A 72,089-nucleotide genomic window follows, 5' to 3' on the forward strand; every position below is an offset into this window, starting at 1 on the left:
CTTATGAAAGTGCACTCAATCCCTCTGGCCATGTCACCAACAAAGAACACCACTTATACTAATTTCCATATGCCTTGAAATAGTTTCCAGGATTATTTGCTTCATCACCTTTTCAGTGACTGAGGTGAAGCTGACCTGCCTTTAGTTCCCTGGATGGTCCTTGAAGTCTGGCATGATATTTCTTTTTTCCAGTCATCAGGAACCTCTCTAGTCACCATGACCTTTCAAAGATAATTTAGAGTGACCTCACAAGGAACCCTGATCAGGTAGCCTCTAGCAGACACCCACAGTATAACCTATGTTGGACCGCCCTCTAATCCTGACCCATAAACTCTCAACTGGATCATTGTCTGCTCCTAAGCAGTGCTCTGTGCATTTCCACTGCTCTTTCCCATCAAGGGTAACTGCCTCTCCTTGCTGTCCTGGCCTGTCCTTCCTAGGCAGCCTGTATCCATTTATGGCAGCACTCAAGGCACATGAGCAATCCAAACATGATTGTCCTGGTGCACTTCCTTATCTGCATATGCTTGAGATGAATGGATTTCAGCCATGTTTTGCTCATTTGAAGGTCTTTTGCCCACATCACCCTGCACCATTTTATTGCCAAGTTGGTCCACCACTTCCTCACTTGACCATGGGTCATAATCTCAATCCCCTGTTGTGTCTAGTTTAAAGTTCTGAGCCACCCTGTTGGCAAAGATGTTTTTGCCCTGCTTGTCTCTTCATAATGGGCCTCAATCCTCAAAGAAGTTCCCATGGTCAGAAAAAAAACCCAAAACTATGCCTGTTGCCCACACCAGCTACACAACCAGTTGTTGACACTCAGGATCAGTCTGCTCCTATTCAGGTTCTTCCCCCTCATCAACAGAATCAAGGAGAAAACCACCTGGACCGCCAAGCCCTGGTCATTACCTCCAGAGTCCTCAGCCATGTCAGACACCTCAAATTGCAGAAATGTAACCTGCAGAGGCAGTGCTTAATCCTAAACTTTCACTCTGTTATTCAATTACAGTACAATTTTCACAAAGGCTGAGGAAATTTCCAGTGGGAACTGAACTCTTTTAGAATTGTTCTAAAAAAATCCAACCGTATTTATTCTGTTGCAGGTTAAATGTCAGAAATGGTATGTGCCTTGCTTGTAAAAGTCAAGACATTATAAGCTCAGACAAAGCTCTCTATACTCACCTATAAATCACACATCTGCAAGACTTCACATAAAACAGCTATTCTGCAGGAAACACAATGAAAAAACAATATTTATTCATTCTCTGGTTTCCTCTGGAAAACTTGGACGTGAAATCTATCAAAAATGGTATGAATTGAGATAAATTTGGAGACAACTTGGAAATGTCCCCCTTAACCTGAGCTATTTCGAACAATAAATGAATTTTCTCTCAGATGGAGAATATTCATTTGTAAATTAGCTTTTTTTTTTTTTTTTTATTAAGAGGAACCAGATACGAAGCACTAATTATTAGATAATCATTAGGTCTAAATTAAGACTCAACAGAAGGAAAAAGAATGTCACAGAACATGTGAGTAGTTCACACATGGGAACGGCAGTGACATATGTTTCTTGTGAAAAGCTCTGAGGTGGCCTTGTCATTCATGAATGAATTAGAATGTAGATGATATGGTCGTTTCTACAGATACTAAAGACTAATCCCACCAATAAGTTGTATGGTTGGAGAGGAAAACACTGTGCCCAGGCAATTTAAATACACACATACACACATCTGCATACATGTATGCACATATGTACGTATGTATATGTATATAGATAGATGTATGTATAAATACATATTATACATATGTTTGGGTATATATATCCTGCTTGGTTGCACTTGCTGTTTTATCATTTTGTCATTTAAAGGCAGAGAAAAATCTCAACCTCTAAGCTATAAACAACTGCAGGAACATAATTTGAGTTTTATGTATATGTGTCTACAAACATACACACGCAAATGTATCTGTTTATACAACCAATTTTACAAGGGGGCTCCATCAAAGAGTCTCTGTGCCTCTACAGACTCACCAGCACCAGCACAGCCTTCTCCATGGTTTCAGCCATGTGTTGGTCATTCATGTTCAGACTTGCTCAAATGCTGGTTGTTCTCTGCAGGCCTGGTGAGAAAAATGTGCAGCTTAGGGCTGCCAGTACAATGAGAAAAAAAAAAGTCTCCTTAATAACGACCTGTTTGTGCTCCCATGGTGCTGCAATTGATTATAGAGGTAGCTGGACTTGGTTCTCAATCCCCTCCTGGCCTTACATACACATTGATTAACGCAGAATATACCAGTTTCCCAGCCCTACTTATTAAAATAATACAAGAGGAATGAAATCTAATCTGCCTAACGGAAAAAAGCTAACCAAGAAAGGATTTTGATGACTGCAATGTAAATAACAATAATAAAAAAAATAAATCGAAGAAAATAATGGAGCATGTTGGTTTTTTCTTACTGTCTGTTTCCATCTTAAATAGCACATCAGCTGTCATCTCCCCTCACTTGGAAACCCTAAACCCCAAGAGATCCTGCTTACTTGAGTAAATTAATTATTTAGTGAGTGATGGATTACATGACACAGAAGTAGCTAAAATGCCCCAAGGAGATGATGAAAGAGTAAAAACTGTGAAACCATTTTTGGATGAAGAGAGCAGAAAATAGGCCAGTTGTTTCTAAGCCTAATCCCAGGTGAAGGCCGGAAAATAAATGCTCCTTCTTAGGGCAGCCCATTGTGTACAGTCGTTACTGTATTTGGCATTTTGTATTCAGACAGGATTTCTCCTGCACACTCTGTTCCCAGAGGGATATTATTTTGATACTGAGTAGAGTTTATCTTCTTGGGAGATAATGTCAAGAGTCTGTTGGTGTCTCTGAGATTTCTCACACAGCCTTCCAATTTCTGCTCAGTTTGAAGTATGCATTCTTCAGTTTGCTTGATGAAAAAGATCAGTTATGGGCATTTACACTTCATGTGAGTTACTATGTACACCCAAGAAAGATCTTGCGAGTCAAGCTGATATTAGATTTTCTACTTGCTTTTGCTGTTGAGTTTCGGGTAAGAAAAGGTATGATTTCCCTAAAGTAGCTACGTTTTTCTGCAGAAATAAAACCAGTGAATAACACTGAACAGGTGTTTATCTGACCATAATATGTTATTCCATATCACTTGGATGTCCCAAAGCAATAAGAAAATTTAGACCCATAACACAAAAAATACCCCAGTATTTCTGGTTCAATTGATACCTTTTTTTTTTTCTTTTTCTTTTTCTTTTTTTTTCCTTTTTTCTTTTCTGCCCCTCAGTGTCCTGCAGATTTAGCTCTGATCAGCACAGGCTGTCTGTGTCAAGAACACTTAGTGGGACAGAAGAGCACAGTGAAACAGGTGGCTCTCCTCTAGCTAGAGCAGAGCTCAGCACTCCCGCGTGTGACCGCACACAGTCATACGGTGGGCTGGTAACTACCGCTTGGAAGGAGACAGTAAGCACTAAGAAACGCTGATTAATAACTACAGGTAATTACTCCGAAATGCCCACAGGGGATGACACAGAGTGGGTAAAGCACTTAAGAAAAGTAACCACAGTGTTCTTGTAAGTGAAAAGTTCTGTGTGAGTTAGACCTGATGCGTGGGGAGATGGAGGAGCACCTCTGGATAGAATACAAAAAGTGGTGGGGATCATACCAGGGACCTTGTTAAGAGTCTGGAAGCTACGGGCTTGTGAAAGCAAAATCAGGAAGCCAGTAGCCTGTGTGACTAAATTAAAACGGGCTTTTAAAGGTGGGCTGTTGTGGTTTAACCCCGGCCAGCAACTAAGACCATGCAGCAGCTCACTCGCTACCCCTCCCCCTCCTCCCCAATGGTAGGGAGGAGAGGGAAAAAAAGAGGGTAGGGAAAAAAAGGGAAAAAGAACTCAAACCTCATGGGTTGAGATAAAGACAGTTTAATAGAACAATAATGGAAAAGGAAAATAACAATGATAATAATAATGATAATAATCATAATGATAATAATAATAATAATGATAATAATAATAATAATGGTAAAAGAATATACAAGACACAACCTGGTGAATTGGTTGCTGAGCCTGACCCGAGCAGTGGACGCAGATAACAATCCCTTCCAGCCTACCCCCATTATATACTGAGCGTGATGTCTACGGTATGGAATATTCCATTGGCCATTCCATTGTTCTGTCTGTGCTCCTTCTCAGTTTCTATGGGAAGCTGAAAAAATTTCCTGAATACTATAAGCATCACCTAGTGACAACTAAAGCACTATGCATTACTGACATTCCTTTCATACCAAATCCAAAATACGGCCACCACAAGAAAGAAAATAAACTTTATCCCAGCTGAAACCAGGACATGGGCATATGAAAGATTTATCTTAATAAAATTGATGAAAGGAAACGGGGGTCGATGACTGCTGTAAATTGCCACCGACTCAGGATCACAAACCCTGTCCTTGGCTCCGTTCCTCGAGGCACTACAAATACCCCTGGAGTCCCACTGAGATCAGCAGTTCAAAATAAAGGATCCAAAATATGGAAACTGATACATCCTACTATTGATCCCTGCTTCACACGTATCGACACATCCTGTGACATTAATAATGCACTATACTGTGAACTATAGGACGGATAAAATTGGTAATGGGTTTTCTAGCAGAAAATACAGCTTAAATGCACTTCAGGTTAGGAGGAGGGAGATTTAGCAAAAAATCTTCAGGTTTTGCTTAGAACTCCCATTTCATGCCAGCATCTACAATTAAATACGGTCTCTCAGGTCTGTTTAACTGGAATTAGGAGTGAATTAATACTGTCCCAAGCTAAATTCATTCATCAATAAATTGTTTGATGCTAACAGAAAAAAGTGAATCTCGTGCAGAGTGTACTCGACAAAGTATCTGTATGTGCCTTTATGTGCAGGACATTTTGTTAATCCTTTCTATAGTCATTACCTATGTGGTGATTTTGGAGAGTCCGTAAACTCTCCATCACTATCAATGAGACCCATAGAATGTCAAGTCAGGATGTTGCAGCAGATGGTAGGACACATGATGGTAGAGTGATAGTGCTTGCATTTCTTGCCAGCAAAAATAAACCCCTTTTTTAAAAAATATTTATTTCCAAATAAAGGCTGTACCCTAGTGGTATATTCACCTCTACCCTCTTGGTTTAAGAGTTATGCAGAAGGAGGACAGCTCTGGTGAGTAGGGTATGGTGGAAGAGAATCCTGAGACTCACCTGTCAGGCTTCATTGGTGACTTTGTGCAAACTGTTTTCTTTTCCATTTTTAATGGCAACTTGCTCTGGGACTTGGTACATACACATATTTTTCTTTAAAAATTAACAGTTATTCCCATTCTCTCCCTTATTTTCATGTGTATGACATGAACCTAGTAAAATAAAAAGTCAGGAATAAGAATACCTTTTTTTTGCCTTAGTGAAATACCGTAACAAGATGATATCACCAGGTTAAACCCTTTTACCTTCAATTGGACATGAATAATTCAAGCCTTCAAATTATTGTTCAGCCACATAACCTTGTCTGTCAGTCAGCAAAGGCCATTCTTTCTGTCCCTGTCCAAATTTAATAGGTGTTGATTCCCCTCCTCCCCACTCTGCCTTCTCTGTCTGAGACTTAAATTTACATGGACATGCTGCTTAGCTGTGGTGACTTGCGTCTGTGAGGGCCTCCACCTGACAAACTTTGTCTCTTCCTATTTCATCGGTAGCTATCAACAATCAAGATACATGAAAGCTTTGCTGACTGTGCATTATTGGAATAATAATGAAGGGCCTTGTTCGAGCTTGTTTCTTTCATGAAGGAAAAAAAACAAAAAACAAAAAACAAACCAACTTATATTTGCAAACTGTAACATCTCCAAATGATACTGAGTGTAGTTGCAAAATTTACAAGGAAAATATGCCCTAGGTCATAAACACTTGCAAAGGATTATTTGATTGGCTTTTTTTATAAACATTGCTGCAGTCTAAAGAACATGGTGATAATCTTTCAATTTATAATTATGTAGATTCTGTACAAACTGTAAACAAGGAAAATATTTGAAATAAATACACAAAAAGGAATTCACATCTTCAGTATTTGCATTTGTTTAGACCGAAGTCTAAAATCTGATGCCATTTGTGAGCTTATGAACATGAACTGAAAAAAAAAAAAAATCCCAACAAAAAAGATCCCCAAATTTTGGCTCAGCTACAATTCACCAGTCAATTATCTTGCTTGATTTGAATATAAGACGGCACAAATCTGTTTTTCGTTATGTTTGTACAGCAGTTCTCATAATGGGGTCCTGGCCCACAGCTGGAATTCCTGGGTGCTATTGACACAAACACAGTAAAGACCTTATCCCGAGTGATCTCTTGCATGTCAAAGCAAATTCACAAGAAATCAAAGGCAACAAATCAAATCTGAACGAGGACCTGCATCCAGACAAAACAGCTTACCTGCTCTATCTCTGCGTGTTACAAAGTGTGCAAACTATGTTCGGGTTTCTGCATTCCAGCTTTAAAATTTCTTAACAAATTTATCCTTTCGTGCTTTCCTCCTCTTGCATTTATAGTGGCACAAAGAGAAGAGTGAATAAGGACAGATACGATTTCTATGGTTTACTACTTTTTCTGGATTACCAACCAGGAAGTTTCAAAGATTGTCCAGTTCATCTCATTTAGTGTGACAACTTGACTGACGTATTAAAGGTATTTTAATTCTGGTTGTCCTCAAGATCAGGAGAGAAGAGAGATACTTTACAGGTACTTTTCCCCTGTTTTAGGCAATGACAATGACCAAATTGGCTAAGTCTTGAAATACAACTGAGTTGCCTTTCCCTCACCTATTTAGGCAGGCTGTATGCTTCCTCTGCCACTTCTGGCACCTGCCATTCCTTTGAGGTTGCGACCGCAGAGTGGTTCTGGCTCTTCAGACTTAATGCAGTACAGCAGCAAGGCTGTCCTCAGCAACAAGAAAACACGGAATTTTTGTAGCTTCTCTTCACTGCATTTACTGGCAAATAAAAAAAAGGAGACAATCTGCATTACAAAATACTTCATAGCTCATTTAAAGATACAGGAAAATTATTAGGCTGTAAACACAGGTTTAACCTATATTACATGACCTGTAATAGCAGCTGTAAATTTACCAGCCTATTTGGAAGCAATTCAAGTCAGAGATGTGGAGATGTGGAGGCGAGCAACGTGGGAGAGAGAATACAAAGGTTCAATGCTTGGCTTGAAATCTGAACTCCTCCAAGTATTGCAAAAGACCAGAAAAAACAATAATAAAAGATTATTGGTTTTGTTTCACAACTTCACAGCCTAGTTAATAAAGATAAGGCAGACAATCTTGATGTCTTCTATTTCAGCCTTGATAACTTTTTTTTTTTTTTTTTTTTTTTTTTTGGTAAGCTATACTTCAAGCAAATACAAGACTTTAGGTTCACAGCAAAAGAGAAATGGGACAAGATTATTTTATATATGATCCTACTCAGGATTCAAAATTTTGGAGTCCTGACTTTACACATGCCTTACAGGTCTTATGCAAGTCTGCTAAGCCAGGGTAAAACGGGGACCTCAAAATGTCTTCAAAGAATATTTAGCCTGTTAAATATTCTGGCTGAGGAATGAAAGCTAAAAAGCTGTGTCTGATCTCAGTAAACCCGCCTTAATCTTGAAGTGGCTTCTCACGCAGGTGCTAGAGGGCAACATTTGGGGCCAATGGACTGGTTCATCTTTACATTATTGACAGCAAATTTGGAACTATAGTACAGACCTTTAAATTTATATGAATTTCTCAAAGGGATAAAAAACACTCTATGATATTGGGAATGATGTCATGTTTCTAAAAGAAAAGAAAATGCTCAGTGTGTGACTTCATAGATAAAACAGTGAAGAGGATTGCCATGTTTAAATAATAATGAGAAAGCTTCATTTTTGGTTTCTGCATGCCACGTTAGACCTGTATATTTAATATGAGATGCAAGAGTGAATTTCCTCTAGAGAAACCATGCTTTCTTTGTGGTTTATCGTAATGCTTAAGGAGTAACTAAAAGCAGACACTGTTGTCAAACAGCTGTCAAGGTGCTGGGAGCAACAGCAATTAGAAATCTGGAAGGTGAGTTAAGAAAACAGGAACAAAAAGTCACCTGTTTGCTAAAAAATTAAGAATTTTTAGTTTAGGAATAGACAGCGATTCAACGGAAAGAATTTTGATTGGCATGTAAAACAGAAAAAGTAGGTAAAGGGAAAGAGTGGGGAAAAAAAGAAAGAGAAAAACATAAAAGCAAACCCAACAAAATATGAATATAAATACAGGAAGGAGAAATATAAAGAAAGCAGAAGTAGAGAGTGGAAAGAAAAAAGGGACAGAACAAATATATTTTGTTATCTCTATGACCCAAGCAATGACCCAATTAAATCCCAGATTTAACTCAGAACCATCAAAACACTAATAGTGCAGTTAATGGATGTATGGAAAGATTTAGGTACACACACAAGCACACAAAAAGTCTAGGGCAAAAGTACACCATGAAGCCAGTGAAACCCCCCACACTAGCACAACTTCCAAAGCTTATTTGCTTCAAGATAAAATAGAGAAGAGGCAATGCACTCAAACAAGAAAAAAAAAAATAGACCAAATCTCATCTCCTGAGGAGCCATCACCTTTCAATTAAAAATAAAATCCGAGACTTAAGAGTCATCCCTTGAACTGGAAAAATAAACACTGGGAAGTGATGAAATCCTGCAGAGTCTCCCATCCAGTTCTAATTTTTCTTTTTCTGTGATTGCATTATAGGATAGTCCTTAATAGTCTAGTCTTGAGTTATTTTTTTCCCCACAAACATTAATTCATTTTGCACATTGGCAGGGTAGGACACGCATCATACTTTCAATACCACATTTCGTTCTCCCTCATGCAACGTGCTGGTCTGGGGCTTATTTACCTCACACCATCCAAACCTTCTATAACTTGTCGACTCTTTATGGACTTTTCCATGTTGCTTATCTCTGTAGTATCCAAATGTCTAGCAGACGTACACGAATTCACCTCTGCAATCCCCCTGTGAGGAAGGGCAGCATTTCTCATTCTCTTTGAATCCAATATTGAGATGAGCCACTGGGTGTTATTGATGCGCAACATGATTCAAGGGCCTGTTTCAGACCGAAAGAAATCAAAGGAGTTCCTCTGTTAACTTAATTGGGCTTTGAATCACCCCGTGTATCAAGAAATTGTCATAGTTTCGTTTACATCAGCTCAGAATATATCTGGGTTGGCCACAGGAATACTAATTCCATCATTTTACCCTGTACAATACTTAAGGGAATACTGCAAGTTATTTCTATAATAATAAAGCCTAACTAGTACTCCAACAAAAAACCTTGAGCTGAGACATGCTTTGGCAGCAAGACCAATGAGGCTCTATTCCCCAGAGGTAGTTTGCATGCACTCGCCCTGTTTTGAAGCCTAAGATAAATCACTGACCTTTCCGTTTCTTGTTTCCACAAGCGAACTGTTGAGTCCACCTTTACAGACACAGCCTAAAGAGACCAAACTCAGGACAGCTGCATCTAACCCCGTCAATCCTGAATCGCCTGAAAGAAATGACTGCTCACAAAGTGATGCGCCATGGCTAGACTGACTCTTTAGATATTGTAGGACAGCTGGAAATCATCTTACCTAACATCCTTGTCTAAAAACTGGTTGTTTAAGCTAAGGCGGGTGTCTGGGGTCTCCCTGTCATCACAGGAAAGACTGGCATCATGAGAGAGCGACTCATCTGAGGTGTCTCCTTTTCCCCATCACACCTTTTCTTAGTATGCATTATGGGATACTTGGTCCATTATAAATAATATTAATACATTACTCCAGAGCACGGTTTTGACTGTTTCCACTAAAACTTGTTCCTCTTTTAAACGACGTTTTCTGTGCTGCTCATACAAATAGCAGAACAAATGAACAAGCAAACCTACATGTAGTTACATAAAATCTTTTTTTTTTTTATTTTTTTTTTTATTAGAGACTGATTTAAGATACAGATTAGCTCACTGCTGGTGATAAACATTCAGTGGAGTCTGTTCTCTTCAAAGTACCTTGAAGCATAGGGGTGGCTTGCACTTCTAATTAGGGGATCTCTGGCATCTGGTCAGAGTTTAATTCGCATGTCTTAAAGCAGTTAATATATAGTGGCATTCAAGCTGAGGCTAATCATCCACAGTCTGCCCATACAAACTGTACAAGTTAAAAAATGTGTCACTTGATGAGGCTGAATCAAACCTCAGTTAAATCAATGGACAACATACGCAAACAACTGTGCTTGACATTAATAGGGTTACTTCAGATTTACCACTGGTCCAACAGATTGAGATCTGTCCTGTTACATTGCATTAAATACGTATTGCTGTTATAATCTAATTATCTCCCTGATTGTCTTCTGACCATTACAAAGGTATGTCTATGCCCAATCCCAATTGACCTTGCCATCCATATTCATTAATATTAGATAATGGCAGAACATGAGGATGAGCTTACATCATCAGAGCAGCCAATCATCTAGCCCTGTCTTCAACTTTAGCCATGAACTAGAAACATGAGTCTAGAAACAAAGAAAGCAATGGGAAGCATATTTGATACAGAAAGGTGTCAACAGACCAGGAAATTTAGATAGTTCCATCTAAAATAATAATATTCTGAAGTTTACAAGACTATAGGATTTGGTTTTCACAGAGGAGTGATTTAAGGTTGAAATAATAGAAATAGTCCTTTTAAAAATAATTATTATTTCGTTTCTGACAGTTTGAAAAAGATCAACATAATGGGTCTAATTTTTCAAATATTTTGAACAGGAACAGTAATAAAATACAAAAGTGAAATTTTCAGGATTTTTTTTAAACATTTCACTTCTTCAGTTCTAAATGCAGTTTCTTCAAAATATTGCCAAACAGTAAGCTTTTTTAGGCTATAAATTAGAAATAAATTACACAAATTAAACAGAAAAATAATTCTCCTTAGACCTGAAGTTTTTTTCACTTTTGCTAATTGAATACAGGATAATCATTTGACATCTATTACAAGCATTCTTTGTTATCTTTAAGCCTAGCATTTTGTAACTAGACGGTGAACTGAAGGCTCAGTTACTCCTGCAACTTTCCAAACAGCGGGAACATACAAAGCCTTAGTGTCTCAAACTGACAGGTATTTGCTTCTGCTAGATGACAGGTGAGGAAGTGCTTGAGGGGACGAGACAAATGATCTCATCTTGTAACACACCATAAGGATGTGCATGAAGGTGAAAAAATCAGGCAGAAACCCCTGTTTCAGTGTTGCTTGGGCACTTCTCTCGAAGCACCTGCAGCCAAAGCTGCCTGGCTCCTCGGCAGCTGCTCCATCCCTGGAGGATGAACTTCCAAAGGATACAGGAAGAAAATATTTTTGGGAAAGCAGAACTAAGAAATGAGGAAGACAAAACAAAGACAGGCTTGTAAAGGGTTACAAGAATGCAAAGAGCAGAAGTGGCAAGTGTTACTCCTCCTCTAGATCCACTAGTGAGGAGAGTATGTGAGCAAACCCAGCAATGCCATTCTTGGCAGTGGGCAGGCATCAGGTCTGAAACCAGCTTCAAGGTGACTTTCACATACCTCTCTCTACTCTCCTCCCAAAAATCAGGACCGCTATATACCTTTACCTGCAGTTTATAACCTAAGAAACTTAAGATAAAATAAACATATTATTAATAATACGAAGCTTCTGATACATGCAACAAAGTGTTGAAATCAGTGGAGCTGTTCTGGTATAAAGCAGCATTATCACAGTGGCGAACAGGGCTTAGGTTTGTGCAGTGATGGGGTTTTTAGCTCAGAGGCAGGCAAATCAGAGCTGTGCATGTTTAATGAAGTCTTTTTGTATATGTGTTTTGAAATTCAAGAGCTGGTCTTGTAACTAAAAGAGCTGCCTTAATGAAAATGGGGAAGGGAAGATCAGAGAAAGATTTATTTCCTATATACTTACTGTATTTTTCGGTTATATATATTTAATTTCATAACCTCAAGAGTAATAGCAGGAGCAAATATTTTGCTAGGCTAATGCATTATTAATCGTAGAATAAAGTCAGGGAACCAGACAACTTTGGCACCTTATTCCAAGACCACATGAAAAACGCTGCGCATAAATGACAGGCAAAATAAGCAACCTGGCATCTTATTGAACGCAGAACATGATGTGTTGCAAAACCAAGAAGCAGGCCTGATTTATCCAGTAGAACTTGACATTTCCTACAGACCAACATTGGCTTAACATTAATTAAAGCTTCGCATGAAAGTGTTATCTCTTTTTCCCCCTATTGTTCTCACGGCCCGTAACCCATTTTTCTGAAATGCTGCAGTTTGTGGATATGTATGAAACTGAATGACAGACCTGAATAGCTGCCTCCAAATGTCAGTATGCTCCTGCTAATCAAAACAGAGACTTTTCCTGTATTAAGAATGTTACACGGTTTCATGGAAGTGCATGTTAAACCTGTGGCCTTCAGAAAGTCCCTAAGAGTTTGAGAGAAAAGTGGTTTTTAAAGAACAAACTAAGTAAAGAGAAGAAAAAAAATCATGTTTTTCACCCTATGACAATTACTTCCTTTCCTGTCGATGAAGAGGCAGAAAAGAAAGAAGTCTCTTTCTTTTAAACATCAGTTGACGATATTATGACATTTTGCCTGGGTCTTTGAAATTCAAATACTGAATTGGCCTACCCTTGAATGACACACGTGTCCACAGCATTGCCACCTCTTCCTGCCCAAATAATTAGTGTTCTTTGTACTCTTGTCCCAAGGGTTAAATGATAGCTTGATTTTTCTATGCTTATACAGCAATTGGCACAATGAAGAAAAAAATCCTAAAAAAAAAATGCGACTAACATTTATCTTGTCTAAGTCTAGCCAGTTAAAACTACGTGTTTCCAGTCATAGCCCATTATTTAAACTGTCTCCACAGTCATGGGAGAGAGCAAGGTACCACCAGAGAGGAATTTATCCCATCCTAAAATAGATATTTAAGACATGCAATGAATCATTCTCTGAAGAGACTTTGTTCTCGCCTTTCATTAGAGAGGAAATTTAGGTGACTACCTTAATTAAATGACTAATTTTTATATGGCTAAAATTAGGTAAGGTGGATCCCAGATGAAAGGAAGAACATTACAAAGCTAACCACATCTATTCCTTGCCTGGGATCTGTGTGTGCTTCTGCTGTCTGTGAAAAAAGACACAAGACAGACACAATACCATGAGTGCTGTCGGAAAAGAAGTCTCGAGAAAAAGAAAGGGAGAAGTGTCAAAAAAGTGATTTCTATGGACCTAGTAATAACCTGGTACAAGTATGAAAGCAGGCTTATACTACAAAATCCATGCCATACCTGTATTGTTCAAAAACTGTTTTAGGATTCTAAATGGAAAATATTTTGGTGGAATTCCTATTGGTTAAAAGCAGAAATCTTGTTGAACTGTGTATCAGATTCCTCTTATGACTTTGAGGAAGTGGTCCGGGATATGCACAGACCGTCTAAACTCCAGTCAAGTCCCTGTGCGAGTCAATACAGAAATCTTAGGGTTTCAAATACCTCATTCAGAGAGCTTGTAGAGGTGTTATACACAGCATTTTATGTCACCAGAATACAGCCTTTGTATCCTTCATGACCTAGTTTCCTCATCTGTAAGATAAGTGCTGTGATACTTATTTCCCTTGCAAGGGCGTTAAGAAACCTTATATCCTGACTCCCGATATTTGCTTTCTATATACCTTGCACGGGAACTGCTACAAATATAAAATATATTATAAATTATTAATGCAATCATATTTCTGGAGCTTGTTTTTGTGGAACAGTGTGAACTAGTAAAGGACAAATAGCAATTTGTATATTGAAAAAGCACAGCGTATTAAAAATAATAATAATTTTCAGGTATCATTATAATTATATATATATTATCTTTCAAAATAATTCACCAGCTCTGAGAACAATGACAGAATTTTCTTTGTGATTGGACACAAATTGAAAAAATATAAGGATTTTAGTTGTCAGCATTTATTCATCCTGCAGTTTTGTTCATATAATATTTCTACAAGATTACAGAAAATTAGCAAACATTGCTTAATTACAATATAAAGATTTAATGATCAGTGAAGAGCTGGAAGGAAAAAGGAAAGAATTATTTTCTCCCATATTTATTCTGAGAAAATAAGATTGGTATGAACACTGCCAGGTAAGGCATTTTATTCCAAGACACAGAAAATTTGTTTTCTTGCAGTGACTGAGTGAATGCTGGAGTCAACCTCACCTCTAGTTACCACCCACGTATATTTGAAGAAATGAAATCTGGCCCCAAGAGTCACATTTTTCTGTGTATCGGTGGAGACTCATAGACGAACAAAGGACTGAGTTTTAGCATCCATATTCAGGTAAAAGTGGTATTTGTTAAAAGATGGTTTGGTTTCTTTATCGTCTTTAAAGTATGAGATATGCAAAGTGTTTACGTGCAGATTTTTTGAGAGAAAAATATCCACAAGGATGACAGGAGAACACATCAAAAAGACATAAGAATGTGTATACCAGGAATTGTTCACACCAAGAAATAGATCCCTATTGCTAACTTCTGTATGCACAAACAGGGAGATACAGTCCCATCCTCCAAACATTTATGACCTTCCAATCTATCTCACTGAGTTACAAGGACCCTTCAAGAGAAAAGCTGTATGTCTGTGAATGTTTTTGGAGACAATAATTTAAGCAAGTCTGGAAGTACAAGTGTGACATTTGACATTTGACTGATTTTTCTTTCGCGCTAGACTTTGTGTTCAGCTATAGGGGCTACAGGGTCTAATGTGCTCATATTTACATCTCTGTTCTCAAGCCTTACACACCTTCCCCAGGTTTGTCACATACCTTTAATCTTACTTGTTCCTATTGTTAATTGTCCCCATGGAAGTCTTCTTCCCTGAAACAATCTCTTGGGCATCTGCATTCTCTCTATATGCCTGCAGTCCACATTTAGGGGAAGCAAAGATACATTTTGAAGGAGCATATTTAATGATCTCTAAGAACAAAAAAATATAAGATCATCAATAATGAATCAAAAAAGTCCTTCTAATGTCTCCAACAGCAGTCAAAACTGGATGCCAATGAAACATAGAATCATTGAATGGTTTGGGTTGGAAGGGACCTTAAAGATCATCTAGTTCCACCCCCCTGCCATGGGCAGGGACACCTCCCACCAGCCCAGGTTGCTCAAAGCCCCATCCAACCTGGCCTTGAACACCTCCAGGGATGGGGTCTCCACAGCTTCTCTGGGCAACCTGGGCCAATGTCTTACCACCCTCAGAGCAAATAATTTCTTCCTGATATCTCACTTCTTTCAGTTTAAAACCGTTACTCCTCGTCCTAATCACTACACTCCCTGATAAATAGTCCCTCCTCATGAAAAGTACAATGTCAGAGTAAGCATGTATAATTCCACCTGTAATCTCTCTCCCAGCTGCTTGCTAACTGAGAATAAAAAATGTTTTGAGACAGGGGTGCTTTCCATGCATTTACTGCATGGAACTGATGGATTTTCTTCTTGCAAACTTTTCCAGTCTCCTCTTGACCCCTTGTCAGCTTTTAGTATCTGCAACAACCCAGGGAACAGAGTTCCACAGCTGAATTCCTCTGCTTTCATCTAGAAGATCCCAGGAAGAAATATGCACTAGGAGTTCACTGGAGTTGCAATAGATGACCAACAGTCATTCTTGTAAACGGGACAAATCAGGAACAAATGCATGGTATCGTGTAGTGCCAACAGAGAAGACCTTGCTGGTAAATCTGAGTTTGATCCCTGAGTATGATCTGAATGTTCATCATGTGTAGCTGAACACGTGTGAAGCTCCATGCTGCATCACAGGTTGGACCTGCCTTGGCCACGCACGTCGCTGTCTGACCAACAGGCTCTTTCTCAAAACCTCTATCCTTCAAGTTTGTTGGGGAGTGCTTTCCTCTCCTCTTCTCCTCATGTGGAATTATACATATAAAAGAAGGCAGAAAATTAGTATGCTTTTGTTTTATAATGCCTCACCTGTTTTGTAGCAATGTGAGGAAATGAGTCTACTCTGAAGTGCTCTCTTAAACTCACACCTTTCTACTAACAGTAAAACTCATCCTCCAAGTGCAGATTAAGTCTCCTGTGCATCTGCTCTTGCTTTTTGGATGTGTAAGGTCTCAAACTGACTTCTTTTCTCCAGAGAAAAGCCATGATTCCTAAATTACAGACATCAGCAGGATTATTCTCAAAATGGAAGAAATAACAAACCAACCAGGGTAACAAGGAGACTGTGTAAGAGCTAATAAAACGTCTGCAAAATAACCTTATCAGTTTTTAGTCAAAAGATCAGACTCACTTGGAATTATCCCATTAATGCACATTCACAGGGCAAGACACCTGCAAATATAGATGCCAAGGGAAAATTACAGCTATGAAAATATCTAACACACAGTGAAGACTGGGGGGGGGGGGGGAGGGGAAGGCTCTCTGATAAGGGATCTAGAGCATAAAAAAAGAAATGCAGTCTTGGTTTTAAGGTGATATTTCCTGTCACCCTTTTCCCTCCCTCCCTTGACTGAATGTAACCATTAATTGTGTGAATTGAACAGTTGCTATGGCTAAATTGGACAGGAACCTCAGGAGGTCAAAGCATTCCTGCTTGTTAAAGCTACTGACACATTTTACAGTTTTACAAAATGTCAGAGTCCATCATGCTGTAACTTTGCTGCTGAGGATCCTGCCTCTTGTAAAACACTCACAGCCGCTATGAAACTTTCAGCTAAACCCTCAAACCTACAACTGAGTCAAAACTTCTCTCTCCTCACTTCCCTTTACATTTTTGCTTACAAGCTTGTCATAAGCCTGTAGAAGTTTCTTTTCTTTTTTACTGCATCCATTCTTTATTATTTTTTTTCAGGCTGAACTGTAGGTTCAGAGAACTTGAGTGACAGCAACCTCTGTTGCTTTCCTACCATTGCAACATCTCAAACTGGTGGAAAGGGGCAATTAAAGTAACCACCAGGGTTTAACAATTGGCATTCAGCATCTGCTGTGCCTCTATGGCCAGGCACAGCTGTCTTCCTTCCAAGGGAAATGCAGAACTGTGTAGTATCTGGAATCTCAATGAACTGAGTTCTCTGTGAAGCACGCTGTGATGGCAACTTCATTTCATTCTGCTTTTCTCAGCTTGAAGATATCACTGGCCCAAGGGGGATTCATACAACAGAATGACTAGAGAGATATTTTAAGCACTGTCCTAAATAATGACCTCCCTAATCCACATCATAACACAACCACTTCTTGATGTAATTGTGATCTAGTAACAGTTGCAAGTTTTCATCGCAAAAAAACTCTGTTTTTGTCTGGAAAAATACTTAATATACCATTTTTATTACAGTACATTGTGCTGGGGTTTCATAGAATCATTAAATGGTTTGTATTGAGAGGGACCTTTAAAGGCCATCTAGTCCAATCTGACTGCCATGAGCAGGGACATCTTCAACTACACCAGGTTGCTCCAAGCCCCGTCCAGCCTGACCTTGAACACCTCCAGGGATATGGCATCCACAGCTTCTCTGGGCAGCCTGGGCCAGTGTCTCACCATTGTCATAGTAAAGAATTTCTTCCTTATATACAATCTAAATCTATCCTCTTTTAGTTTTAAACCGTTGTTCCTTGTCCTGTCACTAAAAGCCCTGATAAAATTCTCTCCATCCCCAGCTCTCTCAGCCTTTCTTCATGGGAGATGTGTTCCAGCCCTCTGATCATAACATGATTTTTTATTTTAAAGGTGCTTGTATTTTTTGCAGAAGACACTTTTTTATTATTTTTTTTTTTTGTCTTAGTAAGCCTGGAAGTTGATGTCCTTCACTTGTCTTTTCATTTCTTCTTCATGATCATTTTAGGGAGAAATTTTTTACTGGAGTGTGAACTAGAACATATTTAACAAATTTCATAATAATGTCATAAAAAGTGTCTTCACTACCACCTCACAACTTTAGCTAGCCACAGAGGTAATATCTTTATATTATGACTGTGAGGAAGGAATTATTATCTCCATTCTGACAATGGAAAAATAGCAATGGAGAAATGCACCAAACCTGGTGAAGAGGTTAGGCAATAGGAAACAAGCCTTCTTTTTCTCCTGTCCTACATGTGATTTCATCTCTTTCATGCTCACCTTTGGGGCAGATACTAGTTTTCATTTTCAGGAAAATCATAAAATGGCTTTCAACATATTTCAGCTTTTGAGTTGAGGCTGGGTGCACTGAAATATTATGAAATCGAGTGCTGAGTTCTCTGCTATGAAATACACTTCTTTCCAAAATTCGTGTAGTGGAAGAAGGTATGAGCACCACTCTGGGCAATGGTTTCATTACTCTGAGTATTAAGTAACAACTGCAAGAACTCTAATAGCCCTGTCATGAAGAACAAGACCCTAGAAACGAGCTGAGCATATTACTGTGTCCCAGGAGCCATGTCTACACTAGAAATCTAAAGAGGACCTGAATACTGTGTTATATTCAACTACGATTAAGTTACAGTCGTTAATTCCTAGCAGGCTTCCTGCATGGTTTTAATGTCTATGACAACTTATCCTGGTCTCCTGGATACTCAGAAATAGACGTAGCATGACAAAACAATGCTCCCAATAGGTGGCAAGAATCAGCCCACGTGTATCTGGGGGGAAAAAGCAGATATAGCCACAGGGGGGCAAGCTGCTGCAAGGTTGGGGAGCCTTGAGAATCAGATCCATTATTGGGTAGTTCAGATACCCAAGCAAGCTCCGAGGGTGCTCCAAGTTAATAACATTAAAGGATACCTTTTCATCAGTCACATCACATCTAGGGATAATTGGTAGTGAAAGGATCAATGTTTCCCCAGAAAAATCTCCTTAAAATGGTGACCTTTGAGAAGCTCCAGTGAACAATAACAAAAAGCTACGAAATTAATCTTCTGTCACATGATTCTCCAAGCAGAGGATGCATTTTTCAATATTTGTTGAGTCACACTGCCCTGGAGATTGAAAAGAATATAAATTTTCATGATTACTATTATTTTTAAACTAAGCATGCGCACATGTGCATAGTGGGCCTGTATTTAGGAATAACATCACAAGACATTGTAGAACACATGCAAAATATATCTGTAGAAGAGTGGGTCTTTGTGTGCGTGTGTGGTAATCATAATCATTCACACTGTATTTCTGCCTTGGGGTACACAAGCTGAAAGAAAGGTTGAGAACCACTGTTATAGATAATCCTCTGTAATGATTTTCCTTTCTTCAGGACAATCTTGACAACAGTGCCTTGCCCTAGGAAAGTTTTCTTTGATCCATTTTGTGACTGAAATACAAATTTCCTACTTTTCGTGTGCCTCTCTTCGAATTAATGATGCCTGCAATAAGGGTGCCCTGCCCAAGACTGTTTTCGCCAAGGAGATTAAAAGAAATAACAAAGCTAAAACTCAGGATTGGGAATTGGGTTTGAAAGGTGGGAGGGCGCTTGGTCTTTATTTGCTTTTCTTTCTGCTTTTGTGAGGATGCTGTCATGTCCTGTTACACAGATTGTCTATTTGATATTATTTCACTTATCAAGAATATAGGCAATCAGCACTGTTAGCAGTAGAAGAGATCTGAGGATTTTTAAGGCATAATGCTTCATTATGGAGACGATTTTCATGAAAAAATTATGCAAAGTAGTGTACAAACATGCATACAAAAAGCAAGCTGTTAGCAGATCTCTGTGGTGTGGTAAAGTTATCTGCAGTTTGGTAAAAAATATGTCTTTTTGTGGCTGTGTTAAAGAATCTGATAAACCTGTCCAACGCTGATACAGCTCCTCAAAAGTCAGAATGGCTGTCGGTGCTAAACAACTGAATCCTCATCAGGTGTCCTAAATGTGTGCCTTGAGATACCCAATAATATTCAAGAATTTTGCATGGGTCTGGCAGATTTAGCTCAGAATTGCAGGAGACCCAGGCTCCTCTGTAGCAGCTGGAGGAGACGAGTGAAATACTTCACGTGCTTAAAATGGAAACATACGCCTATATTTAGGCATAATTTCACTATTATGGCATAGGTGTACTTTTCCATGACTCTGCCTTTCTGCATTCCTTTGTCTTAAAAACTTGAATATAAAATTCTTTTAAAAAAACCCCAAACTACAAAAAAAACGCCCACCCACAGGACTTTCCTAATGTCAAACTGTGTTTTTCTGGATTTTTTTTTTCTCACTTTCCTCAAAAAGGGGCATCTGAACAAGACTGCAGGACTGCCATTGTGAGGACTCTAGGTCTTCTTGGCTGACTAGCTGCTGTCCCTCAAATCCCCTCAAAATCCATGCTGTAGCTAGAAATGGGGACAAATATTACTTAATCGTATCCTTTTCAAGTTCATATTTCTTCACTTATGATTTTCCTTTAGAAAAAACTACAGGACAGAGCATCTGGAAATGTAAGCCTGAATTCCCACAATAGCTGAGGCTAGAAAGATCTCTGGAGACCATCTAGTCCAAACCTCTGCTCAAGCAGGGTCACCTAAAGCAGATTGCTCAGGGCAGCGTCCAATCAGTTATTGAATAGCTCCAAAGATGGAGACTTCACAGTCTCCCAGGTCAACCTGTGCCAATGTTTGACCACCTTCACAATAAAAAAAAACAACAACAACAACAACAAAAAAACACTTTCTTACATTTAAATACAATTTCCTCTCTTTCAGTTTGTCCCCTTTGCCTCTTGTCCTGCCACTGGGGACCACCAAGAAGAATCTGCCTTCGTCTTCTTTAGTCTCCCCACATGTCCCAAGAGATATTTAGGCACATGAATAAGATCTCTCAGAGCTTTCTCTTCTCCAGGCTGAACAGTCCCAGCTCTCTCAGCCTCTCCTCTTACACCACATGCGCCAGTCCCTTCATCGTCTTTATGGCCTTTCACTGGGACTTGGTCCAATATGTCCATTTCTCCAGTACTGGGGAACCCAGCACTCAGCACATAGCCCGAGGTTTGCCTCACCAGTGCTGAATCATAGAATCATAGAATCATGGAATCATGGAATCATGGAATCATAGAATCATAGGGTTGGAAGGGACCTCTGGAGATCATCTAGTCCAACCCCCCTGCCAGAGCAAGGACACCTTAGAGCAGGTTGCACAGGAACGCGTCCAGGCGGCTTTTGAATGTCTCCAAAGATGGAGACTCCAACACCTCCCTGGGCAGCCTGTTCCAGTGCTCTACCACCCTCCAGGTAAAGAAGTTCCTCTTCATGTTTAGGTGGAACTTCCTATACTCAAGTTTGTGCCCGCTACGTCTTGTCCTGTCACTGGGCACCACCGAAAAGAGCCTGGCCCCATCCTCCTGGCACCCACCCTTTAAGTATCTGTAAGCATGGATCATGTCCCCCCTCAATCGTCTTTTTTCCAGACTAAAGAGACCCAATTCCCTCAGTCTTTCTTCATGAGAGGTGTTCCAGTCCCCTAATCATCTTGGTAGCCCTATGCTGCACCCTCTCCAGCAGTTCCCTGTCCTTCTTGAGCTGGGGAGCCCAGAACTGGACACAGTACTCCAGGTGCGGCCTCACCAAGGCAGAGTAGAGGGGGAGGATGACATCCCTTGACCTGGCCACACTCTTCTTGATGCACCCCAGGTTGCCATTGGCATGCTGAGCAGAGAGGAAGGATCATCTGCCTCCACCTGGAGGCAATGCTGGGTCTAATGCAGCCCAATGAGGCTGTGCACTTTCTTTTGCCTCGATGGCCTTGTTGCTGGCTCATTGTGACATTGTTGTTCACTAGGTCCCCCAGGGCCTTCTCTGTCAGGATATTTTCCAGCTGGTTGGCCCCCAGCCTGTGCTGGTGCCTTGACTGATTTCTTCCCAAATGCAGGACTTGGTACTTCCTTTTGCCAAACTTAATGAGGTTCCCATCAGTCCAATTCTCCAGCCTGTTGAGGTCCCTCTGATGGGGGGTGGGAGGAGCAGCAGAACAACCCTGATGAAGTGTAATACTGTATGGTCAATATAGTATTCACGTTAACGGGCTCAGGCAGGAAATCTGTGAATGAACTAAATTCAAACTGCCACTGTTGAGTTTATTTGTATTATTTTTTTCTTCTTGTAATAAGTCAGAAATAATGCAATGAAAATCACCAACTGACACTCAAAGCAACAAGAGTAAAGAAAGATGATTTATGAGTGTTTCAAACCAAATGAATCTCTAGCTTGTACAGTACAAAAAGAAAGAGAAGTTAAGATCTTCAAGCCCTTCCAAGAAATGTGTTTTGCTGTTACTACAACTTTTTTCACCAACCACTTTACCATTCTTTCTAAACACTAGACAATCTGCTTCTTAAATAATCACAGTGATTTCCTGATCCTAAAGTAAAAAAAAAAAACAAACAAAAAAAGATATAGACATGTATTATTATTCCTTTGGTGTTTTTTGAAATGGATGATACCATGGGATTTATCTCCTTGTCTTAACTTCATTGTTATAGGACCACTCAGCTCCTTCATTGACTCTGGAATGGCAAACACATAAAGAAATAAAATCACCACTTGCAGGTGAACAGCTGTCAGGATTTTTTCCCCAACTAGCAGAGATCAATACTGGGTTATATTATTAATAGTTATTATTAATAATTGTTATTAACATATTTCTAAATTTTAAATCGTGGTTTCCTTCTAGCTTCAATACAGTAGACACTGTCTTTGGCTTCACCAGAACATGTCAACCCTTAACTAGAGGACAGTGTGTTGAGAAGCTTATTCACTTTCCATGCTTAATTAATCTTAAGTCTCTCTTGGAAACACACGCTATCAAATATGCCAAACATGCAATGATTTTCTGATGTGGATTCCCGCTTATTCAACATTTAATTGGGTTCATCAAACTTATTTTATCAACATTTTTAATATTTATCACTTTCTAATCATTCTTATGTTGATGACTTCAGTCAGCCTAAACTCAAACCCTGTTCTCCATGAATAACTGATCTGGCAAATATACTATTTCTGTTTTACTACATAGCTAGAGTAAATGTAACTTTCATGAAGGTTTATAGTTTATTGCTACAGCAAGAAAGTCAGCAATGCAATTAACTGGCTTTTAATTTTTTTTTTTTTTAAGCCCCTTCTTCCAGGGCCTGGCTTTGCAAATTAAAATAAGCGTATTCCAATATTAAATTTTGGGATGTTTACTGCCTTAAATCAGGAAAAAAAGTAGAGAAAGCAAAGCAATTTCATGTGGTAAACAAGTTGAATGACTATTGCCCAGGGCTACCAAATAAGTGCGCGGAGCCATAGTGATGATTTGCTGTATTTGTAATATTTTGTTTAGAAAAAAGAACATTATGTTGACATGTAAGTAACAAAGAATTAAATCATCATGGAAGCTGTGACACCTATTTCTTATTTTCTTCTCCTTCCAAAATAACAGGCACAGACTAGTCTCAGGAAAGAATGAACTTTAAGGAGTAAAGCTGACAATATTAGAGTACTGAGCTAGCATCCCCAGATAAGGACGTGAACCGAGTTTATATCCAAGGGGCCATTTAAGCTCAAATTGTTGCTGACAGCATCATTATTGAATTACTTATGTATGTGATGGTAGCAATTTAGAAGCAGGGTTCATGTCACTGGTTACTGTCCATAGTTAAAATACAAGTCCACATGCAGATTTTTGCTTCAAATCTTTGAGGTTCTTCGCGGAATCAACCCCTGAGTCAGCTCATTCTTCCTCTGCTTTCAGCAAAACTGTGGGGACAAGTAAAAAATAAGGACTGTTAAATGAAAAAACAAGTATCTTAGCAAACCAAAGCTGGTTGTGAGCATCTGAAAAGATCAAGGCTTTATGACCCTTGTCAATATCTCCTAGTGTGGAAGGTGTCCTCTCCTTAAAAAAAAAAAAAAAACAGCTGATTGGCCTTTCCTTTTATTCTCCAAGGCGTTAGAAAACACATAAAAAAATATTTTAAAAAACCCAGTGCATCACTTGAAACTATTAATCATTCAGGTAAGTTGTAGATGGAATGGGTGAAGAACTGTGTTTATATTTTTTTCTGTCTTTTTATCATAACGATGAAAAGTAGCATATTTTTTAATCAGGCTAATAAACTTTCAAGAAGAATTTGAACAGCTGAAATAGTAAAATATATAGCGCAAATAGAAATCAGGCTGAAATCCAGAAGCTATTGAATAGAGCTGAAGGAACAATGTGCATGCACACATTAAAAGTGAAATTTCTCAGATGAAGTGAAATTTATATTTTCAGGGGAAATGAGAGTAGTATCTCTAGGACCATGATGTTGCTGAGCCTTTTGTTGTCACAGCAGTCTCAACAACAGACAGTCAAGGACTGAACTCTTTGTTTATGAGTCATGCAAACCCCTTCTTCAATAATCCTTTGACTACCACAGATAGTTTCTCTTGGAAGAGACTTGCAGCTTAAGAGAACACATGGAAGTGTCTGGGTGGAAAGATGAGAATTTTCCTATAGAAAGCAGAGAAACTATGCCTTTTATAAGTCCTTAGGAATAACCAGGGAAGTATGGTACCTGACCATGAGACTATCGAAACAGATTTTTATCTCTGAGCACAGAAGCAGGGTCTCTGCAACGGGTTGTACTCCTTTCCTTGGCCCCAGTTCCTCCTTCCCTACCACAGCTCTGGCTGCTCATCCATCTTCTCTTCCAGTGCTCCAAGCCATAGGAAAGTCTCCCCTCTATATGGCAACCCGGAGCATCCCTGCAGCACAACCTGCTGTGCCCAGTCCCTCCCCACAAGAATCTATAGAGGCATATAGGAGATGCCATCATAAGGTGTAGTGTGAGTACCGTGCATCTTTATAAGACCAAGTGTGAAGAAATTTATGGGAAAAGATGTTTTGGTGCCTGCCTGCCCCTCTTTGCTTGTAGTTGGGTCACACCTCTCCCAATTTCTAACAAGTTATTCTTCGTTATTTCACTACAAGTGTTTATTGAAAGCCTTTTACTTCCACACACTGCAATTGCAACATGTCAAGAGACAGTCCCTGCTTTGAGGAATTTACCATTGCCTCGACACAGGGCAAAAAGGGTCTCAGGGGCACACAGATGTAGCAAAGGACTTGAACCCGATTTTTGAAACTTCAATCCATTGGCTGAGTGGGCCAGTCACTCCTTGCAGGAAACGCCACTTTCCGTGTTACGGCCGTCTACGGAAGACTATTTGTTCACCTTCGAGAGTTTTGGTGATTCATTAGCCACTCAGATCCCAGAGAGCACAAAGAGGTCAAAACCTTAACTGTGCGACAGATTAGTTTACAAAAAAATAGTGCTTGAAAGTGCTTAGATGGGAACAGCTACAGCACCACAGAGTTTTATTGCTAGACGATGCCTCAGACATCTCATACCGTGCAGTGCAGTTATTCCATCTTCACCCCGTAGGCATTTTGCCTCCGGTTTCTCCTGCAGAGAACACAGAAGTGAATAGGGTGCCGGAGGAAGTATCCAGAGCACTAACAAATACACGCACCTCTTGGCCGTTCTGGACTAGGACCATTTTACTTAGTGTGGGAATCCCTAAATTCCTGTGAGTTACCACAAACCTCTGGGGTGGTGTCATGTGTGAAAGTGGCACTGCATACATATGGACTCCAAAGGTGTGTGATTCTGCCCAGCTGATCTCTGGACTTTAGGAGAAAGAAGGCATCCTTATACTTCCCAAACAAGAAACACCCACAAGTGTCTAATAAACTGCTGCTTATTAAATGCTTTTTCTTTAGAAGAGAGATTAAAAAAATGTTAAATTTTGAAAAGGTGGAGGGAATTGCAATCTCACTGAAGAAAAATCAGCACGCAGTTTTTAAATTGCAATTAAATACCACATATGTGCGTTCCTGTCTCGCCGTAGCTGCTGCAGGGTCTATCCCTCCAGAAGTTGTTCCAAAATTAAATTTATAAAAAGAGGAATAAATTGAGAGAGAGACAGACAGAGATGCTTTGATTTCTTTGTTCCCTTCCCATAAATATTAATGCATTTCCTAGGTGCTGCCATTGTGACACGCCGTGGACGGGGGCAATACGTGAGCTTGCCTGGCTCTCAGCCTCGCTGCATACAGATGAGCGCTTTCAGAAAGGCTGCAGGTGAAACGCACACACAAAGTAAAATTATAGCTGCCCCTTGTCAAATGCAGCAACGTGGGCCAATAATAGCTGCGTATTCCATCAGTGGATAATGCAGTCATTGTGTCAGAGACCTACTCAATGGTGTTGTAGTATTAGGGGGGGAAAGGTAACGTAGGTTCCCAGAGAAAGCGCGGAACTGGCAGTTTATCACTAATACTTCCTCCTCACCTAGACTGCAGAAATGTTTCCCTTCTGTTGCACTAGTTCCTTTACAATTTTCTATTCATAACTGTGTCATTCTCATCAGAAAAAAATAAAAAAAAAAAGGAGTATGGGCTATGTAACAGACTGAAAATGCATCGGATATGAATAAATTATGATGTATAAAAGCATTGATTAAGATTTAGTTGCAGGAAACAAAGGAAAGGGAAACCAATACCAGAAAAAAGATTCAGAGATTATGATTTCTAGAGGTATTATTATTTTGATGAGGACACCATGGGAAGTTTTAAATCATGAGTGAATTGTGATAGCTACTTTCTAAACAAAAGACAAATGGCAATCTTGCCCTTGAAAATCTGAAGTGTAACAAATAAGAGGAAATAACAGGAGACAGATAAATGGGTTTTTATAAGGATGTTCTGAGACAATGTTGCCTTATGTGAAAATGCAACAGACTTTTAAATTTGTTTCCTTAATATCACAAGTAGCTCCATACCACAACTGTTTTAACTGCATTCTTTAAAACATACCACCTTTAACATGTCTGGATAAGTGGTCATGTTAACTTAAGGGAAATTTATTCGGCTTTATAAATCTCAGAGAACCAGTCCAGCTTTGTCACGTAAATAAAACATGTAATAGTTTTTCTAGAGACAGGTAACGTAAGTGGACGAAGCTTGATGAATTGTATCCTAGAAATGCCTCTCTATCTTTCCACTAACTATGGAGGGAGACTGGATATTTAGCTAAAACTTCTGCATATGGCTAATATTAGGTTAAATGAATCCAGACTGGAATAAAACTGATGGCTCTGAAAAGACCTTCTGTGAAGACATGGAAGTTAATTCAGCTAATATGAAAGGTCTCATACCTGTTAGAGCTAACCAGGTATCTGGATTTCTATTGATGTATCAGGTCCATTTATCATAACAGAGTGACCTTTGTGGTTAAGATTGCTTTGGTACTTTGTATATAAGCATTTCCAAACTCCTGTCTCTTAACAAGAAAGGATTCTTAACAAATTGCTCTTCCTTGCAGCCACACATGTCTCTCAAAACATTTTTTTTTCAGTAATTCATCCATTAATTTAAAATATATGATCAAAATGATTAATCTGGGATTATGACGACTGCTTCTTTCCTCTCTCAGCCAATGGAGGGAGATGGACCAAAGGGTACTTCAGATCATACACATCTACTGAAAGATACTCATACAAAGCACACAAATACTCAATCCTCAGGTACACATTTCGATTGAGTTTCAATTATATTTAAGTATCAGCTGAATTTAAAACCTGGACAACCTCAGATAAAGTGAATTCAAAGTCAATGACTCACGATCAGCCTATTTAAATAAGAGATTGCATATTAAATTGTTTGCTAAAACTTTTTGACAAAATTATTAAAAAATACATGAAGTAAACCATCTGTATGAAAGCTGAGAACCTTAAATTTTAGAGGTATTTTCCTTCTGGTGCTGAATAGAGATGTTTTCTCCAAAGTTAATGGGATCTTTAAAGTTACAGCTTGAAAGGTTAACTGAATTTATATAACAATGTGTAGTAATCAACATCAGCATAATAGCAGCACCAAAACAATTTCTTAATTACTGAGTGCTAAATACAAACCTTTTGTAAATGCTTTGTTTGGATCCACATACAATCAGAATTTCAGTTGAATTAATACTTGGCTTTGAGATGAGATTTGGATATATATGCAACAAAATGACGAAATATGAGGAAGAATCTTGCATGTTTCAGAGTATAACTGCCCAGGGGGAAAAAAAAAATAAAAATCTTTGCTTCAGGTCTTGCACATCTCTCAGATGCGTTCCAGAATATTGTAATTAACAAATTATTATAATTGGTTGGTACAAAATGAAAGTAGCATTTCTCATAAAAGCTAAAGTGTGTCCAGCCTATGTGATTGAATAGCTGGTCATAAAAAAAAAAAAAAAAAAATGGTGGTGAAGGGGGCTTTCCTTCTCTAAGACCTGACAAATAGTCGGTTATTAAGAAAAAATGTCTTGCCAAGAGCTCGTAACCCATAGCATCTTGATTTGAAGTATCGCTGGATTTCATTTGATTTGATCTAACCTCAAAATATAAGCGTTTTGATTGATGCTTTCTGCCTCCTCCTCAGTCATCCCCCCTTAAGATCTAATAATATATTAAAGACATCCAGAGACCCCTTTCCCACACTATCTTCTTTCTCACACTGTTTTAGCACTTTTAACTTTAGAACACTTCAAATCTCAAAAAAGATTCAAAAGTTGTCCTATTTGTACTGATACTTCTTTATTGAGGTAGCAATTTTTAAAGCATTTTTTTTTTCTGTTACAAAGTCCACCTTTTACTAGGTTTAGCAAGGATTAGACATGACCAACTAAAAGCAAAATTGAAACTGCTCTGAATAGCTTATGATTAACAAACTCCTTTTAAATAAACAGTTCCCTCAGCTGCATATCAGAAAATGTCATACGAGAGCAGTCACTGTGGTGCTACTTGAAGTAGGTAATAGCATAATTAGTAGTGGTCACCAGAAGGATTTAATACAGCTGGATCTTACAGTTCTGAGACAAGCACCTAATGTTTTAGATACGTTCTTCCTCATTATTAATGTCCACTAAGACCAGGCCAGCAATTTTTCATCTCTGCAAGCACATATATCATTCCAACAAACTGCAAGTGAAAAAAATCTTTCTTTCTCGTTTGTAGTGCTTTAGCAGAATCACTGGGAAGTTATAAGGTAGTTCATAGGATTAATTTCTTCCATGCCTGGAAAAATTTTAGGTTTCAACCATCAGCTATACATGGCCTAAGAAGATCTATCCTGTCCAGTAACAACATGTAATGTTGAAAGCATAAGGTTAAATTTCAAATAAGATAATGAATGGCACTGAATAGCCTCTCATGCATACAAACCAGAAGTGAAATTAAGTTGCAAAATGTGCTTTCAAGGTCTATGAGGTTAAAGATTATCCATACATAAAATCATAGAATCAAAAAACGGTTTAGATTGGAAGGGACCTTGAAGATCATGGAGTTCCCACCCCCCTGCCATAGGCAGGGACACCTCCTACTACACCAGGTTGCTCAGAGCCCCATCCAGCCTGGCCTTCAACACCTCCAGGGATGGGGCCTCAACAACCTCTCTGGGCAACCTGTTCCAGTGCCTTAATTTTCACAGAGCTTATTTCTTTTTTGAGAAAACAAATTTTCCCTGTCATGGTCCTGATCTATTTATTGTGAATGATGGCATGAGTCCATCTGCTTGATTTCTGAGGTGCTATAACATTTTATAACCTGCATCCATTGCAGGATCAAATTTTGTTATTTTCCTACCTAACTTTTCTTCATGCTGTTGTGATATTCTGTAAATACCTTTCATTATTCAACTTGTTTGATATAAAGTATTCATCTCCTGTGGAAAATCTGCGCTTCATCAATAGGAATATCTACAAAAATTCAGAAAAGAAGTAGGAAAAAAACCAAAACACAGCAACTCCTTCATGCCTCAAAAAAAAAAAAAAAAGATTAATAAGATAATAAACTTACAAGATAAGCATAACATATGGCTCAAAACAAAGAAATTAGAAGGCACAGAGACAGAAAAGGTCTTTGTGTGATTATTGGATGCAAAAAAGATAAACAATTTAAAAATTCAGTCTTGCCACTGTGTGATGTCCTCTGTGTCACATCTGCTACCTACCTGTTTGACAGTCTAGAGCTGTGCATGCTTTCATAAAAATAATTTTGTTCCCCAGCTTCACGAAGTTATTTGCTGTTTCATCCTTGATAATTCACAGTGGACTTGTTCTTTGCTGCCCCTCGAGATGTACATGTTTTCATCTCCACTTGTGACGTCAGTGTTCCCCAGACAATGTTATGTCTCAGTTGGTTTGGTGTTCAGTAAGAAAATGAAAAAATTCTCAGCGATTCTCCTCTTTCTTGTTGATGATTAATAGAGGCAAAAAGTTTGAAACAGTGTCTCTGGACAGCTTCTAGAGATTACAGAAATAGAGGCTACTCCCAAGCCCAAGGAAGTCAATTAAGAGATTCATTGACTTCAACAGACTTTGGAGGAACACATAATGAATGTAGGTTTATTTCACTATCTGATGGAGCCTCAGATCAATCAACATTGCAGCTGCTCAAGAGGAGAAAACTATTTGTAAATAAATGATTCACTGATTAGTTATGATACTCTCCCCAAAGCATTTAACTCAATTGACAGTCTACAGAACTAATTATAAGGTGGCAAGTTTTAATGGTGAGTAATTCAGGGAAACATAAGCTCTGCCTCTCAAAAATATATTCTAGAAAGCTGATAATGTACTCTGCTTGTGTTTTGGGGGTAAGGCTTTTATCTAGCCTTTCTTATTATATCATATGAATGCTTTACAAGTCTTAATAAATTTATCCTCATAATGTCCCTGAGGCAAGAGCTACATGGACAAAGTTTCCCAAGACAAGAAACCTCCAGGCAAAAGCCTGGAGGGAAATGCTGCAAGGAATCACATGCAAAGGAACGGCTGTCCAGAGAAGAAGATATTCTACCCCAGGAAGAACGGACCATGGGGCAGAACTGGGGAATGTCCTTGGTAAGTCAGATTCACTGGGCTACGGGGCTCCAGCTTTTCTTTTCTTCCTTCTGACAATTAAGGTTTTCCCAGGATTTCTCACATCCATTATGGAAGAGAGAAAAGTTTTGAAACTGTAGACTGCAATTTTTGATGCTGTCCTCCTGAGAGCTAGATCTGATGAAATAGTTCATGGAGCTATTATGAATGCCAATTTGTAGCGCTGCGGCCCAGTAAATACAGTATTGCAACTAAGAGGCTTTGTACTGAGTTTGCAGGGCCTCAGGAGCAAGGCCTGTCAGGCTCGCTTTGTCTGAATTTGCTTTAATTGCCCGGGGCTTTGTGGTAGCTACTTTAGCTAAAACAGTGTTTTCTAACAACAGGTCACTGGGTAATTTGTTTTACTTTGTATTTGTGTTGTAAAATCATCGTTTTTAAGTAGATAGATGCAAACGGCACTTTTGTTCATACCGAGTCTCTTTCTTTTGTATTATTCCTTTCTGTTTTAATCATATCTGGACTAACAATAATTTGGAGTAGACTGTTAAGATTTCAGTAATACCAACAATAACTTCCTGGATTTATAGATAAGTCAATTTCCTTTTCCCTGAACAAAACTGAGGGTAACTGGTTCTAGCTTGCATACAATGCAAAGCAAACGACATAGCAATTGTCCTGGGCCTTCTGGTGACAGATGCTGTCCAGCTTAGAAGAGCAAGATGTTCTCTGCCCAGAAGTTTACGAGACCAAGGGTAAAAGTTTACTACAGGCAACTCGGTATGTAGATAAGGAAGAAGGCACAGTATCAGAAATATAGCCAGTAAATGAAACTGATTTAGAAGAGAATAAATACTCTTGCTGTGCATTAAGTAACATTTGTACACGTGCAGCAGAAAGTGCAATTTGGTATTTTGTAGCTGCATCTACTTAGGCTTCCGAGAGAAGAAAACACTGATCAGCATTAAAAGCAATTGTATCCATTTGCTGATATTTTGTGAAATTAATTTATTTTTCGGCAAGCATGCCCAGAGCGAGTTTTAGAGAGATTTGCACTTGCTCAGAATCCAGCCTCTTGTATTCTTCTCCCACTGATATCTAGAAAACCTTCCTTTCCTTACACAGGGCTAATACGGTTAAGGAGTGGTACTTCTTTGTAGCCAGTGATAAGGATTCGTACATAATCCTTAAACATCATGTCAGTCTGGCCTTCCTCCTTTTCCAGAGCATGTTGCTTAATGGATTTGGAGGAACTCCTGTTCTGTGTCTCCAGATCTGTAAATGGTGCGAGATAGTCAGTGCTGCAGGGCAGCACAACTCTACCTGTTACTCTTCAATAGACTTTGCAATCCATCTTCTTGTCTTATTATCTTGCTCATCCCCTATTAGCCTATCACAATGATCTTCCACTGTCAGCTCATACATATTCCAGCAAGTCCCCAGAAGCCACACAGTGAATAGTTTCTCTCTTTTTGCAGTCACTTATTTGTAGATTAGCTTCTCTAAAGAAATAAAGACCATCTCATTGTCCTCATTTAAATGGAATCTCAAGGCCAACTGATCACATTTGCTTCTAATTTTTAGGACTATCTTCAATAGTATTGCTCTGTTATATTGTCCTACTGCTTTGGAAAGTGCATGAATGCTGGGAATCTTGCTTAAAAGATTTGTTAATACCTCAAGTACAAAAGGGAATGAAAGCAGAAAACCTTTGCCAATCTCAGTAAACTATAAATTCTGCATCGCACACAAAAAGTGATGCTGTGCCAAGCTTTTTAACGGGAATAGAAAGCTTCCTGCTGTAAATATAAATATATCCACAAATTAAAACCAAAGACAAGTATCAAAGATGCTGACAAATTTCAGCAACACAGTCTTGTACCACTATGCCAGAGGTACACTGCACACCAAGTTTCTCTGTAGGCTGTTTCAGTCCCGATGTCTAGGGGAGGGTACCAGGATTAGCTCGGCAGAACATATCACTAGAAAAGTCCTTAAAGAGTTAAGGAGGGTTTGATATGAACCTTTGTGAATAAAAAAAGCTTATTGCTGTAAAATACATAGGGTTCTAATAAAGAGTACTGTTGTAAATATGGTAAAAAAAAAAGACTCTGTGAGTCGGATAGTGGGGAGAGGTGTTTATGTTAACTATGATGTTTCTTAAAATTTTGATATAACTTGAGAAACTTTTAGGTGACATAGTCATATTCTCTGGGATATTCTAAATTCATAAGGAAAGACACTGGGGCTTACCACTAATACCACAATACATAATACATTAAAGCTCTCTTGTTAAGGATTCTTTATAGTATACTTCAAAATTCCTTTTCTGAGATGATTTAAAAGCATTATAATACACAGTTAGTGTCATAAAATTCTATAAGTGTTCATGCTAAGCCTTTTTTACTGCTACTGAACATCAATATGCCTTATTTGAATGTAACTCCAGAAAATTATTTGTGCTTTTAAAATTGCAGCCAGACAGTTCAATGCAGGAATGATTTCCTGCATGTATTTAGAGCAATTGCTACATGTGGATTTGACTCGCCTCCTTGCCTGACACTAAAGAATGAATTAGCATGGCATAACTTTCACTAAAATCCCCAGGCTCAGTTGACTGTCCCTAACCTTCCAGAAATTGCCTGTGCAATTCACAGGGATGTATCTAACCTTACTATAAACCATTAACTTAGGTATTGATACCAGAAAAAGGGACATAGCATAGCTCATATAACAGTAAAACCCACGATTTATCAGCCAGGGGAATTTCTGGCAGTTGACCTGGTGAGTTATGTGCTAGACAATCTCCTATGTTGCCTTTCTCCAAGCTATTTTAAATTTAAACATGTTCTATCTTTACAAACTGCACTTCGTGCAATAACTGCAAAAATGCCCTAAGAAGTGTACTTCCCTCCTCTCATGAGATAACTACTGGGGAAATTTGTATAGTAAGTAATGAGAAATTAAACATGTATGGAAGTTGATGATCATCAAGAAAAGTGAAACGTGCTTGAATTACTCCTAATATGAACAAACAGAAACCAATATTCACAAGTAATATACTTAGTGCTTAAAAAGATCTGTTTTCCCAGAACAGAACAAATTTTTAAGTAATACTCTTTGAAGGAAACCAAAACCAAAACCAAAACCAAAACCAACCAACCAAACAAACCAACAAGAAACCTGAATGAAATTTAGGAGTTTCTTCATGATAGTTTAGTTGTGTATTATTCTATAACCACTGAGCAGAACAGCTACGCTTGCGAGCTCAGTGGCAGAAAAAAGGGAGAAATTAGAAGAAAGATCTGCATAACAGAGAAGCATCATAATCCAGGTGAGCAGCATGAACTAGATACTAGTTGAGACTAGAACTAGTAGGCATCATCTAGATCTACATGGTGTTTGAGCACATCACTAATTTTCCCATTACTGAATTAGTGAAGCAGCCCCATTAGATTTGCGTGCAATGAATCCCACAACTCAGTATCCAAAAAGAGATATCAATAAAATGGAAAGATGACCGATGACTTCAGGAAAACCATATTTTAAGGTTGCCATTTGTTGCAGGGATTTGCTAGCCTGACTGGATGTCCCAGTCTAGTGTTTTCAAGGAAACAAGGAATTTACTGTAAGAATTCAGGTTAGTCGGTAGCCAATTAAAATCTGTTTCTTTCCTCCCAGCAGGGATACCAACAGCTGTGTTAACAACATAGAGGACAGAATCATCCGTTAACATTTTTGGCACACATTAGTGGGGTATCCGTAAAGACCTCTTAATAAGGCATTTGAAATCACAGGGAAATGCCTCCCAACAAAAGGAAATATTTATTTATTTAAACTTCCGCTCTTACCCATTACCTCCTCGGACCTACTGCTGCATTCTTCATCTAACTGAATGAAATCATGCATGAAATAGCATTCTATTTAGTTTAATGGTTAACAGAACCTGAATGGCTACATGCAGTGCATTAGCTTACTTCTGAAAGACTCAGTAATTTTTAATACAGCGCAGAAATGTTCAGTGTATAACCTCAGTGAATAGGCCAGCCTTATTTCCATTATCAGCAAATATATTCCAGAAAGCTGTTCCATAATATTCGTTCTTATATATTTTCATCTATTATAAAGAAAACCTTAAAAATCAAACTCCCAGAGCTCCATATACTCTGATTTTATCATTAAATATTACCTCTGCTAGCAAGAAAATCTTAGTGTTATTTCACTTTTTATCCCTGCTTCTTTTGAAAGAATAGCAGCCTTTATCACTATTTGCCCAGTTATCTCATAAGCAAATTTGTCTTTTTCTGAGATGCCTCTTTTGATAGAGCACCTTCCTTAAATACTACACTTTCCTTAAATACACTGCTATTAAGGATCCTTTCTTTAAAGATATTAAGGAAATTTCATTGGTATGCTTTATCATCCTCACATTTGAAATTAAAGTAAAAGAAAACAAGATCAGTGGTTGTATGGAAACTGTATAAATACTTGAATTTGTCATTTTTATTGCAATCGAACTAGAAAAAATGGTGTTAAAGTAGAACATTGCTGTACAAGGTACTGTAGAAACAGATTAGCAAGATTTCTTCCCACTGAGTCTATATAATAATAGATATGCATGTAGCAATTGCATTAATATCCATGAGCTTCGCTTGTTGAAACCCCTCAGGAAACATAATGGAATTCCAGAAAATTGGGCCTTTCGAGGTCAAAATATTTTCTTTAGAAATCTTTCTGAATTTTGAATAATTACGATTTTAGAACTGGGACAGATTCCTCTGTGCAGATTCCATGTACTAAAACTTCATTAAGACGTACATAAATACATATGATCCAGAAAATTTCTTATTCTTATTATTCCAAATATGTTTCTACGTATTCCTATCAAGCCTTCCTCAACATAGTTGGCCCTACTGGCTGTGTGTCCACCACAATGCAGAAACCCCAGAGGCCACACTGATGAGTTATTGTGAAGTAGGCTTTCTTTACTGCAAGCTAAAGCCAATTATCCTTGTTGTAATGTTATGCTGATGCAGCTATACTGCTTTTGGGATTGGACCTCAACATCTTCATATGGTTTCATTTGGCCATCTCTTAAAGCATGCAGTTTTACCGTTGACTTCAGATTTCTTTTGGTTGCCCACACTTAGGGGACAGAGGACCATTTGAGACATCCTCAGGTATCCGAAACATCCAGATGGCACTGGCAGATCTCACGCAGGACCTAAGGGAGATTGTGCATGTCTGGGGCAACAAATGGAGACCAGATAGCGCTGCCTGGGCTATCTTAGATCACAGAAGACATCTAGGGAAGGGCTACTGAATAAAGTCTTTAACATTTACACTTCAGGCATGGCTTATATTTTCTGTTATGGCTGTAGGTAGGTATTCTAGAAAACGGTAACAGTCCTACTGCAGTTTTTTCCTCTGGGTATTCCTCCATGTAAACCAGGGGTGGTAAGACTTCAGCCTCTAAATCCTGTGAAAGTCCAATGAAAGAAGCTCTGTTTTTTTTCTCTCTTCTATTGCTGGCAGTGTATTTATCCTTCTCTTCAATTCTTCCCTATGAAATAGCCATTCGGCTCCTTTTGAAACAAATGGGCTTAGCTCTAAGGTTGATATCTGACCTCTTCAAAATTATTTAAGATGCCCCAGGGCTTATTTGTTCATTTCTTGACTTTCAGCTGCAGACAACCGGAAGATGACCTATGTAACTGTACTTTCTCTATTATTCCTACCTCTATCTCTTCAGAATTTTATTGCCACATAAAGACTAAAGCATTCTAAAACAAAATACTTAACCCTAGCTTCGTCCAGCTCAGCTTGGTTCATTCCACTTAAGATTCCAAACTTTTGTGAATGGGTTTTCCCCCTTCCACTTGGCAACCAGACCTGTAACATGTAGATCTTAATTAGATTCCCAAAGGGTACGAACCCCGGACTGAGAGCCAGATGCCAGCAAGTGTTTGGCCAGAACAGGGTAATTGGTTTCAAATACGTTTAAAAATGCAGTAGTGAGAAAGACAACAATATGTGCTCTATGTCCAAGGTAGAACAGATGAGAAATATGGTTTCAACCACAAGAAGGAGCACGAGGGAAGTCTTTTTAACAACAAATGGATCACTGTAGCTCCACAGAGATTACTGAATAGGATTCCTGCACTGGCAGTCTTTAAGAAGTTTGGCAAACATCCTTCTTAAAGCACAAGGTGGACAAGATGACTTTTTTGTAAGTCTCTGCCACCCTTTTATGTCAATATCAAATTACCTTTTAATTCATGAATTGCTCCTCTGGGAGAAATAGGTTTATGCCTACAGTGAGGTGTCTTGGCATCTAAATGAGCTTTCACAGTTTGGCCTTAAGGATTCAATTCAGAGGCTAGAGAAACTTTTAGATTCAGATATTATAAACTCATCAAATCTAATAGGTTTTAAGGAGATAAGAACTATACTGATACCTGACTCCCTTGACAGAAATTCAGGGATATTTCTTGGAGACAAATAAATAAATAAATAAATAATAAGAAAGAGTCGTCTAAATCTATATCTTACCGCTAACTAAGCAACACCTTTCCATTTCCTTGCTTCTCCTTACCTGCATCCGACCTTGAGCGTCTCTTATACCTGACAAGGAATGAATATTTTCTCATCTACCCTAACTCTCATTTCTCACGCTTGTGATTGGAGAGGGGGAGCTATAATAAACATGAACATTTAATCAATAGCCTTGTATGAACCGAACACTAAAGTGCAGACTGAAAAATGAAGAAATACAATTCTTGCTCCTGTCGCTTCTTTAATTAGAGCTTTACTACATGGTGCAAATTACTTCGGTCCTGTGATATTACCTGAGATGTTTAAATGTTCTACAAAAGTATTGATTTTGTTTTGAATGTCAGATCTTGCGCTTGGCAGCTTTTTCCGTGAAACAAACGGATTACACTTGGAATTCTAATTAAGCTGTGTTTCTCAAATGAGAAGCAGACAAACAGCAGTATAAGTATACAATTATTGGAATACAGTTATCAACCTCCATACGGGCAAAACTACCACAATTTTGAGTAGTACTAAATAACACATGATTTGCTTTGAATGATGAATGATTTGCTTTACAAAGATGAATGTCTGTATTCTCAATATATAATTTGCCATCTTGAAAAGATTGGTTAAATAGTTCAAATGGTACACCATTTTTATTTTTGTTTAAATAGGTTTGGTGACATAGCAGTGAGAAGTATTAACCTTTGGAAAAATCAATTGCCTTCTCATCTCATCTAGTTAAGAAAAACACTCACATGCAAGAAAAATTCCACGGAAACCTGATAGAATTAGTCAGCAGTGAACACAACGCTCACTCTAAACTAAGCTTTCCGCAACTGTGTGAAGTCTTTGCAGAAGACGAGCTATGGCAATGAGAGTTTAGAGACTGGAGCTGAATAAGAAAAGAATGTTGTTGAAAAGCTGAATGAAAAGACCTCAGCTGTTTGCTGTGACCAGTGAGTAGCTGATACTCAGCACTTATTATTCATTTGATTTTGAGCTGCAGGCTTCTTGTGTCACTTCTTTTGAATACATTGGCTTTGGAGACCTTCTGAGGTTGTATGAGGTGTACCTGTTAGAATGTTCCATTTCACATTCGTCAATAAGATATACACCATACTAACTTAATTTTCAGTTCTTTCATCATTTAAAGACACACATTTCAGATTTACATTCAGGTTACTGTTGCTACTGGCTTTCTTTTTTTGTGTGATTTTTAACTTCTTCCCCATATGACCCAAAACTGCAATCACCCCTTCATTGGTCTTAATAATGATATGGTCCAGAAAAAGAAAGAAAATAGTCTTTGCCAATACATGGCTAGTTCAAAATTTCTTCCTACAGTAAATTGACAAGAAATCTAAGTAACCGAATAGTCTAGTAGCCTCTAGTACTAAACATTTATGTGTTTCCCAAGTTTATTTAGTTTTAAAAGAGTTGATGTAATGTTTCCAAATGTTGGAAGAGATCTTAAAATTCATGCTCCAGGGATAAAACAATAATTATTAGATCGTCCAATTACTCATATGCCCCTAACTCCTAATTGTGGCAAGTTTTCTCTCTCTCACACACACACATACAGATACACACAGAAATAGGCATCCTTTTCCTGTAAGCTTGGTAAACTCCCTTCTCCCTTGTCAGACTACATCACATTGACTGTTATAGAACGCCAAGGCACGGCAATGAGCACCAGCCCCACGGAGAGCAGCAGAAGCCATGCAGGGAACCAGGAGAGTATTGGTAGCAGGTGATACAGTAACATCAGAGTACACAACTGTGGTGCAAGATCCACTATATTGCTCCCACTTTTATCTCAGACCATATCTTAAAGAAAAAAACTTGAAAATTGGAAAAGAATTATTCTCTGTTTATGGGTAACCTATTGTTCTGACCTTTTTGCTTTGAAGTCAGTACTTGCTCCAGGGTGATTCAACGTTATGCTTTGGCTTTGATGTACAATCTTAAAAGCACCATTACAGGCATTTACTGGAAGGGAATACCTTGTTACCATGGCTACTAGTGCATCACTTGAAATTGTGATATAGCTGGATTTCATCACTATGACACTAATTTTCTCCAGTGCAGCATGGAGGGACTAGATCGTAACTGTATTAGATGCAGCAGGGTTGCATTTCCTTCTCTTCACTTAAAGTTTGTGTAGGTGAAACAAATGGCTGTAAGGGCAAATCTTTAAGCCACAGAAAAACGTGCCAACTATTGTTTATGGTGGGTGGGGGAAGAAATAGAGAGTATTTTTGGCTTTGTTTCTTACTAGGAAAGAATGAAATGCAAAATCCCGTAGGAAATCAGCTGTCAGGCTTACCATATCTCCATCGCTATGAGATAATGACAGTCAAATTAAGTGCTTTCCTTGTGACTGCTTGGCCCTAATCCAATGCTCACTGAGCTTTCTCAGCTGAATGCAGTACGGTGAGTTGGGGTGTGAGGAATGTTTCTAAGACCCTTGGGGCATGTCTTGACCACAGACAGAGCAAGGCCAAGAAGACCTGCACAAAAGCATCTGTATGACTTTTGTATCCCCAGCAGTTCACATACAACCAACTTAGAGTAGAAAGTGGGATGAAGTTGTCATTGTGTTTGGAAGTAACCTCTAGTTCCAGGTTCATCATGATCTAATCCAGCTTAGTTGTTCCTATACCTGCTCCACAGTTGTGTGCTGAGACAGCTGTAATGTCCCAGATATAACACAGATCTATGGAGAAATGTACAGAAAACGAGTGTGAGATTGGTTTTCAGCTGGGCTGAATGGAAAGTAACAGTTTTATACCAATAAACTGCTTCACACCGCTTCAGGCTACAAGCTAAACCTTTAGAAGTTAACTGAAAAAGGAACCTTTCTACAGCCTTCTAGTTGAGGTATTTAAGGGAAAAAAAAACAACAACCCTAAACCCTTTGTTTGTGTGATTAAGGGAGCCTCTCAGCCTCAAATGTTCAGCACACATGAAGGATTCCAACTGAAATATCTTACATCTTATTGCCGTCCTCACTTAACTTGAACATATAGGTAAGACTCATCTCACCTGACGTATAAAGAAGGAAAGAGGAGGTTTCAAGTGTAGGTTCAAGTATCTACTTTCAGAAGTTTGCAACGGAGATACCCGCATCTGAGTCATACTGTAAGAGCAGGATTCACTTTCTCAGAGATAGAAATCTAGTACTGTTAGACATAACTTCTGTTTGAGAAATAGCTGGCAGATACAACACAGGTCTTATGGAAAAAAACATTCAAAGATGGAGCTGGACACACAGCAGAATACACAATTAATAGACATGCAGTGACTGACTCCTTAAATTTGACCTAAGGTCATCACCTATGTTCAATGTGTCCTTAAGTGAGAGCTGTCAACACCTTCAGAGTGTTATTAGTGGCCTCAGACATCTGTATTAGGATAAGATGAAGTGTGTTTGGGAAATTTTTCAGCATTGACTATTGAAAGGAGCTTATACAACTTCTTAGGTTGGATACCTTCAGGTAAATACAACTAAGTTGATCCTATTCTCAGTGTTTTGGTTTCATATAATTTTTTAAAAAGTATTTTATTTTTAGTTAATATATTTCTGTGAAATAATCAATTTCTGCAAGAAAAAAAGTAAAACAAAAAAGCACCAGCTTAATCTGTTTCATTTTTAGCATCATTATTACCTCTGGGTAATCACAGTTATTCCCAATTCACCCCAGTTTTGATGGAATGCATGAGTGGCAAAGTCCCCAGTGAACTCCCAATGTACTTCCTAATCTTTAGCTTTCAGCTGCCAGATGTTGTAAGAAAGTAAAGATAATTGTGTCTAAGAAGATGCTAAGTATGTATTTACATAAATTTGTCGCTATTAAAAAAGTTTGGTCCACTGCATTCTTAATGCATAAATTCCAAAGTGACTGATGTGCAAATGGCTTTTTGTCTGGAGTTCGGTTCAAATCCATTTATAATCGGAATAGCCCAATTTTGAATCTACTATTTTAATCACATTTTCTTTCTGTTTTTAGAACATATATTTTGGTTATTCAACAATGGGAGATTGCTCCCCTCCCCAGGTGATCCTTGTCTTTAATATTTAGAAGACCTTATAGCTCAAAGTGGCACCAGAAATACCCTGCTTACATCAGATAAGTGTTACAATGTTTGAATTGATATTCAGGTTTTACAGTCAAATTATTTTGTTGCGAGAATTAGGGATCTTAGTTTGATATAAGCATACATGTACATCCTCTTGTCAAATTTGAACCCATAAAAGTTATGTTCAGTTAAAAATATTACCTTATAAAACTGTTGTGGTGTCAAAAGTTTAAAGAGCAATTTTTATAATGAGTTTTCTCTCTAAGGCAGACTGGCTTTTTTCTTTGCTTACAGCATTTAGATGTAGATTTACCAAGTAAAGCTTAACATCTCAAAGTAACTCTTTATCTAAAGATGCCCATTCGTTTTCACATAAAGTGTTGCATATTTTTCCTGCAGAAATGGCTAAACAGAAAAATTGCTGTTTGTTTTTAACTTTAGTTAACCTATGATACACCATGATCATTACCCACAGAGAAAGAGAAGTATTGATTTTAATTTGTCCCATAACAAAGTCCTACAGAAGATTTTGAAATAGATTCCTCTATTGTAGCTGTTCAGATTTCCTCTTTCTCTCCTGGAACAGGACTTTCAGATTCGTGTAGTGACTATTCAACACGTATATCCCACAAAGAACTTAATGTCATTGATTCTCAGTGTTGACATTTAACTCCATCTGTTGACAATTAATCTGATTTATATACATATATAAATCTACAAATACATTTTCAATGAAAAATGTTAATAATTTTTATTATTCTTGATTTTGTAGCAAAAATGTTGCACTCTTCTAAACAAACGATATCTAAATTTCACATGCTGTTCATCTTGCCCATAATTTATAAGTATATGTGGTGGAAGAGATTGTAATTTTAAATGCGTACTTTATTACCTGAACATTGTCAAATTTTGGTTGCTAAAAGTGAGTTTTGTGAAGCACATTTTTTTTTTTTTTCCTAATTAGGATGATTTTTCCAAAATATCAAAAAATCACTTTAAGTTTATTGAAAATAAGGTAATTTGGAAAAAGTTTTGATAATCTAACAGGGTCCTTGTCTTCATTCGCCATAGCCTAGAAAGCTACAATAAGATGTTATTTTCTTCCAGACATGTTAAAAGATCTTTTTCATATTTTAGCACTTCTCTCTCTCCATTTAAAATTTGGCAGATCGGAATATGACAAGGATGAACAAACATCGATAGAGAGGGAATAGAGGAGATGCTGATTCCTGGAAATCATTCAAACCTCAAAAAAGGGTCAGGTTCAGGGTGCCCATTTCCTTAATTAAAAATCTAGTCAATCAATCCCAATGTCTCTCTCATTCACATTAGAGTGCCAAACCATGTCAGACCAGATTTTTTTCTGTTTTTACAGCTACATAATTGAAATCTGAACCCCCTACTGTATGAATGCTAATGTGCCATTCCAGTGGCTATTCTTACTTTCTATTTTCTCATCTTCTACACAATGGTTCACGAAATACAATACAGTAGTGAAAAATAAGGCTTCGTTTGGGTTCATCTGGTGAGCAGAGAAGGCTTTTAATTTTAGAGAAAAAAAAAAAAAAAAAAAAAAAAAAGACAGTCTGTCCGTTCCTCAAAGTGATGATATAGAGCCAAACTCTATGGGGTTGCTGACTGGATTTATTGTATGTCACACAGATCAAAAGTAAGTGTAGGCAGCTAAAGAGTCTTGATACCCAGCTGGGTAGGATGGTCTGTAAGCGTAACAGACACCAACTGCGCCACAGCACAATACTTCTGCTTGCCAAGTTAATTAAGTTAGGATTGAGTGCCCATGGATAGGAGATAATAATATCAGCCACATACAAAGGATATGTGATATTGTAGATTAGGTTTATAAGAACTGCTTTGTCTCTCTGACAGGGAGACAAAAATGTGCTGCCGTTAAACTCCGAGAGATGGGACTCCTGCCATATTCGAGAACATGCTTTAGTTTGTATTTTTTTTCCTTTATTATTTCTATTTCCCATTTAATAAAAACCTGCGCCTTTGAGCCATATGCAAGGGAAATGGCAGCAAAGGTGACAAGCCCAGGAAACCGCCAGAGGTGAACTTTTCAACTCACAGCAACATCTCAAGGCAAGCTGTAAATAGGATTACTTTTATTAGACTGCTGCCTGCTACAGCCATTCTCGTTAAGGGCCTGTCATTCTGCTCGTTGTGCACAGCAGAGTGACGGGCAGCCCAGGCCTTGGGGACCCAGCGCAGGGCCATCACTGCCACCCGCCACTCAGGTGGAACCATCCCTTTGAGTCAATAACAGCGGCTGTCCAAAGCATAAAACAGGATTTCAACGTGCTTTACAGAAGACGGGCAGGTGCTGGGATGACCCTTTCAACAGAGACACCGGTGGTCAGGCCAGGTGTACCACCAAGAGCCATTCCCCACAACGAATGCACCTCAAATGGATTGAGGCACGCACCAGCGTGTCACCATGTTGACCACAGTGGTGGCAAAGCCCTTCTGTTCCAGAGATTTTTTTTCCTCTCGCCTTCTGGCTGGAATAAAGCAATGATCAGTCTGGGTTGAATCTTAAAAAGAAATAATCAGGCTTTCGGAAACATCTCAAGCGTTTCCAAGGTCTGGGCCACTGCAATGCAGGGTAGGGTATAAAGATCAAACCATTCTGAGGGAAGCACAAGGATTATGGTGGTCTGTACCTAAAAACTATGAGCAGAGAAGAGAAATGGAAATAAGGAAACAGTAAAGGGGAGAGCTTCCTGGAAAGACCAAGAGTTGCAGCAATTTTTTTGTAGGATGTACATATTACTGTAGCTCACAGTCAGTAGATGTAGAACTTTATATCTGCAAGTCAACCTGAGTTCCCAAGAGAGGAGAAAGCTCCTGTGAAATTATCAGTTCTTCCCAGTGGAGTTTGAAATGCATATACGTACACAGACATATACGTATATGTTTAAGCACTTGCAGTTCCAGTTTCTCCAAACCTCTCTGCGAGTAAAAGCCCAACTCAAGCTGGTAAGAAGGTCCCACACTACAGGAGGCTGTAAGACTAAGGTGCTCATCTCATGCATTTTATTCTATCTAAGCAACCCTCCATTTCACAGGAAGATTTGAATACTGAAGTTTTGCTCTGGAAAAACATTGCTGTAGACATTCAATCTGCATCGACTGAAATGTTTTCAAAGTATGAGACAATTTGACTTCCAGACGCAATGGGGAAAAAGGAAGCTGGAAAGCTGTGGACCGGACTGGAGGGAAGACCCAACAGTCAGATTTTCTTCATTTACTTGGCCCTGCCTCTGCAAAGGCATCTATGTACTTGTGTCAGGGACGAGCACGTTCGAACGTTTTTTAAAAAGGGTATATATTTTTAGGTTGATATTCTGTTAATTTTGATTAACATTACTAGAAAGTTACTAAATTGGAGGGGTTTATAAAAATATTTAGTCTGGACATATCTTGCAGGAAGCACTTGCAGCAATACATATCTAATACCTTTTATTATTCCCTTTCTCAGAGCGGTTTATAGGACTGCACATCTCTCAAAACATACAAACAAAAAGCCATTAAAAAGATATTATAAAACCTATTATGTTTCATGATCTGATTATACTTATTCTGTCACAGGACAAGCATACTGTTTGGAAAATTATAGTCTTAGTCCAGTCACCTTCTTGAGAAAATCCCTATTTATATTCCTGACTGGCACCTCCTATTTCTCCAAGTCATTCTGCTCAGTTTGCATGATACAAATCATCATCTATGCAGAGGAAGACCAGATCCAAATTCATTCCTGATTTATCTCCACCAATGCACAAAAGGGTAAAGAAAATCCATTAAAAAACAAGGTTAAAAAGGAAAAAAAATAAGAGAGACACAGCATGAGCTGGATGGAAGATGAATGCCAAAGACCTGATTGTCATTTGCATTAAGGCAGAATAAAGAAGCTGTGAATGAGAAGACAAGACATGCTGTGCTTTTGTTTATTCCCAGCTAAATATGTGATTTATTTTTTTGGGGGTGGGGGTAGGGGTGGGTGTTCTCATTTGTTCCTGAGCAATTATTTTTTGCATTAACAGGGGTTGTTTTTTTGGAGGACTAGGTGAAAGGTTCAGCGTTGAACTGATTTTACAAATCCTCCAGCTCTCCAGGATTCACTTATCTCCCTCTGAAAGGATCTGTCTATCTCTTCATCACGGGCCTTGCAATCACTGGCTATTATGCGAGGGTCAAGCTCACTCTGAGAAAGGAGAATATACTAAATTAAGATGTATAAGAGATTAACCAGCTCAGGTTAATTGTGTTTTCATTTTCTTAAGAATTTATTAACTCTGTAAAATAAATCCCATTATGTTTTTGCAGTTATTAAAAGAAAATGGGACACTATGTAATAATGACAGTCATTATCATCAGATCTGAAAACAAGAACAGAAGAGCAATTCTTTCCAGTTGGAAGTAAAACCAAGTGGCTACATTTAACACTGCTCCTATAAACTCCCTGCTATTTCTTCATCTTCTTTTCCTGTTACTATTCAGCAAGGGATCTTGTCATTCTTGCTTACAATGTCATCAAGAAGGCATCTCTGCACCTGTTCAGACTACTGTTCCTGTGAGATTTCCTTTCCAGGACTTGTGACATCTTTTTGTAACTGTGGGTTAGAGACAAATCAGATTCCATGTGTGAAATAGTCTTTCTGTGTCAATAATGAAAGCACAGAGAAAATTAGACACTGGCCAAGCTAAACTAAGGGGATTGAGGGGTGAGAGAGGGGAGGGTAACAATAAAATAAAAAAAAAAAGCTACCTGAAATAGAGGTGCTTTGGATCAGAATCTTCCTTGTGTTTGAGTCTCCCAATAACCAAATACACTCTTTGAATGAAGCAGTTGTGTTTTACAAACACATTGCTGTACAACAGAAGTACTCAAACAGCAGTCGCAGGACTTTCTCTCAAGTTGTTCAAGAGGTGGAGTGTACAGTCATGTTGAAATACCAGTGTCGACCCCACTGGAGAGCTGGGTGCACATGTTTTTGTGGCTTGGCCTGATTTTATTTTTTTTTCCACTTGAGCTGCAGCGCAGAGCATTAACCGGGTCTCACCCAAAAAGCCAGAACCAGGTCCCAAGGTACTCGGCAGAGCTCACTGGGGGCATCTGATCATAAGATGAAGCATCACATTCTCCCTTGCATTGTACTAACTACTACAAAATGCATATTTAGTGCTATTTAAACTGTTGTAGGAAGTGCTGGGGAGGAGGCTGTGCAACCCTCGTTATGGTGACTGTTTACAACAGCAATTCTTTTATCAATAATGAATTTTCTCATGTGAATGAGGGCTCCCCAGGATAAAGGGAGTATCCAGCAATCAAGAGTGTTGAACCTCCTCTGTGCTCATTAAAATTAAAGGAATAAAAAAAATCAGGCAGGGGAAAAAAACCCAACAATCAAACCCCACACCAAAAACAAACCCCAAAACAAACAAGGTGTCAATCAGAACACCATAAACGAGCCTCAAAGCCACAAAAGCTGTGCAAGCACTCCATGCTTTCCATTTTGCAGAAGATAAAAGGGGAACCAGTTTGGAATCAATATTAGTTCTATCTTGATTGATCTTCCTTAACTTTAATCTTCCCACTTCAGTCACCCGAAAGACTCTTGCAGTTGCTACTAGAGAAGGATGCTTCCAAATCTTGAGCCATCTGAACCATTTTCAGACCAAGTCCAATGATTCTCATAAATTGCCAAAGGAGTCTAGAGTGAGTAGTTTTGTCATTTGCTTAACTCCGATGTTTTCCCTGAAGTGACTGATGGTATTACCAAGCTAAAACAAACTCACTCAAATGTTTTCTTATCTGTAAATGATCCTCTATGAAAGCATATGTTATTTTTCTTTTTAGCCTGAAGTGAATGGAGAGACATACTGGAATGAGAAACCAAAGTATTATATAAAACTCTAACTAAGTAGTTTTTTTTCATAATTGTAGAAAAATAAGATATGATCTTAAAAATTTATTCTTCTGCTGTCTGATAAACACAATGGTTTGGGACTTCAAAATGCCAGGGAGAAGAATTGGTGAGAAAGGAAGACTTTGCTTTGAGATTGTTTTTTCCACTTTGCTTTTGAGTAAAAGTTAGTATTTTAGATCATTTGCAGGGTCTCACCTCTTAAAAATAGTTCATTACAGCAGGCATTGGGATACTTCAAAATTAACACAATTGCAAAATTCAGGAAAAAATATATTAAGTGGATAATCTGCAGTTCAGGTTTTTCTTGTGGCTAAATTGAGTCACCTTTTTCTTTTTTTTTTTCCAAATTTGGAAAAAAAACACCGAAAAAACCCCTTTGTGTTTTTGCTAGTAGTAACAATTAAATACACAGTACTAGGAAACCAAACAAAGTAGATAATAAAGCAAATAGTTTTTAATTAGCTCTACTAGGAAAACCCGAGCTTGATTCCTCAGTCTGCATATTACTTTGTTGTTTGTATCTCCTACGGCTCTCATGCCTCACTGCAAGAGAGGCGCTCATCTATTAAATGGGGCTAATAATGTTTTTCAAGCACACAAGAAAAAGTGCGTCAGGAACTGAGTCGTTTATATACTGTTGCAGTGTGACTGGACAGCAAAACTCAAAATTTCCAAGCATTTTTAATCAAAAATGTGTAAGGTTTTTAATATGAATAAATGTTCATTCCAATTTTAGGAAAACTCAGTTTTCTGCTGTTTCCTCAGCCTCTAATGACACAGTTGCGTACTTTTTAACATATGAAGTTATTTCTTTGTTTGAATTAGAATTTGAAATATTTTTTTCAGTTAAGAGTTCATGTGATTTCTATCAACAGTTTCCTAGATAGAAACAAAACCCACCTACTATTCCCCCCCCCAAGATTATTTATGGCATTGTTTCTTCAAGTACAGCAACTGCTTTCTTCTAATTTTTCATTTTGAAGTAGAACCATCTTGGAAAAACAACATTTATTTGACTAGAAATCTAAAATGTACAAATTACACCTGACCTCCTGCGCCTCGTGTTGGCAAGGGAGTTGGATTCTATTCCCTCTTAGCCCCCCATCCCCCCCTCAAAAAAAAAATAAAAAAATCCCTAAAGTATTACTCATTTTTATAGCCAGAAAGAGCATTTCTTATAACTAGGCTAAAGCTATTCAATTGTGAAAAATGACACTGAGCATGACTGAAAGATAAATTTTTCTGGGAACGGAAAAAGAAAAAGACAAAGAAAGAAGATAAAAAAAATGTATAGGAACTTTTCATGTCATGTGTTTCTATTCTTTCATGGCCTGGAGCTACAAAGCAATGCTTGCATTTCAACAGAGAGCAGGGGACAAACTACTTAAGCTAAATATCAGCTTTTACGTGCTTTAGGGGCCAGCAGTTATAGTTGCCCATAAATGTTTTGTAATAAGCAGGCTCATAAATCCAGGTGACAACCTTCCACTTTCAGCAGCTAGAGGACCAGGCCACACTTGGACTGGGGTTTAAAGCGCATTGCCTAAGTAATTGCAACAGAATGATTTTGAGTTTTATTTCTTTTCCTGTACTTCAGCACTGGTCAAAGAAAATGCATTCTTAATGGAAACACTTTGTTTCTTCTAAGTGTTTTATAGCCGGAGACAACAAAGCACTTCTGAAAGCATTGGTATATAATCCTCCCCTACAGCTCTTTATACCCAAAGTGTCCATCTTGGGTCTCTTTGCCTTAGCAATGCTATTGTTAATAATTATAGACTCCGTACTAGGCCCTACTGGCTTTTTTCTGAATTATCAACCCATTTCTGACCATAACTGTTGCCCCTGATGGCTGAGCCTCTCCTGAAAAGTCCAGCCTTTCTAACAGAAAGAAGAAGGGAAAAAGGAATTGAGGGAAATTAGTAGTTTAGGCAGGACACTCAACCAGAAAGCCACAATAGAGAAATGCATAGCGCTCATCAAACATACTGGTCCAGTGAACCCAGGGAGCTTACCATCACAATGAAGTCTGATGCAGACATAGAAGTATAGACCAATACCATTTTTCCTTTGCCTAGGCTCCTCTCTTTGTCTATCTCTTTTTTTATGACCTTTCTCACCTCTTTCAGACAAAATTCATTTTCAAATTACAGTAATATTAGCCTAGTGTTTACCTAATCGGCCATTTTTTTTTTTCCCTTGCAGGGGGGAGAGGTTGAGTTTAATGAAATTCAGCTGAAATTGAATTCCCTCATTAGCCTTCTCTATATGGCTGCCACATCTTTGTCACAGTGACTGAGTGTCTTCTGCTGTTACTATAGCAATTCTGCCCTTATTTACAAAAGGTAGGCACAAATTACTTAACTTTGTTCTCTGCCTATTACTGAGTCAAGTATTGATCTAAACATCCAGGTGAACAAAGGCAAGAGAAGAGATAAGAGTCTAGCAAATTTCTAAACACTCAGATATATCTTAAAAAAAAAAAAAAAAAAAAGTATTACTTTCTGAGCATTAAATAAACTAACATCTCAATGGTGCTACTCTGGTAGCCTATTCCCTGATAGTCTTGGGTATTACAAGACTATCAGGGAATATCCTGGAAGGAAGGGCCTTTATTAGTGCTAATGATTTTCACTACCTAAGGGTGGTGTAATTGGTGGTTGATCTACCCAGCACGGGAATTGTGGTAGCTTTATCGTAATGTTTCTCAGTGTGTTTACTGGCTGCCACAGTGCTCAAAAATGTTACTTCTGAAGACATGTCTCTTATTCTTTCCCCTATTTTTGGCTTTGTTTTGCTTTAGTCTCTAGTTCACGGGCTTTTTGTCTTAGGTTGCCCTTTTGTATAAGCTCCCTTCTTCCTTTGGTCCTTTCTCTATGTGTTTTTTCTCTGTTTCCTTGACTGTGTACATATGTTACCAACTATTAAGCCTTTATTTCTTCCTGAAAATTGCTATGTAGTCCGTAATGTCTTACTGGGTGATACAGTTTAGTACTGAATTCAGTCTTACAAGAAACTAAAATTTAATTCTTTAAGCCATCAGGTGAATAGTTAGATGGGACCCCAGCAGTTACCATGGGAGAAGACTTTGCAATAACTCTTGCAGCCACTTCAGAAGTGACACTGATGGCACTAAAAGATTTGTTGATGCTGATATATCAACATTATACTTTGGTAGAAGAGGGAACAAGCCATAAAAATGACAAACAGATTACAGTGAAGAAGAATACTGAAGAATAGGGGTAAATGGAGGAGAGAATATAGAAAACAAAGAGCGTGAACTTTGTTGCCTGAAATATTGAAAGCAAAGAGTACACCTTGCTTTGCATGACTATAATGTGCTTCTGTACGTGTCTTTTAACTTGATGTGCAATGCTCGGTGGTTTAGATAACACTATAGTCTTCAGTCAAAGTCTGCTTGTAAGTATTCATATTTCTGTCTTGTGCTTGGGGATGTCTTGTCTCTTCAAGGTTTCCTCCCTCTACTACCAAGGGACAGTTGACAAACTATGCTGAATGCACAGGAGCACAATTATATAATAAACAATCGTTAAGTGGTCACTAATTGACATTATGGGAAATCTCTCAACCTGTGACATGCAGAAAATGAAAAGTCAGCCCAGTGTTGGTCTGCTGCCAGGAGGTTCACCTTCAAAGGCTGCTTCCTTGCTCTTCGGTGGCCACTCATCCTGAGCTGACCCTATGCACTCCTTCCTCCTGGCAACATCAGCAGCACATGGCTAAAACATCTCCAAATTGCCTTTTATTTTAGTTTTATTTTATTTTTTTCATTAGCGTTGTCTTGTCCTGTTGGTGAAAAATCTGTCTTTGAAGGCGTGTCCCCACGTCCTGATCAGTGTCCTCTGCAGGGCTCCCAAGCATGTCATATAGAAATTTTTAACTTATGAGTGTGAGATACAATAGCCAGAAAATTTTATAAACATTCAGGACACCAAGCTCTGATGCCTGTGTTTAAGCCTGGTTTTCATTGCTACATACAAAACTGAATCTACACTTATTCTGAAGAAGTGAATTTTTTCACTTTTCCTCTTCAGACTTCCCTCAGTTCTTAAAACTGCTATTTTTTTGTGCCTTAAACTTTAGTGGTTTAGCCAAAATTTAGTCCTCACTAAAATCAACAGAGATCTGCCTTTGCCTCCAGAACATCTTCTCTTCTGTGACTTGTGTGGACAAACTTGTTCCTGGCATTGAGAGTAGAAACACTAATTTTCCAGACCTCAGTTGTGTGGTTTTTTTCCATTCAGATAAGTTCCATACAAGCTTATCCATTTACACAATTTAATTTCAGACCTAACAACAATGGTGATGGTAAAATAATAATCTTAACAACTGTCAAAAGTAGTTGAGGTTTTATATAAATGAGATAGGATCAAACCCTGAGATTTCACACAGGAATTAATTATTTAAAAAAATAAAAAGACAAAAAGAATGAGAGGACCAGGGCATTTCCCGCTTAGATAAAAAAAAAAGAGAGAGAAAGAAATATTGTTAAATTCATCATCATGGTCTTTTGTGTCTTTTAGCATTCAGCATGAGTTATTTTCCAGAAACAGGCTACAAATGAAGAGACTGGAATATAACTCTCTGATAAACAAAAACAACAGACAGTATATAGGGAAATGAGAAATAGAATTACAGGTGCAAAGTAATTATTATTGTGCCACAGCATTTCGACGGCTAACCATTTTATTCCTGCATATTCTATCAAAGGCATCAGCATTTGGCTTGCGGAGCCACTGATGTTTTCAAGGTCTTTGCATTCATTAGAATTTAGTACTGTGAGATACTGCTTTGCTTTGTTTTTTTTAACCTCTTTTATTCCATTCAACACATTATGGAGGAAATACTTGTATTGAAACACTGCCTAGGAAAGTAAAACACACCAGAATATGATACTTTTTATACATCAGTTCTATTTTTTATTTTAAAATTAGTTATTTTCATTCTCTAGAATGTCTCATAATCTTTTATATGTGAAGTTTGTGTGGAAATTTCAAATTCTGAAAGGCTTACAAGCCTCTTGCATTAGATAAACCCTAAGAAATACCATTTGAAATATATGTAGTGGCTATTACTCCATCTCAGACTCAAAGTAGAATTAAAAATACAGGAAATTTCCAACAGGAGAAACTAAAAGGATCCACTTTGAGTAAAGCCTAGTACAGTAGTCATACCATGGTCACAGGTCATGCCTGAGACTTTATTAGGTACCCTAATATGAGGATTAGCTATAAGGCAATACAGCATAAACTTGATCTCTAATGTCACAGAAAAGGCTTAATTTAAAAGACGATTCACACCATTATGAGACAAGCATCTCCAGAGACTCATCTCTCTGACCTAGTTCTCTCCATTGACAAAAAGAAAGCCTGGGGTGACCAGCTCAGATTTAGATGTGTAACCTTTCGATATCTCAAGTGAGATAAGACAAATCCCATCCATAGGATTCCTGTGTTGTGAATGGTGACGGATCAGCTGCCCCAAAGGGAGCAATCTAGAAGGTGACGTGCTGAGTGGAAGGCCACCTCGTGCGAGTCAGTAGTGAAGGTTGATGGATGGCAGGGTGGACTATCTACCTTGTTCCCAGCTGGGGTCCCTAATATGAGAGTGGGGACAAAGTGCCTCTGCCCTAACAGGGCAAGACCTGCCTGGAGTTTGGTGCAGCTCAGCAACACTACTGCAATTTTTTCGATAGTTAGGTCAGTCAAAATCAATACATTTAGAGGGACCTATTATATATTCTATAGTAATGAGGTTCTGCAGCATAAAAAACATTCTCTTCCCTTAAACAACTTCTTATCTCTCTGCTTAACATCAGACCAGCAAGGGGGTGAAAAAAACAAAGATAAGAATCACCAATGTTTTAGCAGAAACCTAAATTTTGAAGACGTGCATAAGATAACACAACACCAGGCTCACTGATTCTTCCTGTCCTGTGTTTGGTGGGTTTTAATCAAGTAGAAGGATTTCATTGAATGTTCACATACCCTAAGGAAAGTTGCAGCAAGCCTGTGTTTCCCTCCTCTACAGGGTAGTTATTCTGTGAAAAATAATTTCCAAGTATATTCATTAGGATTAGGAATTTTGGAGATAGCAAATCTGGTCAGCTGAGCCTTGCAAACCTGTCTGATTTTACTGTAGGTTAAAATTTAAATTTTGTGTTCTGACTACGTTTCCAAAAATACATTGAATGCCAATGCAATTCTTTACAGCGAGCACTGCACCAACTGTTTGTGGCCATCTTTGTGGGTGTGAACATCAGAAGCAGAGGACATGGGGATGGAGGAAGGGATGGTGCTGATGGGATCTCTGTTCCATACTCCTTAACTTCCCCGGGAACACACATAACACTCATGTCCTCAGCTTCATGGAGTTGTAGAGGAGACACTCCAGACAGGAAAAATCCTGATGACATAGTTTTACTTTTCTAATGGGGCAACAGATTATAATCAGTAATGTCTTTGTCCCATTTTTAGACATCAGTTACCCTCTATGCATAGACTTTTCTCTGCTAAACCCTCTAGGAGCCTGACCTTTCTTTTGCTTCAGTCTTTTGCTGCCCTTATCTCTTTAAGCACTTTACCCTTTAGACTGTTTTGCAGTTTTGTATGCACTAGCATGCCTTTTCAGCTCTTCTTAAACTTTCTGTTAAAAAAAAAACCACCACAAACCACAACAAACCAGCAAACAAGCACATGCACAGAGATTATCTGGTAAACTGATACAGCCTCTTTGTGCAAACTAAGAATTGCTTTCAATATTCACCAAATCTAACTCTTAGTGGACTACTTTTGGAAAGGGATTATTTTATTTTGCTTAAATATGATTTAACACTTGTGCTTGCATGGATTGCAGCTCTAAAGTTCTAGGCTGCAATATAAGTCATACATGGAAGAACTGAGCTAAGTTTTAAAACCTTTTGTTCTCTTGTTTTCCCTTAGAAAAATGCTGGAGATATATGTTATCTCCAAAGGAACCAAATTTCCACATCTATCTAAGCATACTGTTGTTAATAGTCGCTCTTTGAAAATCTATTAGATTTGTTGAAGGGAGTCTTAATCTGATCATTTCTAGTGATCAGGATGCTAACAGACGGGATCAATTATCTCAGTTCTTCCCCTTGGGTTCTTATGCTTTCCCTGCTGTATCTGCTTTTGGTGCCTGCTGACGAGATAATACTGCAAGATAGGAGTTTGGATGCCATAAATCAATTCTTACACTGTTAATTCCTTTTTTTCAAGGCTAATTCCTGTAAATCTCAGTTCTCTGTCTCTTTCCTCAGCTTCAAAGGTAATTTTTGACCAAATAATATTGTTAGAACAAGGCTTTAACTTTGTACATTCCCAAGACATATACTTCAGTAAGTCTGAAGGAAAGTATAAAGATAGTATGTGTTAACTCGGTCAGACTTTCAGTGTTCATAGAATCATCAAACAGTTTGGGTTGGAAGGGACCTTAAAGATCATCTAGTTCCAACCCCCTGCCATAGGCAGGGACACCTCCCACTAGACCAGGTTGCTCAAAACCCCATCCAGCCTGGCCTTGAACACCTCCAGGGATCGGGCAGCCACAGCTTCTCTGGGCAACCTGTTCCAGTGCCTCACCACCCTCAGAGTAAAGAATTTCTTCCTAATATCTAATCTAAATCTACCCTTTCCCAGTTTGAAGCCATTCCCCCTCATCCTATCACTATGTGCCCTTGTAAAAAGTCCTTCCCCATCTTTCCTGGAGGCCCCCTATAGGTACTGAAAAGCTGCTATAATGTCTCCGTGGAGCCTCCTCTTCTCCAGGCTGAACAACCCCAACTCTCTCAGCCTGTCCTCAGAGCAGAGGTGCTCTAGCCCTCTGATCATCTTTGTGGCCCTCCTCTGGATGTGCTCCAACAGGTCCATGTCTTTCCATTGACTCAGTGTATTTTATCTTGCTTTCAAACTGATGCTGTTGGATAGTCTTTCCTTTTTTTTTTTTTTTTTTTTTTTTTTTTGCTTGCTGATTAATGTCATTCTAGAAGGAGTTACTCTTCTACGATGACAGTATGAGAAACAGGAGGGAAATAGTGGTTTCCTATTAAATTAATGTAAGTTTCCTATTTCTATGTGAATTTCCATCAAATACAATGTATCTTTTGTACGTTCAATGGCACGTGAGCATTTACTTTGGGTCAATTTGTGCGTTTCCCAACAGTCAAAATGTTGAACACTGAAATTATAAGCAAGGTGAATATTAAAGATGGTGTTTTGGTTTCCTGTTTGGGTTTTGGTGCCATTCAAAACTGTGTTTCCAGGAGAAATATGTTCAGACAACTGCGAATCAAAGATGAAGAAAAGCTTTGCCTAAAGCTTTGTGTTATTGAAACTGGGGTGGCAACTGATACAGTGTTAAATAAGTCTATTAAGATGAAAAACACAGCAGAAATCATTGAGATATTACACAGAAAAGAATAGAGTCCTTGACTTCTGCTACATGTTGTAAAATCTCTAAAACCGGACTGAGTTCATATACTGTTTGCTTTATATCTGTCTTTCTGCCAGCAAACATTTGCATTTTCAAGACTATTTCAATCTTGTCGTTTAAACTATAGCTCTTAATCCTTTTTTTGTAGTATACTTGACAGGAAGACAGTGATTTGTCTTTGTTACCTGACTATATGATGAAGTAGCAGTGGTTAACATAAAAGCCCTCAGTGCTTAGGCCAAATTTCTGGTAACATTGAGAACAAGACCTAGGTGTGAGAAGAAGATGTGACTGCTTTACACCTATTCTCACTGCTTCAGATGAAACAAAAGTGACTGCTTTGTCCTAACCGCAAAGCAGACTTCCTCAAAACTGTGGTGATAAACTTGGTGTATCATCCTGAACTGGTGGCATCATTGCTACGTATTTACCTTCCTTTAGCTGGTAGTGAAACACACCAGACACTAGTATAGAGAAGACAAACCAGCTGTAGTTCATGGACAGTGTTTATTATATGCAGTGTCTAAACCAATACATTTTAATGCAGCAAAACGTTTGACATTTAATGCATATCACAGTGTATATAATTGTATCACATCCTTTAGTATCTTCAGATAAATTCTTTTGGTAGCATAAGGTATTTCCAACAATATTAATGCTGCAAATTTTACAAAATTCATAATTATTCACCAAAATTATTAATTACCTTTTCATTTTGCTTAGATGAATAGAAAAGTGAAAACTGGAAAAAGTGTAATCCGTAAATAATATTGTCAATGAAAATGCTGGCATCTGAGCAAATGTGAACACCTTGGCAGCATAACCATGGTGACACAGTCAGTAAAGTGTCAGACTTGTATGGTCCTTGTAAATCAAATACAAAGTCATTATGAATTATAAACATAATTGTGGGAAAGGACAAAAAGCATGAATCTACCTACGGTTATCACAGTGCACCCTGATGATCTGCAAAGGTGGAGGTTTTATACTAATTAAAAAAAAGAAAGGCACTCTTACAACCAAGACAGATAAATGTGTTTGTTTGTCAGATACATCTCTTCCACTCCTCGTGTGAACTAATGATGTTGTCTGGAAGAAGAGTTCATTGTATGCAATAGTAATTTGAGACTAATCCTTATTTTCCTCAGACATATTCATCATTTGGTCTTGAGTTGGAACCACGCATTGTGCTCTGACCTTGATTCAAGGTGTCAAAGTTATAATCAGTTTCAAAGATGACTAAAACCTAAATAAGCATTCCGTTTTGAGGCAGAGTTCTCTCTTAAAGAGTCCAACTCTTGGCAGCAATATTCCAGCTGGTCAATACACAAAATCATAGTATCAGAATCATAGAATAGTTTGGGTTGGAAGTGACCCTAAAAGTCATCTGCTCAACCCTCCCTGCAATGAGCGAGGGCATCTTCAACTAGGTTGCTCAGACCCCCATCCAACCTGACCTGGAATCTTTCCAGGGATGGGGCATCTAGGGAATCTACCACCTCTCTGGGCAACCTGTGCCAGTTTTACCACCCTTATCATAAAAAAAAGAATTCTTCCCTCTAAGTCTAAATCTTCCCTCTTTTAGTTTAAAAGCATTACACGAACTTTTGCTACAGGCCCTGCTAAAAGGTTTGTCCTTATCTTTCTTAGAAGACCCCATAAAGTACTGAAAGACCACCATAAAGTCTCCCTGGAGCCTTCTCTTCTCCAGGCTGAACGACGCCAACTCTCTCAGCCTTTCTTCATAGCAGAGGCACTTCAGCCTTCTGATCTTTCTTGTGACCCTTCTCTGGACCTGCTCCAACTGGCCTATGTCTTTCCTGCGCTGAGGGCTCCAGAGCTGGGTGCAGTACTGTAGGTGGGGTCTCACCAGGGCAGAGTAGAGGGGCAGAATTACCTCCCTTGACCTCCTGGTCATGCTTCTTTTGATGCAGCCCAGGATGGACTTGGCTTTCTGGGCTATGAGCAAACACTGTCAGCTCATGCTGAACTTCTCATCCACCAGTACCCCCAAGTCCTTCTCCTCAGGGCTGCTCTCAATCCCTTCATCACCCAGCCTGTATTGATACCTGGGCCTGCCCCGACTCAGGTGCAGGAACCTGCACTTGGCCTTGTTGAATCTCATGAGGTTCACACGGGCCCACTTCTTGAGCTTGTCCAGGTCCCCCTGGATGGCATCCTGTGCCTTAAGCGTGTCAACTGCACCACTCAGCGTGGTGTGATCTTCAAACTTGCTGAGGATGCACTCAGTACCATTGTCTATGTCACTGATGAATATACTAAACAGTCCTGGCCCCAGTACAGACCCCTGAGGGAGAGTACTCATCACCAGTCTCCATCTTGACATTAAGGCGTTGACCACTACCCTCTGGATGCAACCATCCAACCAATGCCTCATCCACTGAACAGTCCACCCATCAAATCCACATCTCTCCAATTTAGAAAGAAGGATGTTGTGGGGTACTGTGTCAAAAGACTTACAGAAGTCTGGATAGATTATAATGGTAGCTCTTCCCTTGTCCACTGATGTGGTCACTCCATCGTAGAAGGCCACTGGGTTGGTCAGGCAAGAATTGCCCTGGGTGTAGTCATGCCAGCTGCCTTGAATCACCTCCCTGTCCTCCATGTGCCTTAAGATAGCTTCTAGGAGGATCTGTTCCACGATCTTCCCAGGCACAGAGGTGAGGCTCACAGGTTGGTAGTTCCCAGGGCCCTCATTTCTACTCTTTTTAAAAATGGGTGCAATGTTTCCCTTTTTCCAGTCACGGAATCACGGAATCACAGAATTATCAGAGTTGGAAGGGACCTCTAGAGATCATCTAGTCCAACTCCCCTGCTAAAGCAGGATTGCACAGAGCACATTACTCAGGACTGCATCCAGGTGGGTCTTGAAAATCTCCAGAGAAGGGGACTCCACAACCTCCTTGGGCAGCCTGTGCCAGTGCTCTGTCACCCAAACCATAAAGAAGTGTTTCTGTGCATTTGAACGGAACTTCCTGTGTTCTAACTTGTGCCCATTTCCCTCGTCCTGTCCTGTCACCATTGAAAAGAGCCTGGCTCCATCCTCCTTCAACCCACCCTTTAGATACTTGTACGCCATAATAAGGTCTCCCCTCAGCCTTCTCTTCTCCAGGCTAAAGAGTCCCAGCTCTCTCAGCCTTTCCTCATAAGGCAGATGCTCCAAGCCCTTAATCACCTTAGTTGCCCTTTGCTGGACTCGCTCCAGCAGTTCCCTGTCCCTCTTGAACTGGGGAGCCCAAAACTGGACACAGTATTCCAGTTGTGGCCTCACCAGTGCAGAGTAGAGGGGGAGAATGACCTCCCTCGACCTACTGGCCACACTCTTCCCTATGCAGCCCAGGATTCCATTGGCCTTTTTGGCGACAAGGGCACATTGCTGGGCCATGGATAATTTACTGTCTACCAGGACTCCCAGATCCTTCTCCTCAGAGCTACTTCCCAGCAGGTCCGCCCCTAACCTATACTGGTGCCTAGCATTCTTCCTCCCCAGGTGCAGGACCTTGCACTTGCTTTTGTTGAACCTCATGAGGTTCTTCTCTGCCCAGCTCTCCAGCCTGTCCAGGTCACGCTGGATGGCAGCACGGCCCTCTGGGGTGTCAGCCACCCCACCCAGTTTGGTATCATCAGCAAACTTGCTGAGGATACACTCTGTCCCCTCATCCAGGTCATTAATGAATATATTAAACAAAACTGGACCGAGTATTGACCCCTGGGGGACACCACTGGTTACAGGCCTCCAACTAGACTCTGTGCCACTGATCACAACCCTCTGAGTTCTGTCCCACAGCCAACTCTCAATCCACCTCACTGTCACCTCATCTAGCCCATACTTCCTCAGCTTCCTAATGAGGATGTTATGGGAGACAGTGTCAAAAGCCTTGCTAAAGTCAAGGTAGATGACATCCACGACTCTCCCCTCATCCAGCCAACCAGTTATAACATCATAGAAAGCTATCAGATTGGTCAAGCACGATTTACCCTTGGTAAATCCATGTTGACCGCTTCCAATAACTTCCTGTTCCTCAACGTGTTTGGAGATGACATCCAGAATGAGTCGCTCCATTACCTTCCCAGGGACAGAGGTGAGACTAACCGGTCTGTAGTTCCCTGGGTCCTCTTTCTTGCCTTTTTTGAAGATTGGAGTGATGTCAGCCTTCCTCCAGTCCTCAGGCACCTCTCCTGTTCTCCATGACCGTTCAAAGACGATGGAGAGTGGTCTAGCAATAACATCCGCCAGCTCTCTCAGCACTCGTGGGTGCATGCCATCAGGGCCCATGGACTTATGAATGTCCAGCTTGGCCGAGTGGTCTCTGACCCGGTCCCCCCAGTCACTGGGGACTTCACCTGACTGCCATGACTTTTCAAATATCATCCAGACTGGCGTGGCAACTGCATCAGACAATTCCCTCAGGACTCTGGGATGCATCTTGTCAGGTCCCATGGACTTATGTATATACAGGTTCCTCAGGTGGTCTCAAACCTGATCCTCTCTTACAGTGGGAAGGACTTTGCTCCACCAGTCCCTGTCATGTGGTCCATCCACTTGAGAGGTGTGGAGAGATGCTGCCAGTGAAGACTGAGGAAACAAAGTTGTTGAGTATGTCAGCCTCCTCCTCTTCTGTTGTTACCAGTTTGCCAGTTACGTTCATCCAGGCAGTGTGCTTTCTTTGATCTTCCTTTTCTGGCTGACATACCTGTAGAAGGCCTTCTTATTGTTCTTTGTGTCCCTTGCCAAGTTGAGCTCCAGCTACACCTTGGCCTTCCCGATCCCATCCTTACACAACCTGACAGAGTCCATGTACTCTTCCCAGGATACCTGTCCCTGATTCCACTGCCTGTGTATTTCCTTCTTGCTGTTTAGTCCAGCAGGTCTTGACTCAGCCATGCCAGTCTCTTGCCTTCCTTGCCTAATTTCTTGCACCTGGGAACTAAGAGTTCTTATGCTTTATGGAAAACATCCTGAAAGATCTGTCATCTCTGTTCTGCTCCCTTGTCCCCGAGAGTAGGTTCCTGGAGAGTCCTATTGAATAACTCCTTGAAGAGCTGGAATTTTGTTTTCCTAGAAAAGTCCTGACTTTACTCTTCACCTGACCCATATCCTCAGGACAGTAAGCTCCACCAGTGAGTGATCACTGCAGCCCAGGCTATCTCCAATCTTGATGTCACAATTAGCTCACTAGTGTTAGTGACTGTCAAGTCCAGTATCACATCCCCTCTGGTAGGGCTGTCTGTTACCTGGCTTAAGAAGTTATCCTCCCTGCCTCAGCCTCTAATTCTTACCTGTAAGCTTTCAACCTGCTTGTGGCTATTCTTCAGAGACAGTTCTTCACACCCTATCCATTTCTTGACATAGAGGGCAATCCCTATGCCCCTCCTTCCTCTCCTGTCCCTTCTTAACAGCCTGGAGCCATCGATAGCTGTACTCTAGTCACGGGATTTTTCCAACCTAGTTTCAGTAATGGCAACTAGGTCGTAGGTTTCTAGCAACATGGTGGCTTCCAACTCCTCCTTTTGTTGCCCATGCTGCATGCATTGGTGTAGAGGCACTTCAGCTGGGCTGCTGGCCCTGTCACCTTTTCAGAGGAACACCCTCTTATTTCTTGAGGTATTTCACTGGTATTTCCCTCTTGGCTTCTCTTACCTCGGGAGCCCCTGGCTCATCTCTGCAAGACTTCAAGTGTGCTGCAGTGTAGCCAGTTCGTCTCAGAGCAACAGGCTGAAGACCCTCACTGGCACCCTGTCTCTCTAACCTTGGCATGTCATCCCACAGCTTGTCATGGGAAGCCTGATATTATCCCCTTCCCCTTCAAGACTAGTTTAAAGCTTTGTCAATGAGCCCCACCAGCTTGTGAGGAAAGGCCCTCATTCCCATTAAGAAAGGTGAATCCTGTTTGATGCCAGCAGGCCTGGTGCCATGTTGACCGCCCCATTATCAAAAACCCTAAAACTGAGTCTAAAAACCCCAAATTGTCCACAATCTGTGGAGAAAGTTAAAGAAAAGGAAGAAAAAAAAAAAAGAGGACCTACAATAACAGATTTCAAGACTTTTTAAAAATATGATTACCACCTTAGTTAAATTACTACTAAAATAAATTATCAGAGCCAAGTAACATGAATAATTAATCACAGAACCTGAATTTCAAACTGAAGCAGAATTATATGTAACCATCTATGTTGTATCTGTACACACATACGTGTGTGTGCATATATATAAAAGTTTTAACTTGAAGTAAGGTATTTCGTTAGTCTGGTAGTGTTGCTGTTTGAATCTGTTTTGCTTCATGTCTCTGCCAGCCTCTGTGCCTATTTCTTCATAAAAAAATAATGATAGGTCTATAAAAAAGGTTAAAAGGATTCACCTACTCCATCTCTGCAATCAGGCTGGATTTAAGTATTTGAGAAATGCACTTGGCGTGCCTAATTCCATGAACTGAGGTTCAAGAAAGTATTTTTCTAACCAATAAACAAAAACTAGATTCTGTATCTGTTTCTCTGGTCTACTACTCCAACAAATGAGGCAGAGAAACTTCTTTCACTTTTTATCACAAGAATTAGTGTCCAAGTCCACTTTTGACGTGATATGATCAACCCCATAATCTAGTCTGGTGGCTCTCACTTCACTGAACTTTTTCATCTACCTTTGGGATTGTTTAAACTGTGCTCCTGGTGTTTGGTTCCTTTTACCACAGTAATTAGGAAGGAGAAATCACTCCCAGGAGGTGCCTTGGCTGTAGAAGGAGCTGAGGCTGCCTAAAAAAATAGATATCCCATTTTGGACATGGTTGTCAGGGCCACTGAATTACAACTATTGCTTCTGATGTTGGCCTATGTTGGTTTAGGGAAGTGTCTTTTTGAAATGTTAATTGTTACTTGGGTAGCAGGCAATAAACAATTCACTGATCTGAAACAATGAATTACACAGGAGGATGCAAAAAACCCAAAAGTTTGGCAAAAGGCCTAGGACCAGAAGCCAAATAGACAGACAAGGGGGATAACTAATGACTAAGTGACAGCAGGTTTAAAGACAGCAGGTATGAAGGAAAAACATTAATTGCATTAGAAAACAGATATGTGTTTAAGAGAAAATTTGAATGTGATGTAAAGGGAGAGTTTACACCAAGAAATACTATTCCAGCTTGTTTTAAATGTTTCCCTATTTCATTCATAAAGCTGAATAAGTATTACACATCTAACATCTCCAGCTTTTGTCTGAACAAATGCAAAAAAAATAAAAAAGGCAAAAAGAATCATGTCCTTCAACATGAAAGCTAAATTTCTTTTTTAACCTGTACTGAATAGTCTTTCAACATCAAGTCTGGCATGAAGAGAAATGCCGGATAGAGTTGGGGGATGAGACTTTTTCCATGTTTACCACCAAGTAAGGTAGTTTTGGAAATTTCTAACCGTATTGAAAATGAAACACACCATAACTAAAAACAGTCACAGGAAATGAAATGCTGTCTGCTACTGATTCCATATATGTGGATTGACATCCAAATACTCTATGGGTAAAACTAGGACAAGGAAGGTGTTAGCATTTGCTCATTATTGGTAATGTTAGGTATTTTGCCACAAAGGAGCTCATGCAATATTCATTATTTTTTTTTCTTTGTATGGTGGAGAATTCGTTGTTGTTGGGGTTTTTTTGCTTTATTTTGGTTTTTTTTTTTTTTGTTACAGTCTTATTTTTCAGTTGATCTACAATGACTTGGAGAGATATTAAAAGAATATTTTTCAAAAGCTCCTGATGCATCAATAAAGTTACACCCACGGATAATCATAGAATCAATGTCTTCTATTGGATCCCAACTAGGCTATTCTAAAAGTTTGGATGTTGGCATTCGGAGATTTACTCTAAATGCTCATGGCCAGCTACATGACTTGTTTGATCAGTAGTGTTACACTTTGTCTGGACATATCCTGGAGATTCAAGCTGTGTCTTTGTTCCTTAATCTTGCCTGTGAGAATTGGAAACCCTTGTCTTTCCTTCTATAAGTTTATCATATGTAGAGTTAAATCTGGCTGTGTTCCTCTTTTCCTTTCCACATAATAACATGAGAGAAGATACCTGGTTTCCAATGTTTCTCTATTTCAGGCAACCTGATAGTTATTGCTACTAGAATTGCCTGTCACAAAAGGCAAACGTTTAGAGTACGATTTATCCCAAAAAGCTTTATGCACATAAAAGTCTGATGTGTAGTCTAATGTCTAATTGGCAAAGAGATGGAAGTATTTCCAAAAGTGATTTATCCCACCTTGCACCTGTCTCCAGATGGGTTGAGTCACCCTTGGGAAGTGCCTATTCCTTTCAATTTCCTTTAACTACGTTGTTGTGGTTGAATATTACCATGACAGCCCTTACTGGGAGGAAAAGTCTTCTACAGGAAAATTACCTGCCAGCTCGCAATTGCGCTGGGATATAACTGATTGTCATACAGGAAAATGGTGCATTTTAGGACAGTGCAGTACAATGCAGGCTCCAAGGGTTGACTGCACACCCTGTATAGATGTATGTAAGCCAAGAAGTCTGTGTTGATTTCTGGGCTGAGAAAGACTTGAAGGATGAAGCCTATTGAAGAACCTCAAATTTTTCTGCCGTCAATTAAACTAGGAAGTCTACTCTTAGAAGACCAACTTCCAGAGTTCTGCTTTTGGGACTTTTCTGTGATTTTTGATTAAATTTCTATTATTTTTTTTTAATACAGTAAAGGGTATCCAGTTTACTTTTTAGCTTTATTTCAGTGGAGAATGTAGGTAACCTCCTTAAAGCATCTAAATATAGGCACATGGAAATTAAGAGAAATGTTTACATCATAATGACCTAACACTATAACTGTTGAGCTAGAACTGCAAAAACGCAGATGTAGATATAAAGGCTACCTACTTCCAAAGATAATGTCTGAAAATGTTAAATGGATAATGCAGACTTCATTGTTTCAGAAGCGATAAAATGATCATTGACTGTGCAAACAGAATCTGAAATTATAAGACAATACTCAAAGTCTAGAAGTTAGTTCACTGATAAGTAACAATATGGGCTATTTCCAGGAAGGGAACTCAATGGTGTCAAAAGACCTCTGAGATTTCTACTGGCAGTAAGCTGAAGAGCTCAACACAATGGTGTTGTGTACAATGCAGAGCACAGAAACCTGCAGAGCTGCAGTAAGAAAATCTGGTTAGTAAAAAATTTTCTGTGATGAGCAAAAGTGCAATCGATTCTCTCGAGCAAGGCTATCACTAACGTGATATGAATGTGAGATAAGCAGGATTTACCCCTCTGATGTCCAATAAGGGACTCCTTCTGCATTCTGGCCAATTTGCAGTTTGGGTTACTACAGATTGGCCTGAAGAAGTATTTCTAAACTCTCTGCCATAAATTGTAAGCATCTGTCTCTTAAATGCAGCTACACAAAGGATTAGGAGGACAGGGAATAGAGTGTGTAAAAAAAAAAAACAAAACAAAACAAAACAAAACAAACAAAAAAAAAAAAACAAAAAACAAACCAAAACCAAAACAAGCAAACAAAACCAAACTGGAAATGAGGATTAAAAAAAAAAGCTGTGATTTAAAAAAAAAACCCAACCAACACCTCTTTATATTTACCAGGTGAGATCTCCTTGTACTGTTTCTTCCAGCATTTGTAGATTGGATGCACATCTTTCCATGAACCATGGGAGGGGGAATTTCCAGCGAGGAAGAAGATTTCTGGCAGTACGAAGCCTTGGTCTCTCACAGCACCTCTCTTCCTTCACCTGAATGCCCCTAAGGTGGCTCTGTAGACACATGAGCTTAGACAGAGAGATCAATATATCTGCAAATACCCAGGGACAAAACTGATTTTACTGAAAATGTAGCTTCTGAGGCCATATTCAGCTATCTATGAATATAGATATATATTATTTTTTTTTTTAAATTACAAATTGGAGGTTTCATATGCTGACATTTGGGGCCCACAGGGCAATTTAATACCTGACAGACATCCTCTAGTCAAAAGATATGGCAAAAACTAGTGACATGGATAACATTAATATTCCCAGCTTCTCCCATCCTCACAGGCACAGAGTTATATTGATGTGGGGCCAGGGAAAGAAATATGTTGCAGCCTATGGAAACAATCAAAGACCATATATTTTGCCCATATTTTATAACATATGCCATAGAGCATTTGTCACAGGTCCCTTGTACTGTAGTCAAAGCACAAAGTAAAGGAAAAGGAAAATATATTAACTTTCAAGTAGTTATTTTAATGTAATTCTCTGGTCTCATCCCAAGTCTCGATCAGATAAAAACCACCAAATTCTCCATTGATCAAAGTGTCTCCAAGAGGCAGTGCTATATTCAAAATTGATCTTCCATTGATTTAGTGTTATTTAAACAAGGCTAAATTTAAGCTAGCATTTTCAGACAGATAATCAAAACCAGAACCAACTTTATTGGGACTTTTAATAAATTATGGTGAATTGAGGAACTCTGTTAACCAATGTTAGCTGTATTCTTGTTAAAAATAAGACCAGAAACTATGTCAAACTAGACACTGGTAAGACTTTCCAAACACACTTTGAATAATGTAGCTCTTTTTCAATCTTAAAATCTTTTTTTTTTATATTTCTATGAAGACATTTTTTTTTTGCCATCAAAAAAACATGAAAGAAAAAACAGATGTAGTACGATATACACAGAAAAATTGTGGAGTTAGACATCTCTTCTCCTTTGCCTCCTCCATAAATATAAAGCATCAGATAATAGAAACCAATTCATGTGATGTACTGTAAGTCAGGTGCTATTAGAGTCAAAGGTGTTATCTGCCTTAGTAAATAGTTGCAATAATCTACAGCCTAATACACTGTAAACCATGGTAATAGATAAGAAGAAAGCCAAGAATACCTCTTACAAATAGTCACTACTTTTTATTTGAGTTTTCAGGGAGCAACATGGTATGATTTTCCTACCCCATCACAACCCAAGGAGTGATTTACATTTCAACCTGTACAAATTAAACAAAATAAATCACTTCTTTAAAAAAGATAAAGTAGTAACAATCTGGAGAAGTCAGGGTCTCTCAGAACTGTTTCCCTAATCACTTGTCCTTTAGGATACTAAAAAATAAACTAAATATGAAGGGGGAAGGGAATGACAAAGTTTGTTTTCTTTTCCAGTCATTAAATTTGAGGGAAGAGGAACAATAAATTTTGACTCAGTTTCTAAACCAGATATTCACAGAGACCGGTACCAACAATTGGTAAATATTGGCATCGGGACTTTATGATTCAGTAGCCTTGGGGAAGCTTCTGCTGACATTGCATTGGCACCCGAGGTATTTGCCCTACATACCCAATATACTCACAAGTAAGCAAAGCATTAACAATGATTCACGTGGCAGAAGACTACAGCTGCTGGTGCAGCACACTGTGGCTAATTCTGATTTTTTACAGCAAAAACTTTCCACTGAACTGTTTCCATTTACTGACAGATGGAGGTTTAGTGTTCTAAGCATTTACAATAGATACTGCTCTGCAGAGAAACCACAACTGTACCAGATATATAAGTCTTTAAACACTTAATGATGCATCTGGTTGTGTCAGAGACAGCCTAGTAATACGACGAAGTGTAGGAATCATTGATAAAAAATTGCACAGGCCCAAACTTGAAGGGTTTTTTGTACTTTTTATGTATACATTGTTTTAATCATGCTTGCTTTGACCCACCTACATTTCTTATGTTTTCTCTGGTCCATTCAGTAAATTTCTGCATTTATATTTCAGTTCTTCAATGTGTAAATCTTGTAGTGTTTGCTTTCATGAAATTTAGGCAATTTTCACCAGTGGTTTCTCACTTGTAATGATTTGAAAATGAACATGTTGAACAGTTCTAGTACATTTCTCAGCTGTGATCTTTTTTTTATGAGTCTATTGTGATTGTATAATGTATTTCTCAATGTTTTTTACTCTCTTCTCTTACTTGTAATTCTTATATCTTTCACGTAGCTGAAGTTAGGGTCACAATCTAGCTATTTCCTGCATATGACATTATTCTCTTTGAAGTGTGTCTCCTAAGTGCTCGAGGTAAGGTTACTGATGATACCTATGAGCAAAATAGCAAGAGGTTAATATATTAAAGCATGGTGTGACTTATCTGGGGAGTCACAGACATGGCTTCAGAAAGGAAGGGTTACGTTTGTGTTGAATTCAACAAAAAGTGAGGACAAAATTGCAAGCAGATGATTTTTCTTTTCTTTTGTCTGTAAGTCCAAGTGTCAGAAAACAGGATTCTCACTATAATTCTGTTTCATATTTCACAGAATCATTAAGGTTTAGGGATGCAGAACATCTCTGAACATAGAATCTTTCATCCTACCTTTACTCAAGTTAGAAAGCTGATTCTGCTGAAGTTTTGACACATTCACATCACTTTGTATAATGAATGTAAAAACATCACTTTTAATTACTCATTTAATTACACCTTTTTTTCCTCAAGTAGGGATACATGGTTGTGACAAGAGAAGCCAAAATACCATAGAAAATGCCAGTTAAGGTAGTCTCTGATAGGAACAGAAAAAAAAAAAAAAAAAAAAGCCCACCATTATTTCTACTTAGCTTTCCAACTCAGCTTTCCAAATCCAAAAGTAATCAGGCAAGTCAGCTAAAAATCCACATTGCTATGGGGATAGGTGACTGGAGCTGCAGACTTCTTCCTTGTCAATTCTCCAATGATGCTATTGACCGCTCATATATGTTTGTTGATAGGGACCTTTACCTCTTTGGATGTAGTCTCCTGAAACCACATTTAGACCAGCTTTGCTGATTATTGCATTAGGACTTCTCAACAAGTGTGACTGTGTTTAGTTATGTATGAGACTTCCTTCTAAAGCTGAGCCTGTAAGGGAGGAGAATACTTTCAGCGTCAAGATATGGTTTATATATCACTGTTTCAGAGGATATAAACTGATAGCTGTTCGTTTTCAGTTACACTTGATTTTAATAATGGTTGTTTAAACTTTGCTACTCTTAAGCAACGACAGAAGCGCTGCCTTAGTACTACAGGAGCACCCCAAACCTGTGGGAAATACTATGGAGCATGGTTTGAGCAGCATGTTCTGGACTAACCCAGCTCTGAGCAAACAAAATTTATTGCTAATAGCCCTGGAGGCACCTAAAACACGCAATACCAGTAACTCAAGATATTTAATCAAAAATGACAAAAAAATACTGTTTAGTCTTCACAAAAGAGACAGGGAATCAGTTGCTATACAATTTGTTTATGATCATGTACTTCCCCAAAAAGTTGAAAATTTGGCACCTTCTTTCCCTTTTCAGGTTTGGTTATTTTTTGTCTCTCCCTTTTAGAATGGGGGGTGTTTTTCTTTCTTTCCTTCTGTTTGTTTTGTTTTGCTTTTAAATTTGAAGCCCCCCCAACCCACTTCCAGTAAACAGACAGCATAGACTTCTGCATGCCCACAGGTAAACTGCAGAGTGAACCCAGCCTGAATATTCAGGTGACGCTGTACATGACCGTCTATCCTTCTACCAGCCCTTATAAATGTTTAAAAATGGTCTTTGTAAGGTCTAAATAAGCAGTTGAAATATTCATACATTTCATGGCTATATTATTCTCTTATGGTCAAACTACATAGAAATTGCCTATTTCCTGTCTTTCTGGTTCAAAATAAAAAATAAAAAAAATAAAAAAAAAAAAAAAGGAAAGGAAATGGCCAAACTGCTCACGTCCATCATACCAAATCCATCACTCAATTCGTTCCATCAGTAGAAGCTGCAAGGGTAACGTAGAAATTAAAACCTTCATCATCTTTCCCCTTATTTTTCTTTTTTCACATTATCTGAAAGCCTTATTGGTTCATGTTGATTTATATTTGGCAATGGTTACTAAACCTTTAGGAAAAAATCAGTTTATATAGGAAGAAATCATGCAATTTACCAGCATTTCATCCAGCAGGTGAGCCGAGACATTGAGATGGTGAACAGATATTGAATGCAGTGGGGTTGCAGTGGTGGGCCAAGAAACCAAAAGACCAATGGATACAGTGAGCAGATGGGATGGTGAATCTCCCACACAGGTCACGCAAAGCAACTAATCTTGTCAAAAAGCTTCTTTGCAATTATTAAGATAATCTCTGTATTTGACAGCTAATTTCGCTAACGGCGTTCACCCTGCATTACCAAAATAGGGAGGCCAACATAAACACGAAATCCAAACCCGTATGTAATCCCCTAAATAATCACAATTTGCATTTCAGTCTTTTTAAGAGGTATTAATTCACTGGTTTGAGTGGATTAAGTCTTTGTTGGGTGGCAGAGCGTGGGCTGCTGTAGTCTGCTCTTTTTGGCTACTTCCACAGCACTGTGCGAGCAAAATGTCACAAGGATTCTTAATGCCCACTTCTCCTGGCTTTTTGCATATGTTTAATAGAGTCTGATTCACTTATGATTTCTGACTTCAGTTTATTAGCTTTGCCAGGAAGATGAAAATGCAAGGCAAATTCATTTGAGCAGATGTGAATGTTTTTTAAAAGAAAATGTCAGTCTTCTTTTTTTGCCCCGCTTACTGGTCCCAAACCATAGATTTCCATGAAATCTTTAGGAACCCTGGGGAAATTGAGAGTAAAATATTTATAACTGGTTTAGAATAATTGGTTGATTTGGAGATAACTGGAAATATATCCCTGCTATTTTTACCATATAACCTGCAATATCCTTACTGTGACAACTATTTCATATTCAGCAAAAACACAGTCTTAGCAGATGACGGATTATGCAGACAGTAGCCGGTTCTAAGTATTTTATGATAATGTGCCACTGGACTGATTTTTTTTTTCTTTTTTTTTTTTTGCTAAAAACTTAAAGCCCACTTTTTTATATAAATTGTGTATATAAAAAATAATGAAATTTCTTGAGTAGCTCTTCTGAAAAGCTTTTTAAAATAAATTGTTGTTGGTGTTAACAACCTTCTCTGTTTTCCTACTTCTAATTTTGATATTGGAGGTGAAATGTTGAATTTTTAAATGTTTTATTCTTGTCTTCGTTAGCATCTGCTGTGCAGTGATAGTGTGTCAGCTGCTTTAGAGAAAGGCTTGACGCATGTGGCCTTGCTTGAAAAACTTGTAAAGTTGACAGCCAAAATGAACAGCTGATGTGTGAACACAAGAAATAACATCAGAGTTAAGGAGTCAGAGATTGGTAGCTTCTCCCTGTCTTTACCTTAAAGATAAAAAAAAATAAAATAGGACTACTCATATTTTCTAGACATTTTTTTAAGGGTGGGATTGAGGAAGAAAGGACATTGAAATTATTCACGATCAGCAATAAAGCAAAATGTAGTTAAAATGGCCTGAGTCTTCACAGGACACATTTTAAATTTTATCGTTTCAGCTTAGGTCATATCATATTTGTATAACAGATACAAGTGACCCCAGCAGACTACTTAACTTACCACCCTGAATAATCCACTTTCTTCCCAGTAGAGTAGTGTCGTTGTTCCTGTACTGTGGAAAAAGTCTCAAAATTAAAAAAAAAAAAAAGGCAAAGTAAAAGCTCTCTTGGATTTGACATAGAATAATTATTTTTAATAACAAACATAAATCAACACAGATTTTGATCTACTTTGCATGACTGATGGGAGAATTAGACCAATTGCGCTTGCGCTTTAAAAGGCCAGTGGTTTCATTTTCATAAGTAAAACAGAGGGATTCCTAGGAAGCAGCTGTATTTCTTTATTTGTGGGTGTTACTGGGGAGGCACAAGAAACTATAAAATGTTGCAGGGTAAACCAGCCTGATGGATTGCGAGTGTAGAGTGCCCTTAATGTGAGACGTTCAGCTTTGCATCTCCACTGCTCATATGTTACCACTAACTTGGTTTTATGCTTCATTATTAATCTGTAAACTGTCTGCAGAACAACAGGAGACGAATGTCCAGGCTGAAATGGGCGGGGGTAGTCATTGATCAAACTGCTCAAGATAGTTTCCATCGATTTTTTGAAGATACGCATCCTTACATGTCTGCAATATGGGAATGGGTTTTGCAATTTAAAA

Source organism: Vanellus vanellus (assembly GCF_965231255.1).
Source record: "Vanellus vanellus genome assembly, chromosome: Z".
In the NCBI taxonomy this organism is placed as follows: Eukaryota; Metazoa; Chordata; class Aves; order Charadriiformes; family Charadriidae; genus Vanellus; species Vanellus vanellus.